This window comes from Pinus tabuliformis, chromosome 5_2 (assembly GCF_031772625.1).
Source record: "Pinus tabuliformis cultivar Carrire ecotype Pingquan chromosome 5_2, CPIR1, whole genome shotgun sequence".
Taxonomy (NCBI): Eukaryota; Viridiplantae; Streptophyta; class Pinopsida; order Pinales; family Pinaceae; genus Pinus; species Pinus tabuliformis.
Window position 1 is genome coordinate 297,302,243 of NC_142306.1, and position 72,089 is coordinate 297,374,331.

Consider the following 72,089-nt stretch of genomic DNA (forward strand, 5'->3'; position numbering starts at 1 on the left):
GTTTTGCATCATTCTCTATGTAGATGTGGTGTGTACACAATTGAGGATCAATTCCTTTCATATCGGGGTAATCCCATGTAAATGCATTTTTATATTTTGTTAAAACATGGATGAGTTTTGTTTCTTGTTCCGGTGTAAGGTTGGCATTAATGTTTAAGGTCTTCCCAGGTTCGATTTCCACTATTTTACTATGTGCAATTGACGTGACAGGGATTGTATGGTCATGCACATCTTTCAGAGGTTCCTCCTCTACTTCGTTATCAAATGCTGCTTTTATCATATGACACTGGGTACGAGATGTGAGTTCAGTTTGACTAATAAAATTACGGATGGCATCATCTTCTGTTTGATTTTTGAACTCTAGCGCTTCTTGTATAGTTAATGGAGATCTAATGTTGTCAGTAAGATATGATACAGGGTGCCTATTAGTTTTGACTATTGTGATGCTTGGCTGCGCTGGGGGATATAGTACTAAGTTCTTAATATCTGCCCCCTTAGTTATGATCATGTTTCCTTGTCGACAACCGATGTAGGCACCAGCGGTAGCGAGCCAAGGCCTTCCTAAGATTAATGGATGTCCATCTAGTCGGGTTTTAGGATTTATTATCAGGAAATCAGTTGGGTATTCCCAGGAATCAACTGAGACCATTACATCATGCAATATGCCTTCTGGCCTGACCACAGATCGATCAGGCAATTCCAACAAAGTTGAAGTAGGTTCTGCAGCTGTAATTCCTAACTTTTGGCAAGTGGAGGTGGTCAATATATTGATTGCAGGTCCAAGATCAACTAAGGCATTGGTTAAGGTTTGGCCATAAATTTGAACAGTTACTATTGGGTTTCCTGGGTCTTCATACTTAATAGGTGTTTCTTTTCCTGATAATAGGTCGGATAAAGTGCCGACTACTTGAACTCTTGGATTATCTATTACATTCCTTCTTGGTCTTTTTATGCACAATTCCTTAATAGTTTTAGCGTATATTGGGATGTCCTGAATGTCCTGAAGGAACAGGATTTTTATGTATAAATTTTGTAATTCTCCCAGAATGTCAAAATTAGGTTGTTGTATAGGTCGAGGTATGACTAAACGTTCTGGGAATGGGGGAGAGGATGTAGTTACTTGATTTTGAGTTTGTTGTCTGTTTTCATCCTCTTCTTGTAATAGTTGTTCTCTAGGTAACTGATCTTCAATGTGAACTGTTTTGTTTCCCTTTGTTTGAATGATACGCCCAGATCTTAACTGCAGATCATTGCACTCCCTCAGATCGGGTCCTTCTTCTGGTGTTTCTAGAATTTGGAGTGCTTGGACCGGTCTGTTATTTGGGTTGGGATTGGGCTGGGCCGGGAGTTGGGGTCTGAGATTAGATTGGGGGTTTTGCTGTAAAGCTGGTAGTGTAGGTTGAGGGAAAGGAATGTTTCCTACTGGCTGCTGTGTTGGTCTCTGCCAGTTATTCTGCCAGCTTGAACTTTGTGAAGTGGGGGGAGTCCATTGCGGTGGATAAGGGTTGTTTTGCCAGTATGGTGGGGGATAAGGAGGATTCGACCAGCCAGATTGGCTTGTCTGATTTAGCCACGGGTTTGCAGAAGGGTATGATTGTGATGACCAATTTGGGAATGGGGGTTGAAACTGACTTTGCCATGTATTATACTGTTGAGTATTGTATTGCGGATACTGAAAAGAAGAAGCTGGGTCTGAAAACATACCATTTTGTCGCGGCTGCCACTGACGACGCTGGTTAAGTAGATACACTGCTTCTGGTTCTTCTTCCACTTCCTTATATACCGCTTTCAGTCCAGGTAATGAGGGACAATTTTCTGTAGAGTGATCCCTTGTGCAAATGGCGCATGTCTGAACTGTATTTAGTGGGCATTCCTTATGGCTATGCTTCTTCCTGCATCTGGGGCAAAAAATTGCTAAATTCTGTTCTGCCTCCATTTGTTTCTGCTTAGCCTGCAAAACGTCCAATTGTGTAGTCAGTGTTCCTAGTATATCAGTTTTAAAATTTTCAAGTAAATTCCCAATTTCCACTCATGTTACTCCTTCTGATGAAATTTTATTTTCCTATGTAAATCGATCATGTTCTGTTGGTTTGATTCATGTACTGCCTCTCGAACTCCTGATACATAAATCTATTATGTCAGCAAAACTTTCCTGATATATATCCCCTTTCCCCATAATGTTTAATGTTTCAATCCATTGTTCTTTCATGCCCCTTATTAATGCTGTTTTCAACACGTTATCAGGCAAGGGCAACGATGCATAAGGGGATCTTTGCAGATTATACTGGAAACGTTCCACGTATTCTTCTAATGTTTCATTTGGTCTAGCTATCATCTGAAATATTTCATCTTTCAGTTCTCTAGACCTACAGTAATCTTGATATTTCTTTAGGAAAGATTCTTTCATTTGTTCCCAGTTATTTATAACTCGACCACCTAAACCCATAAACCATCTTAAAGATGCCCCTTTCAAAGTGGAGGGGAACAATTTTAATTTCTGGGGGTCAGTGGTGTAATCATATCCCCTGCATAGCACATCAAATTCAAATAAGAATGCATCGAGGTCTTCTGATGTCAGTCCATGAAATGTAGGAATGTGTTGAAGGGGGATTGCTTTCATAGGAGCATTTGCTGCGGAATCCACTATGGGGTATTGTAATGTAGAGGTTTGGGTGTTTGGTTGATTTTGAGCCATTGGGTCAAATATATGCTAATAACCTTCCGGAAGATCTAAGAAGGTATTCCTAGGTTGAGGAGGAATATTTTCAACAGGAACAGTTTTAATAGCACTTCCTCTATCTGGAATTTTTGTCTTAGGAAATAGGGTGTCTTCAATAATAATTTTTACCGCGCTCCCTTTGTCTGGGCTATTTAATGGCTGAATTATCCTAGGAGGAGATCTTGGCTCCCCAGTTTCCCCTGTTTCTCCCTCTCCTTCACAAAGATTGCTTAGATTCCCTTCCTGCAGTCGTTCTGGAATAGAATTTTCAATTTCTTGAAAGTCCTGTTCGTCAGTCTGACTATGCACCTCAGCAAAGGCTTCAGATGGTGAGCCTGAGGCCTGAAGGGAACTAGTAGGTTGTTTGGAAGTAACTTTCCTGGGTCCTACTGAAGGCTGAGATTCGGCTTTCTTATAGATTTCGTCTATGTATGTCGATCGACCAAGGGTCACCGGTCCCTTAGCTTTTTCTGGTTTCGCTAACGGTTTGGGATTTTTCTCTAGCTTTTTCTGCTTAGTCATGCACTCAAATTTAACTACTAAATTTTAAGCAGATAACGGCAAATCTGCAGGAAAGCGGGCAAAGGAGTAGGGCTTTTACATGCTCCGTACGTAGGTTCTTACCTTCCGTTTTCAAAACCCAATTCTTCCCTAGCAGGTTCGTACACTACTCTGCAAAAGACAAATGGCTACACTCCTTCCCCGGCAACGGCGCCAAAATGTAGAGCTATAAAAAGGGTCTCTTTCACCTCTAGTTACCTCACATTAATATGTCAATCCGGGATCGTCTGGTTATTTCAAAGGGTGTCTCAGTCTGAGGCTAGCATTTGCCAGAGTAATGCTTGTAGTATAGCTATTTACAACTACGAAAGTAAACTAATGCAAGTCTACAACTTAACTACTTCAAAGGACTAAATCACACCAAGTATTGCATCAGCCAAAGGTTCGGTAGCAATAACCCATCCTTTTCATAACTGATGAGAATAGATCGGAGGTCTAGGAGCCAAATAGCAAATGCTGGGCTCGCTACAGCCTAGGATCGTTCTTAATGATTAGAAATGAAACAACAGATAAAAGAAATGATAATGAAATGGAACATCACGTCAGCCAAGGGCTTGGTAGCAATAACACATCCCTTTCATAGCTGATGGGAGCAGATCAGAGGTCTGGGGACCAAGTAGCAGATGCTGGGGTCCTCTACAGCCTAAGTCCGTCCTCAAGAAACAACAAATTAGCAATCTGGAAATGGAACAGCAAATGGAAATGGAACAGCAAATAAATGGAACAACAAATAAATAGAACAGCAAATAAATGGAACAGCAGGTGAATGGAACAGCAGTTCAAGAATAGAATAGTAATCGAAATAAGTAATAACTGAGTTCTTTAAGCTGCAACTCTATTTAACCATGCCAATCAAAACACCAATCCCTCAATCTCATATGATGGAACAATACTAGAGAACCTTAGAAACACACCATACTTAATCTGCTTCTGTTGAAACACATACGACTGTATCTCATAATAAAGAATAGTCACATTCGATACTCATGTAGAACAGATCTTTCCAGGTGACTTGTTATAATGCAAAACACAATCGTAAAGAATTCTGTAATAAAGTAACAGTGTCCTGTAGGATTAATCAATGCTTGAAGAATTGGTAAACTAACATAGCATCGATATAAAGTTCAAGAACACGAAATGACTTAATCACAACAGAGCATGTAATAAAATATTCTCAAAACACAACGGATTACCAGCGTATGTCTATGAACAAACCACACAGAAACCACGCATAATAATACAAGAGCAAGTGTCCTCCAGGGCTAGGCCCTTAGCCTCCAGGGGTACACCGCTTAAGATAGATCCAGGCTCAAAGATGAAAGAGCGAACAAGTTTGTATTAAAGCATGCAATAAAATTACAGGAACTCAAGTCTTCACCCGAACATAAAGATCATAGTCCTGATCTTCCTTAAAAGAAATTACACTCCTAAAAGATCCTCCTAAAAGATCCTCCCTGAAGCCAACAGTGCTACCCCTTTTATAGGGAAGATGGCAGAGATATCTAGGTACAGAAAATAGATAAAATAGCGATCCCTCAGGATCTCAGATCCTGAGGGATTCGCAGAATCATTAATACTGCGTTACTTCTTTCCTTTTCTGTTTCATGCTGGTATCTCCGCATCCTTTCTTGGATTGATTCGTTGTGATCTAGTTCGTTTTCGGTCTTCCGTCAAAGGGACAACAGTTAGCTCATCCTTGTCTTTACTTTTGGAATGGCCACCTCCCGTATTTCCTCCCTCCTGCACATAGAAATGATGACTATCAGTTCTTTTCATTAATCTCTCGTGTTTCGTTATAAATTCTTATCATTATCTAGATTTCTCATGCAAAAGGCTTTTGAGTTCTGATGAAAAGATACCAAAATGACCATCGAAACATACCTTCCTTGGTACTCCACACAACTCATATGACTGGAGTACGATAACATTTCTCGAGCTATAGAGAAGAACAAATGGACTTCCAGAATACTATGGGAAACATAATGAAATGTACTTCAATAGGGAGAGGCACCATAGCATTTAAGACAGAAGCAGGGACTAGCATTCGAGTTACCAATGTTTTGCATGTGCCCGGATTAGGAACGAATTTGATTTTAGTGTCCCAATTACAGGACAAGGGATATGATGTATACTTCATAGGAAAGAACATATACATCAAGCATCCAAGCTAGAAGAAGAAGAGACAAATTGGGACTCAAAGCAAAAAATTGTATAAGTTGTAGCTTGAGTCTCCAAAGGCATTGATAGGTAGCAACTATAATGGTGAAAATGAAAGAAATGAATTATGGCACAGGCGAATGGGACACTTACACCATGGAGCATTGAGGATGCTCAGAGAGACCGTTACTGGAGTACCATCCCTTAGTAGTGATCATGATGACTTATGCTAAGGATGTGTGCTAGGGAAGTATGCTAAAGCAACTTTTTCCAGAAGTAACAATAGAGCAGAATGTGTATTGGGATTGATACACTCTGATATCTGTGGTCCAATGCCCACAAGAACTCTTAGGGATGGTCAATACTTTGTCACTTTTATTTATGATTGCTCTAGAAAAACATGAATCTATTTCTTAAATACCAAGGATGAGGTCTTTAATCGATTCAGAGAGTTTAAGGCTCTCGTTGAAAATATGACAGGAAAAAGGATAAAGGTATTGAGTTCAGATAATGGTGGAAAATATACAAACAAAGACTTCATAGATTTATGCATAAAGGAGGGCATCAAAAGAGAGTGGACAACTCCATATAATCCATAGCAAAATGGAGTAATAGAGTAGAAAAATAGAACTATTATTGGGGCAGCCAATGTTATGTTGTATGATCAAGATCTACCTAAGTTTTTATGGGTAGAAGCTTGCAACACAACGGTGTATATCCTGAATAGAACTCCTCATAGAGCATTGGGGAAGAAAAAATTTGAAGGAGTCTTCACAGGGAAGAAGCCAGAAGTTAGTCATCTCAGGATATTCGGAAGTGTGGCATATTCTCACATTCCAGATGAGAAGCGCAATAAACTGGATTAGATTGCAGAAAAAGGGTATCTCGTAGGATATAGTGAAACCTCAAAGGCATACAAAATATACATTCCTAACAGCCGGAAGAGTGTAGTGAGACGAGATGCAAAGTTTATGGAGGATATAGCTTTCAGGAAATCTTGAGAGATGCCAGCAGAAAGTCAGTTAGTAGATATTCCACTAGTCCAAGAGTAGCAGGGGTAGCAAGGAGGACAAACACCTAGATTGAGTACAGTGACCAGTACCAGTATTTCCTCAGAAGTAGGAAATCGATATAGTTCTCAGAAGATGGAACAACAGGATCAGGAGGAGGAGTTGATTGAGCCTCCCACCACCAATGGTAGAACCAATAGATAAGTACGTTAGAAACTGAGGGACACATAGGAGTTTGTTGGAGCTCCTAGAACTGAGAAAAGGAAACATAGAGAACCTGACAGATACCAGGCATTGGTAGCTCAGTTTGAAGAACCCTCTAACTTTTAGGAAGTCGTTCAACACCAAGTTTGGTTGGATGCAATGGTAGAAGAGCACAACTCTATCATGACGAATGATGTATGGGAAGTAGTACCTAAACCAGAGGATAGATCAGTTGTTGGATCAAGATGGATCTACAAGATCAAGTATGTTGCAGATGGTGACATAGAGAAGTACAAAGCTAGGTTCATGGCAAAGGGGTACACTCAGAAAGAAGTAATGGACTATGAAGAGACCTTTAGCTCAATGTCTCGTTACACTTCTATCAAATCTGTTATATCCCTATTAGCTCAAATGGGATGGGAGATTGACCAGATGGGTGTGAAGACAACATTCTTGAACAGGGTGATAGAAGAGGAGGTGTATATAGTACAACCCGAAGGCTTCGAAACTCATGAGAAGAGAAATCATGTTTGCATATTAAAGAAAGCCATGTATGGGCTCAATGAGGCGCCCAGAGCATGGTATGGTCGGATTGTTAGTTACTTGCAACAGTTGGGATTTGTCAAAAATGATGTTGATCCCAATCTCTACTATTTAATGGTAGAGAATGAGCCACTCATTCTGGTATTATATGTTGATGACTTGTTTTTAACAGGGTCATCCAAGCTCATACAAGATTGCAAGAAGAATCTTGAAGTTGACTTCAACATGAAGGACATGGGGTTGTTGCATTATTTTCTAGGTTTGGAAGTTTAGTAGAAGAATGGGGTGATCTTCCTTGGGAAAGGAAGATATGCTACAAAGATTCTGAAGGGATTCAGAATATAGGATTGTTGACCCATGGTTACTCCCATGATCACCAGCTAGAAGAAAATAGATGCTTCAAGAGACAAGGAAGTGGACCCCACCTTGTATAGACAACTCATTGGGTTGCTCATGTATCTGATCAACACTACGCCGGCATTTGCTTTGTTGTTGACACTCTTAGTCAGTTCATGGTGGAACCAAAAAGGGTGCACTAGGCAGAAACTAGACACATTCTTAGGTATGTGCGTGGAATAGTTAGATATGGGTTGAAATACTCCTGAGGAGAGGATGCCAGATTGAATGGTTTCATAGATGTAGATTGGGCAGGTAGTTCAGTAGACTGAAAAAGTACCTCAAGTTACTGCTTCAATGTTGGATCAGGGATGATATCTTGGTGCAACGCAAAGAAAAAGTCGGTAGCTCTGAGCTCAACAAAAGTAGAATATATGGCAGCCAACACAACTACGTGTGAAGCTATATGGCTTAGAAAACTGCTTGTGAGCTTGTTCAGAAAAAGGATGGAAGCGACTAGGGTTTACTGTGATAATCATAGTTGTATCAAACTCTTTGAGAATCCAGTATTTCATGATCGGTCAAAACATATTGATATCATATGTCACTTTATCAGAGACCATGTTCAGCATGGGGCAGTACAACTACAATATATCCCCATAAGAGATTAGGTAATAGACATACTCATAAAGGCTCTAGGAAGAGCTAAGTTCATTCAGTTCAGAGAAAAGATGGGTATGGTAGAGAATCCATTTTAGTAGCAAAAACAAGTGATTTCTCAATTATTGTGGCAAAGGGAGTTGCAGTACGGATGCAATGTTAACAAGTGGCAGGGTCAGCAACAACACAGATACATCGTTTTCACAATAGTTGGTGGGCATGATGTTAGACATCAACAAGTGCAGAGGGAGATGTTACAAAACAGGTTGATGCTTCAGCAAGTTGCATTGCTAGAGAACATTCCTTGCTAATAGGGAGTGTTGATTTATGGTAGCGTCGGATGTGCTCTAAGTCTCAAATTTTGCAGGGGGGCTTAGACACATGCATTCTCCAATACATATAAATAGTTTTGGGAAATTCCACTCAGAGATAGTTTTATTAAAATAATTAATTATTTTTAATGGGACCATAAGTCTAAACTTAGGAAATTAAGATAATTAATGGGTATTAATATAAACTATGGGTGAAACTTCTGGAAGAAGGTGGAGATCGAGTCAATATGATCCTATCCATTGATTAGGATCTAATCTGGGCTGTTGATTGATCAACAAGAGGATTATAAGAGGAGGCTTGATGGGAAATTGGAGAAAACACGAGAGGCAGATACTTAGTTGCCCAAGCAAGATTGATTTTCTCACTAGTCAAAGTTTGGAAATAGAAAATCGAATCAAAGGGAGAGTTGTAGGTCGAAAAGAGAGTGAAGTTAATCAACATCAGTTGAGAGTGCAAGAGAAGAAGATACAGAGTAGAGAGAGGAAAACATTGAAGTTGTGACGCAGGGAGAGACAGCGCAGGGGCAATTTGACATTGGGACTGTGTGGGGAAGTTTTTACGCTAGGACAATGTGGGAAAGTTAATGCTAGGACACAGTGAGACGCAGAGGGAAGAGGAGCACTTCTCCTGGATTAAAAACTTGTGAGGGAACATTTGTAAATTTTCTCACAGAGAATCCTACTCTATTCTACTGGTTGTAACTTGTACATGAGATTTTTGCTGAAGAATAATAAAGAAACCCTCATCTGCTGCACTAGTTTTCCCAAATTGGGTTTTCTGGGGATGATTGTCCAAAAATCACTGTGTCATTGTAAATGTATTTGTGTCGGTATTTTTCTTTGCATTTACTTTCCGTAATATTTTAATTGTGAAGAATGCAGTAGATTTATTTTGATATTTACCGTAAGAACATTGTGAATAACTTATTTCTGGGTTAATAAGTAGAAGAAATAATATTAATCACTGTAGTTGGATTTATATTTAGAAATTTTCACATTAATGTGACCACAACATAAAAAAATATTGGAATTGTGGAAAAGGAAAACTAAAAGAGTTGTAGGAGAAGAAAATCAATGGAATTGCAGCAATAAGAAATAATTATAACTAACAAAACTATAAATACTAACCACCTGTTAAGGCTACCTAGCAGTGCCAAGCTAAGGAGAGGACCCTACCTCCTTAGACAAGGTACTATGAAATCTTTAGTAACAAAATCATGAAATTAACATTGAGCAATTGGTGTACAAGAGATCTACTATTACAAAGAATAGAAAAAATACACAATAATTAAACAATAAATTCTTCATTTTCTTGTCCTCTTCGGGTTTCGAAGGAAGAAATGTATTTATAAAAGATGCTTGCTATCTAAGCTAATTTAAAGGTCAGATGAATAGCTCAAGAGAATCAGGAGGCTCATCCTGTTACACTAGTCTATCAAAAAATTATATGAATGAAAAAAACTAAGCTAACTCATATCAGTTGGTCATCGTTCCCAACTGGGTTGTCCTTCTTAATCGGTCACCCACTTTCCTTTGTCATCTTCCATCATGAGAGATTTGTACTAACTATACAACTGAATTATTGACCAACAAGCTAGTGTAATATGCCAAAGTTGTAGCAATGGTAGTTGTAGGAACACAAAATCTAGGGATTATGTCTCCAATGTGGCATTCATAAGCTACAGTAGCTTCATTGGTCATGGGCGAGTTGCAACATTCTCTTATGTAAGTGGCCATGGAATATTTGCAACAACACGGGGGAGTTTTAGGAATGTCATGGTGGAGAGTCATAATACTTGCTTGTCTTGGTCCGAGGAGTTGTAGCACCTATGCGTCAACTAGCAGCACTTGTGTGATTGTAGTTGGTGTTGCAGCAATGCAAAGGTCTTGCAACCATTAAATTTTTCTCCTGTTTAATAACATTAGTATGAAAGATGACAATTTATCAATATGATGAATAAGAATAAGTGTAAAATTGGAGAAAATTATATTATTCATACCTACACCAGAAATAGGGTAATAACTGATGAAAAATGCATAAGGAAGGAATGGAAATGGAAGAATGACATCAAAACATTTTCGAGTAGGTGTTGAAAATGTGCCAATTTGGACATCCGTTAGATGGCATCTTCCAAGAAGTTGTAGTAGCATTCTTGGTGAATGGAAGGTGGAAACAAAGATAGATTAATCAAGTTTATGTTTGGCAAGAATGGATAGAACAAGTTGTTTATTTTCTGCATCAATCCCACAAAATTTCAGTTGCATCCTTATGGATTTCAACTTGGTTAAAAGGTCCTTGATGGTGGAAAAACTACTCAATCTTATGCTAATGAGCTCATTCTCTAGTTGGTGTCCTCTTACCACATCCTCCTTTCAAAACAATCCTTCTAGAGTAGTCTAATTTTATTGGGTGAATTGTTAGATTCAATGTGGAGAGATACAAAGAGAAATAAAAAACCATAGACTCATCACATCTATTAAACCACTTCGGCTTTTTAACATTAGGTGCAGTCAAATTCCATTATGATTTTGAATATGATTTTGTTGCTAATAAAATATAGATATTTGACTTCCTCTCATAGTAATTGAATGGCGTAAGAAGAGGACCTTGGCTTTAATCCATTGATATAGGATTGGTGTTGCTATGGAAAAAATTAAAATAGTTGAAGAAATGGAGTTTTAGATTAATGAACTTGCTAGAAAAACATGATTTTCATAGCATAAATTTAGTTACTTTAAGGCTATGAAATAAATTCCAGACAAAACCTTTTGTATCTTAATAGAACAACACTTATGACACCACAGAGTAGTTGTGGAATATAGGCTTTAGTAGCATAATAAAGGGCCACCTTCAAACTTATGAAAGGAAATATAGAACAAATACTTTAATAGTGTAATAAAGGGCCATCTTCAAAGCTGTGAAAGATGACGGGGAGTAGATACTTCAATAATTTAAAATAAGAGGGTTTCCACACCATGAAATTATCTTTGAATTGTGCATGCAAACTTTGCTAGCACTGTGAAGAAAATCCACAACTAAGAAGGAAATATTTTAGTGATATTCAACTACTTTGTACCAGTAAATTAAGCCACAATGAACTCCCATAGAATCCTTTTTTTGTTTAATGATATTTCTACTTAGAACATCTTAAGCTCTAATATCATGTGGGATTTGGCTAAGTGATTGAACTACATAAATGATTTCTCCATTAGCTATGAATCTATGATGCATTAGATATAGAACCACCCAAGCTCAAGTTTCCAAACAAAATAACATATATAAGAGAAGTAAAATCAAACTATTGTAAAGAGTATCAATATGTTCATTCACTAACCAGTTTCCAAAAATTTTAGTCTAAGCATTATGAATACAAGTGCCTACTAGATAAATTTTAAAAACAAAACCATGCAAGAACACGGTATGAAACTCTCCCTCAAGAAAGGAGGGAAAACATGTTTAGTATAATGAACTACTTATGTGCATGAAAGTGTTAAAGAAAATACTGTAAGCAAGGAAAAAGTAGTGCTAAAGCAAGTGCACATATGCATCAATACACATTGGAATCTGATTGAATTATTTGCAATATGAAAGTCCCCACAAGTGTTCAGATTTCTTCCACTCTTTTGTAATGAACTACCTAACATTTGTTGACCTCTGAGCGATGTAAACGATCTACAATTAATAAGAATGACTAGGTTACATAATTAATATTGGTAATTGCAAGGTGGTGTTTATATTGTGTTGGCTCAACTACCTTCTTGATGTACCATGCCAATTAATTACTACAACCTCACCCTCACCAAACAATCATAGGACATCCATTAGCACAACCTTTTACTTGGAATCCATGTTATTTCTCACATCCATTGGTCGATTAGAGTTATGCTCAAACACAACCTCATCTTGCAATACCTCCATCAATTTGCATGCATGCATATGTTCATAGACTAGCTCTAGTATGCCTATTAGATCTTGTTGAAGTCTCTTCAATACCATGTCCCCTTGTTGGATTTTTTTCCAATAATAGTCCTCTCCATGAAAACATTAGCTAGCTTACTCACCCTTATTCCACAAATTCACCAACTTTGTTATCCAAAACTCATTACTTTTGTTATTATTGATTTATTTTCTCAATGCCTCACTATGCTCTCTAGTTTCTCACATTTGATTTAGTCACCACCAATAAGTAAATGCAAATTTATGTATTTTTTCACTCATCTCATTATCATTTTTGTGTGTCCTCCATGATATTTGTTCCTTTAGGTTTTCATCCTCATCATTAACACCATATAATTATACCTAGTTTTATGTTGCCATATTTGGTGGATTAAAATATGTAACATCTCCTCCCCAAATAACAACATCTTCATTTGAGGATGGATTTTATTTAATATTTTTCCTTGAGGCTTATCAATAAATGTTACATCAACTTTCTTGAAAACGATTAGGACAAATTTACCAAAATTTATATGATCTACCCCTTTAATTTATTTTTGTCCCATAAATCAATCTCTAGAACATGGAGAGTCTAAACCAAGTTACATAGACTAGACATTTATCATGTGACATCTACAATATAATAGAGAATCAATCTTAATATTCTTCAATTGCAGTAATCAATTTTATACATTCATATTAATAAAAATCAAAATACATGCAATATTCATCATTTTAAAGATACTTCATTAACCATGAAACACAAATGAATAAATATCAATACATATCTTCCACATAAATTACAAATTTCAAAATAGAAAAAACTAAGGGCATAAATAGATTACATTTAAAAAACAAGAATGCACCATTTTCCCCATACATTGGTTCGGTCCATTATAACTAGTTAAAAATATTCTCCATAAATTCATTCTTTAGTAATATAATAAATTTAACAACATGTGCATCAATGAAATGAACCCCATAAAACCTTTTGCTCTTGATCTTTTTTTTTTTTTTTAATAAAAAGTGATGATTTTTAATTGATATTTAATTACTTTTCTAATTTACTTTCTAATTTGTTAAATTAACTGATATTATGCAAGGGAATTTTTAAAAATGGTGAATTTTATTTGTCTCTAATATGTACACTGTAAAATGTTTGGTGATATTTTTATAAAAATATTTAAATCTCCAATACTCTTATATAGTTTCTAAAAATTTTGATGATTTTTAAAATCAAATAGTTTAATACTATAAAAATTGGACAAATTTGAAGCAAATTTATATAATAAAACTTGGATGATTTTAACTATCCATTTTTTATTGTTTCCCATTGCTTATTATAGTTTTAAAACATTTAAATTTTTTCTCTTATACTTTAATTTTTTTTTTTAATTCAAAATTGTTTGAATTTTTTAATATAATATTTAATTAATTTAATACATTCTTTTAACTTTTAATAATACTTATAAATATTATAATTGGAAATATTTCAAAAAAGATTAGCATATTTATAATTGGAAATATTTCACAAAAGATTAGCTTTAATAATAGAAAGCAAAGAGTATTTTATCATTCTACCAACTTTAATTTCTACAAAAGCTTCTTTAAAATTATGGAGTTATCTTGAAATAGTGTTATTTTAAAATCTCTAAAGTTAGTTTAATGGTTCAAGTCCCCTTTGTTAATTGAAAATATTTTATTATTATAATAGATATTAGTTTATAGATATAGATATTAATTTATAGTTACTATTTATATTATATATATTTCACATTTATAGTTTTATATCTTCTTTTTTCATCATTTAACCTATATATATATATATATATTAATTTTTTCTTAAATTTTTCTATAATATTATAGTTAAAACACAAATTTATCATATAAAAAATGAATTTATTATTTATATTAATTTTTTAATTAAAATTATATTATATTATATATTATATTATTATTTTTTTTAATTTAATACTTCATTTTAGCCATCTCAACGCAATAAATATAAATTACAATTTACTATTATAACCACGTTTTTAAATTCTGAATTGTTAATCTACTGTTGATTGATAATCTTAAATCCCATGGAAAACATTTTATCATTTTGTTGAAAATCTTGAAACGGTAAAGAATCAAGACGGTGTAGGAGAGATCGAAGATAAGGAAGGTTCCTCCTTTCTAGGTATTTTTTTTTTCTTTTAGCCAGGCCTTACGACGCTCTTCTTCCTCATTTTCCAAGCCTATTGCTAGAAAGGGATAACAGTATTAATGACTACAGATTGATATTTTGATAGTTGTAGAGATAAAAAGTTTGCAGGCTGAAATCAATTGCAACAAACGGTCCATTGACACCCTTGACACCCCACTGCCTTGACACCCCACTGCTTGTTAGAAGATGTACACTAATATTGGCAGAGGCCGTGGCCATTAATATTTAACAAGAATTAGACTGTTTTGCATACTATTGAGTATATTTTCTCTTCTAAAATTATATTGAGCTTAAAGAAAAGAAAATTCAATGACAGTCTTATTATCATTTCCATTGATAGTCTCAGAAAATATCTTATTATCCTTAATAACTCCCATCATTAAAATTCATACAATTTCTCAAAACAGACCACATGATCTACCTGCAATAATCTTATTACAATAGACGAACTTCCATCTTCAACACAAAACGTAGGCATTGTACCTAGAAATTTGACCTTCCCTGACATTGACCCTAATTCTAAACCAGTCACCCAACCTAATTATAATTCTTATATAATTCATACAGCAATTTCTCAAAACAGACCAGCAATCTTATTACAGTAGACGAACTTCCATCTTCAACATAAAACGTAAGCATTGTCCCCCTGAGCAATAATCCCTGACATTGTCCAATGAAATTTGACCTCCCCTGCCATTTATCCTAATTCTAAACCAGTCACCCAACTTAATTATAATTCTTATATCTTTCTAGAATTCATACAATAATTTCTTAAAAGCGTCCATATGGTCTGCCCGCAATCTGACTGCAAGTGTCAAACTTCCATCATTGACAGGATTAGACAAAATATAAATTGTGTTTTCAAAAGCAATGATGGCCGGACCCATATAAATTGGCTTTCCCCAACCAAAATCTGCATCGTGAAGAGGCAGCCGAGACCAAGAATTGATACAAAGATTAGGAGACCTGAATGTATGAGATCCTCGAATTAAAGCATTCAAATCAGGGTGTGATTCCAAATAGTCTAAAGCGGACTGCAGGTATTCATCATCCATCCAGACCAAAGCTTCGTGAATGATACTTGCAGCATAATATAGAGGCTTCGAGGCCAGGTCCCCTGCGACCGCCATAGGCGAAGCAGTAAAAATGGCATTTCCAAAATAATTAAGGGGAAGAGGTGGCTGCAGTCGCTTACCTGTCTACAGCAACATACATTTTGCTTTCTTGATCTTCATTGAGATTTGTAGCCTTACAAACGCATCTCCAAATGTGTCCAGATAGCGTTTCATAAGTAGTATATTTTACCTCATTGCCATCCTCATGTGTGGCCTTGGCCTTAAGGTTATCTAATTGGTCCCTTGTTATTTTAAAGATACCAATTGTGTCTTGGTCATCATTTATTTTACCATTTTTGTCTGGTGAAGGTTGTTCATACTCTATATGTCGAAACTTTGGATTGGGAGTATTACTGGCTCTTAAAATACGTCTGTCAAGATATGGAGGTTCAATAACATTGGTTCCACGGGCTACAGCTGACCAAGCATTGAAAAATTGCAAACATGCATATCCATCGCCCAGAATGTGGTGTATCCTCGTACCTAGTGATACTCCGCCACATTTGAGAAATGTTACCTGCATGTGAACAAATTGACTATAGCATTATGAACTATGTACAAGGAGATATAACAATTAAGTTTTACCATTAAAATCATATTTTCAAATTAAATATTTCTCATAAGCTTTGGAATTAGAAGTGGGATAAAAGCATTATCTTTAATTATAAAATTATTAGTCACACTAGAGTTAAGGTCTACCTAATTTTTTGGACTACAAAGCCAAATAAAAAGATAGAAAAGGGTATAAAGGCTAAATTGAGTTTAGAAGATATAATTTAACAGTGGATCACTTCGTTATTCTTAAGAGCATTGCAAAAAAATGTTACAATAATAAACCTAATTTTTTGTTGTTGTTTCATTGAGTTTAGAAAAAATTTGGATATTATTGTTTCATTGAGTTTTGAAAAAATTTCAATATTATTTCTAAAACAAAACTGTGTAAAACACTAGAAGATATGATAGTTATTCTCAAATTGAGAATTGTTATAACAAAATTGTACAAAAATGTTGTTGCCAAATTTAAAACCACTAAAACCACTAATAATTGATCCAAAGAAATTAAATGCTATATCTGATGCTATATCTGACCATTTGTTTGAGGGGACATTAAATGGTGCATAATGGAATTTGGTGCATACAAATGGTGCATGATGGAATTTCAAGCTCATGGTTATTGATATGCACAATGACAACTCGTTACATGAAATGGCATAATTATATCAACTGGCTTGTGCATTTCTCCTTAGGCCAAATACAGGTTCGGTTATAAGCTCATTCATAAATGATGGGGCTTCTTCTGTCCAAGGACTGTGGACATTTATACTTATGGTGGCTATAGTCTCTTTTCCATGCTCCATTCTTTCCAATCCCTTATCTGAAAGTTGTCCGTTCGGTGTTTGTCCCGAATCCCTTATCTGAAAGTTGTCCGTTCGGTCTTTGTCCCGAATGGGGCTCCCAGGTCTTGACCTTCAATTCAAAATCGATGGCATTCAAGACTCATTCGTTCTGAGCACTCATGGATATAATAACCTCACTCATGGATATCCTAATCCAAAGCAGACCACACTTCCAAGAAATTGAAGATGAATTGTGCTGGATTCACAGCCAATTGGAATCAATGCTTTGCATAACTATTCAATGCTCTGCTCCCATCTTCCTCGTTAGTTCTATTTCCCCTGAGTAGACAGAGATAACCCCAGTGCAACTTTATTTGAATGACAATAAGGCAGCAAAACAGGACACTTTGGAGAGGGTTAGTGATGTTTGGTCTCAAAAATGGTTATTCCTTATTTGAATGAGTGACTACTCAGGCAGCAAAGCATGACATTTTGCACAGGGTTAGTGATGTTTTGTCTCAAGAATAATGTTTTGTCTCAAGAATGGTTATTCCTTATTTGAATGACACTACTCAGGCAACAAAACAGGACATTTTGCACAAATTTAGTGGTGTTTTGTCTCAAAAATGGTTCTTCCTTATTTGAATGACACTACTCAGGCAGCAAAACAGGACACTTTGCACAGGATTAGTGATGTTTTGTCACAAGAATGATTCCAATGCTGTTTAATGTCTATGTAATTTGGGAAGTTTTTTTTAAGAAGCTTGCAGCGTACACAAACCTGATTTCTTTTTTATCCAAAACTCTATTTTTAACCAAACAATAAAAATCCTGTTACAGTCATAGTTTTTTCTAAAATGTAATCCTGTCACATAAATTACGAGGTTACCATTTAAAAAAGAACACATATCTTAAACTTCTTTCTCAGATGCAGGAATCAAAATAAATCTATGCTGTCTGTGATACCATATACTTTTTACTAATAAATCTGGATGTCTCACCTACTCTGTAAAATCACATCCAACATAAACATTACACAGTAAGAAGAGGAACTTATGCAAAAAGAAACACTAATTTACCTGAACAAGGAGGAGAGGATATGAATAAATGTTTTTCGAAGCAAAATCAAGGTGGGGAAGAAGCTGAGTGAGCTGCGGAGAGGGTGCAAAATCTCCAAAATCTTTAACAGTGGAATCTGTTTCAGCCTCAATAAGCTGAGCTCCCTCACCGTTACAATTAATTTGGAGACGCCCATGTGTGTCCTTTTCCAGTCGTCCTGCTATTGGATAAAAGGGCACCAGCACTTTGCTAAGAGAATCCTTGAGAATATCCATTGAGAAAAAATCAGATCTACCATCAGTTCCAGTGGGCCTGTAGATATACACGCTACTAACATGTTCTCTCCTCACTACCAGGTCTAGATTTGACACCCAAACATTATGCTCCGGAGTAGGTGCAGCAGGCAACACTATTTCACTACTCTTCACTGTTATGTTAACCATTCTTTCAGGATCCAACGTTAGCTATGAGGAGGAAAATGAAGGCATGGGTTGATTGGAATGATTTTTCTACTGAACAACTTCCACGTTTATATAATTTAGAATGAAAACCAAGTCCAGTTTTTGAATGGAGGAAATTCTTTTTCTGAACAGGTATTATATCTACATGATTTGTGGCTTTTAGAGAACGTAGTATTAGCGTATAATAATAATAATAATATTTCGAACCAAATTTAGCCAAAAACTTGGGGTCAAAAGGCAAAGGTACGGCTGAACAGTGCATGTGCATGTGAAAGGAACTAGTGATTGCTCAGGTCGGGTACATTTTATCTTTTCTTTTATATGAATGCGTTGCCACACTGCAAATTGAGCAGGCCACCCACAGACAAGCAATGGTGCAGAGAGCACCGTTCTGCATATTCCGCCATGCGTTGTCTTTTCGTCTGAAATGAGCAGGCCACCCGCAGACAAGGAATGGTGCAGAGAGCACTATTCCGCCCTACGTTGTCTTCTTGTCTGAATTGTAGAAGGCGTTTTTCATTTCACAGTATTTGACATGGAGATGATATTAAACATAGAAAGATGAAAAAATTCAATCCATGTATTTGTCTTTCAATTTTGTTAATTATTTGTCGTGGTGTTATGCTTATATTTACATGTAACTTATCAAAAATTTTGATAAATTTATACTGTTATTTAATTATCATTTGTACCAAAGGGGTAAAGATAGGAAATTTTTTTTATTTTTTTATTTTTTTTTGAATAAAATTATTGTACTTACCTCACAAGTTTGGGTATTCTCAAGGAGTTTGGGGCTTTGGGCACAGTTGGACTTGCACCCAATGGAGGTTGGGTAACCTCTTACTCACGGAAGGTTTGTGAATGTTCTAGCATGGAATTACACTAGAACTTCATTAGTGATTTATCTATAAAAAATGTTTAGTGTACAAACCCTCCCAACCATGGCGAAAATATGGAAACTTGTCAACCACCTAACAATGAGAATGTGGGAGCCTAGTAAGCGACTTGTAATTGAGCTAAAGTGTTCTACATTGCTATGGTATTGTGTGGGTGTGAATATTTCACGCACTTAACAAAATACATTCTGATTTTGCCATTTTTTTTTTTAAATTTTCCAAAAAACTAGAGTGGCAATTGAGCTAAAGTGTTATGCATTGCTCTGGTATTGTGGGGGTGTGAATATTTCAGGCACTTAACAAAATAGATTTTGATTTTGCTATTTTTTTTTTTTATTTTCCAAAAAACTAGGGTGTGAATATTTTGGGCACATTACAAAATACATTCCGATTTTGCCAATTCTTTTTTGAAAATTTCCAAAAAACTAGTAACAGATGCAAAAGTTACCATTTAAAGAAACAATATCCCCTTTATATCCAAAAATGGCTTTAACATTTAGCAGCGCCTATCCATGAGAGTAATGCAAAAACATTTTTCATTTATTGGGCATCTTGAACATACGGTAGGGATTCAAGTACAAGAGAGAGAGGGAGAGATATTGAAAAATTCAATTAAACTTGGTCTTCCAATATATTGAAAAAACATATACAGTGACCAATCCTACTTGAGTAAACTTCTATCTTCACTGCCTTTGTCTCTCTATGCACCATGCCATATAATTGTTCAAGTGTAGGAAATGAACCCATAACACCCACCAATTTGATAATGTATTCTGTGAGAGAAATCAAACAAAATGAGAATGTATTTGCAAATTTTTTGCAACTAATGAATGATTTGAAATGTGTATAAAAATATGGAATTACAAATGCACTAGGTTGATATGCTTATTCGTGGAGGATATCTTTGGTGAGTATCTCTTGTATCAATATGAGGGCTAAGCAGAAACATGAATAGGGAAAAATTAGCCTCAGAGGCAAAAAGATTTGAAGAGAATGGGATGAGGCCACAAAGAATCTTAGAAAACGCTGGGAAATACTCTCCCTATATGAATCAAATCCATTTTTTCCTGCCATGTATCTATATGTGTTTCACAACTGAATGTGTGAATGATATGGTAATGGTTATAGAGAAAGACTGCATATTTCTATCTAGAGTCTGTAATAATGCTTCATTGAATTTCCAGGCCTGCTGACTTGGGAAAATAGTTTCCTTCACTTTGACACCATTCTTGTAAATCTTGAATTTGGGCACAATAAATGCTTTCAGACGTTGTGAAAATCTATTTCTTTTATCTCATACAACTCTGTTTTTTTCAGTGTTCAGCTTCATCAATTAAACATAAGTTCATGTTAGAGAAAGTTAAACAATGTTCATTTTTCTCTCAAATGCATCACAAAATAATAATATTAATTCGATTTTAAAATTTTATTATACATCAATTTCCAAAAAACAAATATCCATTTTTGTCCTTTAGCATAAATCCCAAGCCCTTCTAATGTATGCAATTTGACCCATAAGCTAATGTACAACGTGAATGCTTCTAAAATATGTACAAAATTTGTACAAGTCATCATCATACAGTTACACCAGCCCTTACTCCTTGCGAGATGATCCACAATTTGATCTAAAACTTTAATGCTTGTAAAATATCTACAAAAATTCAGCATCAGTCATCATTGGTCACTTATATTAGTCCTTACCACATTCTTTTGCCTGTGGGTACCTTCAAGGAGTTGACAAAGCAATATATTCCACAATATCTATTCGAAAAAGGGAGAAATCTTCTTCCATTGGTCATTTGATATTGTGTTGAAATGGACTACTGCTAGGCCTACATATCCATGCACATATAAAGCAAGTTATTCTATGAGTTTTCATCTTGTGCTATGAAAAAGCATGAAACCTTAAAATGGGACAATAAGAAAATATAGCATAAATGTCTCACAGGAATGCATTACCAACCAAGTGAATTAATAGCATCACTAAATAGATCATCATTGGAAACCACCTCTACTTCCCCTCGAAACTTCATATAGTAAATCTCTTTTCCACTAGATTTTTCGAGTTGTACTTACAACAAATCATTCTAAATAACTAGGGAAATTTTCATGTCTTATATTAATCGTTTCAAGGGCTAACGATAAAATGACATGAAGAATATGTCTTGCCTTTTTCATTATATATTTCAAAGGGCTAAAATATTAATTATGAAGACTCACCATAGCTACAAAATTTTACAAGGGGTTCCATCTAGAGAGCAAGACATACCATGGCATAGCCCCTCTGGTCAAACATCTATCATGTGTTGAGGCACCCTCTTGAGTTTCCTCACACATGATATTTCTCTTCTTGGTCTTAGGATTACATATTCTAAATAGCAAAATGATTCCTATATCAACATTATAGTTTTATATGCTTAGGCTTTAGATCTTAGATTAGATTTGCTTTTATCTTGCTTTATAGATGTGGCCCTTGTACTCCCGCTTCATATTGACTTAGATTACTTAGCATTCGCATTGACCATTTAATGGTCATTCGTTGGACAACAATAAACTTATCTTATATTATCTTCTCTTGTTGATGCCATGGATTGTTATGATGCCAACCAAAATTCATCCCATTTAAATGCATACTTTGAAGAAATAGCTAGGAATTTCAAGTAAATCAACATCCTAACCATTCAATACAAGCATAAGCAAAATATTTTATTGTTTTCGATTCTGTTATCACTCAGATTTTCCTTAGAAGTTATTGAAAAGAAGGAAAGGACTTGAGGTAACCACAAACCAACTTTTAGACTTAGGTGCTAGCCCACCTAGTCCAGAGAGGGCTCTCTCTTTATGATTTAGTTATGTTTGAAAAGATTTTAGGCTAGTATTAATGTTCAAGGAGGTTGTTTCGTTTGAGACTGGTGGAGTTTTGAAACAAATGGGCAAACTAGGCTTTAGGCCATTGGGCTATGGAGTCAATCAGGGATAATTCACTAGATTAAGTCAAATTGTTGAGGTATGAGTTCAACAGGCATGATAACAGAGTAAAAACAAACTTTGGGGCTTGAATGGATGATATTTCTGCTCAAAACTAGAGGGCAATCAAGAATCCTCAAGTTAGGATTAGAAAGAAGAAAGGAAGATAGGTCAACTAGCATAGGGCAGTTAAGAATCCTATACCAGGGACTTATTAGAGAAAACTACAGGGACAGGGGAGCAATTAAGAATTCCTTTATCGAGATAGTTTAAAAGAAAACATATAAATGGTAGACTATTGATAACAGAGAGCAATAAAGCTAATTCTGATATACTTTGACTATTTTACCATTTAGATTTAAGATGCATGAAACATTGAACCATATAAAAAACACATAAAATCACAAGGATAGAATACTTATTTGCAATTATACTACACGGGAATCTGATGAAATGTCCTCAACTTTTATTCCTTTTCCAGCAAAAATCCAGATTTGAGTACAAAAGCTATCTCAGCTTAATAGCATAGATTTATAGAGATGTTATAGAATCCAGCCTCAATACTTCGAATGGAGAAGTATTTATACAAAAATTACATCAAAAATATCTCATAACTACATGAGATTTATTCTAGGGAATATAAAATATCTTCTACAAAAATATAGAGACAGATGTAAAACTGATTGTTGTTGTCCTTTTATTCATGGAAGAGTTGGAGGTTGAAACTCGAATTTGCCTCTTGCTATTGCTTTAGTAATTGTGTGCTGGATCCTTGCTTACTTTTCCCTACTGATACTCTTTACCTTTTTACCAGACTTTACCTCAGCAAATATTTTCTATTTACCTCAGAGTTACCATAGTAAATTATAGGATATCGAGCATATTGGTCCACCATTCATCATTTGGTATCTTCATCCTGATCAATTTCCTGTACACTTCATCAGCTTCAGTGTATTTTACAAAATTAGGCTGGAATATGAACATGTGCTTAACTTCATGCTCAATATAGAAAATATTTTCCAAACCATCATACAACACTTTTCCTGTGGAAGAGTTGGCTTGACTTCTGGCTTTTTTATGCAGTTTACCAATGTATTCATCATGAGTCATCAATTTTTCATTTATGACTAGTGGGCTTGGAAGCCCTTTATCCCTTAGAATGTCATATTTTAACATAAAATCATTTATGTCCTCTTGAATACTTTGACATCTTCTTTCCATGTTAAGCATTAAGTTCTTTTTAGTGAGAGATTTCTTAATTTCAAGGATAGTACAAGTTCGATCTTCGATATCCCATTGTTCCAGCTGTTTCCTATTTTGGCTATTCAAAAAGTTGATTAATTGGGCTGCCTCTTCAGGTTTCTCCCCCAATTCTTCCCTGGTCTTCTGTATAGCCTCTGTAGCTAGTTTAACTAACTCAATTTGTTCAAAAATGATCTGAACGGAAGACCAAATATCATTGATGGAATCAATGATATTGGTCCATAAAATCTCTCTAATGTCTCTTAAAGGCTTTTCCAATGTTAAGTCCTTCTCTAATGTCTTGATTGTTTCAGTCATCCTTCTATTCTTTCTCTCTTCTTCAATGTAATTGATCTGTGATGTCTCACACTTATTTTCCAAGCTAGTAACCATTTCTTTCAGTTTCTTTATTTCAGTTGCTTGGATTTTCATTTCCTCCATGGACTTTATTATGTCTTCCATTTGCTTTATTGAAGTTGCTGCTGCTTTTGATGTACTTGTTGTTGTTGTTACTGGCAGATCTATTGCTGGAGGAATGTTGGGTGCTAACGATGCTGCAATAGTAGATGGCACTACTGTAGAAATTATGGGTATTACAGTCTGAGGCATGGTGGTCGACTCACCTTGTTTGGATTGTAAAACATTTTCTAGTTCCTGCTCTATTTCTTTCAACTGCTCATTCAACTTAAGGATCAAGTCCATAAGTTCTTCCTCATTTTGTTTCTCAATTACTTATGCAGTGTGTGGATGTATGAGGGGAGGGAGTTTGAGTTGTTTCCTGAGTGTAGCAATGTCATCATTCTTTTTCTTTGTCAAACTTTCATCTGCTTTAACATCTTTGGGATCATGTCCCAACTTAATCACCAGATATTCTAGTGATTTTATCCTTGTGTCCTTAGCCTTAGAAGAGGCTTTTTCCAACTGTAACTATGCTATAGTATTACTCAGAGAATTCTGCAACTGATGTGAAATGATGGCTTTACTGGTCAATGTGGAATAGACCATCTCACCCATTTGCTTATGGAGCTCAATCTGATCAATTTGGTGGATGTCTCTGGCAAGATCTTCAAAATCTATTTTTAAATAATCAGCCATGGACTTTGGCTATTGTACTATTGGCTTTAGAAAGCTCTTCTACATCTTTCCCTCTTTGATGTCAAAGGCTAACATCAACCTTGTTTGATTTTTAGGAGCCATTTTCAGATATTTGGCATAGGTTTGAGCTTTGAGCTACTCATTCCTAGCCTTAATCTCTTTGTACTTTTCTTTCAAATCCTAGCTTTGCTCTGAAACTGTCCTTAGTGATGACACTTCTACACTTGGCTGCCTGTTTAGTGCCTGTGGTTGAGAGGTAGATGGTGTCTCCCCTACTAGTGTTGTCTGCACTGTGTCACTTCTTGTCTCTTCATATTCCTGCTCAGACAAAGGTTTCAATCTCTATCTTTTTATATATACTTGGTCCAATGACACTGTAGGGAGGCTAGTCTCATTCTTACTTCTTTTTTGAATTCACTCTTCATCAAGAGGAGTCTGCAATACTGGAGGGTTTCCCATGTTTGTATCAGTTTGGGTCAACTCCTCAGAAATTCTCTGTGATCCTGAATCTTTTCTCTATCTTGAAGTCTCTGGTTGTACTAATGTCTGTGCACTATGCTCCCATGTTGATCTGTGTGATGTTTCTCCAGGCACCTGTACAAAGGAATCCAGGTCAGGTTGCCTTTCCAAATCTTTCATAACATTTTCTACTTCAACTTGTGTACTATCTTGTTCTACAAGTGTTCCCTCCACCCAATCATTTTGATTTGCATATTGTTCTATCTCTGGAATACTATGATGGATGTAGGGGGATAGTTTATGCTTCTGCCTTCTATCACAGATGAAGCTATGAGGATCATAAGGCCAGATGAAACTCTTTTTCAATTTCATTCTCTCAAGGATTTCCTCTACCTCTTTCCCTGCTCTTCTGTTGTTGCAAATAAATGGGCCTAGGTGATCCTTTATCCTTAACTGAGCTTTCTTCTTAGCTTTCATAAAGTGGATTTCATCGGAATTGATCATTTTCCTGTAGTACTCTAGGGCAAATAATCTCATGGGGAGGTATTTAGGCAGTTTAAAGGGAGGCAGCTCACACCCATAAATCCTAATCTCGGTATGGTTCTGGTACAAGTACCAGTCCCCAACCTTGTATTGCTTGGATAATTGAAGAATTCTCTTAATATCATCACTGATTCTAGGAGGGGGACTTCCTATCAACATGGTAGTTACTGGATGCACAAATTGATCAATAAAATGTGTATAAGGATGAGGAGAAGAATGAGAATAATGAAAAATGGAAGTCTAGAAGATGACTGACCTAGGGTTCCCTTCGGTGTCAAGATTTTGTACAGAGAAATGGAATTTATCAGCTTGGTAGTAAAGGAAAAGATGATACAGGCCTGAAGAAAATTTGAATACCCTCGCATTCTCTAATCTCATGATCTGGTCATGCATCTTATCAACAATGAATGCAACATAGTCATATTTGCATGTAGGAGGTTGGTCAGGGGTAAAAATAGTCATGTAGGCAAAGGTCATTTCATCTACATACTCACTAGTGGTAAAACCCATAATGCAAGCAAACATGGTGACAATATCCCTGCCTAGACTAGTAAAGTCACATGTCATGTAGGGAGGGGGGTCTTTTAATCTGTATTGTTCTTCAATGAAAGTCTCACTGACTTGGTTGATTTCAAAACTGGACAACCTTGAAGATTTATCAAGTAAATCAGCAATGGAAAGGGGAGCGAGGTTCTGTCCATGTTGTAATTGCAACATTTCATTTATAGACTTAGCTGTAATGGTGAAAAGGACTTCTTGGTTAGGGGACATTACAACTCTCAGATTGGAGTTGTAATTTGCATGGCATTGGTGGACAATATCTGGGAAAATATTTATAGTGGGGAACTGATATTTACGGAGATTTGACTCCCAAAGACCTATTTTATCAACATTGTTCAGATAATTGTCCCAATACTTGCAGTACAACTTCAAGGCGGTTTCATCAAAAGTAAGGTCCTTAATTTGAAAATATTTATCGTCCAAGGGAAGGTAGTCCAAATCCCTATGGGGAGTAGTTATTGGTGCGAAATTTAGGGCGACATGAGCTTCCATCCTTGGTTCTTGTGTATTCAAGGAAGAAAGTTCGGGTTTTCAAGGATTTCAGATAAAACAGATGCTTGGGGAAGTCTTGGGACTAGGAAACAACTTAATTTTACTGAATTATTTGAGTTTAGAGCAACTTAGTGGAAGTTCAGTATAAAAACATGGTTTCTGAGAAGGAAATGTGGTAAATACCTGTTTATGGTTGATTGTCGTGACAAATGGATATGGTGAAGTTTTTGCAGGGTGCACACAGTAGTCTGCAGTGGCCTGGAGTTCATCAACTGATGGTGGTTGACGGTTGGGATTCAGTTGCTAGTCTGGACATACTCTATGCGTGCATGGAAGCAGGACTCTCTTTTCTTGGAAAAAAAGGGAAAACAATGAGTATTTTTGTTTTTATGCCCAAATTCAATGACCTTTTGGAATTTGGCGAGTGAATGGGAAAATGACAGTTGGTTTTATTGACTGATGGGACACTTTGTCATTTAGTGGAGGTAGTAAGCGGGATTCATCGCACCGCTCTTGGGAGGTTGGTGGTTTTGGCAGAGGGTCATGCGATGCCACAAATGGGATGACATGTAGCATTGGCGAAAAGTAAAAACAACGTTCATCGCGTGGTTAACGTTCGACCAAAAGGCCCATGCGATATGAGTGAGAGTCATCGGATGAGGGAGGGAAGATCGAACGACAGTCGGCGGTGGAAAGTGTTAGGGAGTTAATGGAGGGGGCCTGCTACATAATTGAAATAATTAAAATGACTTAATTATATTGGGGATGATGGTATTGGCAGAGAGATTATTAGTTAATTCAGATGACTAATTAATACATTTTTTAATGCGACGGGGGTTTGGCTCTTAATTAATTGCGATTCAATTAACTAATCCAATTTAATTAACTTTATTTATGGTTTATTTTTCAAACCATTGGAAAGGGATATTTATTTATTTTGGGATTTTTATTAATAATACGAGAAAGGGTAATTTGTTTCGAGAGTTAAATAAATAATAAGAATTAAGAGTTAATATGACCATGGAAAAAGAAAATGCGCTAAGTAAATGTTTCCGAAAATACATTCATCATCCAACATTATAACTTAGGCTAAAATGTGTTTTGGGGGGTTTTTATAAAGAACCATTAAAGAGAGTGATTTTACCTTAGGAAAGGATTTGAAGGGAATGAATGAATTATGAAGGAGGTGAATTTTGATGAGGGGGTTTTAGCACTTAGGCCTTACAAGTTATTGGGCCAAGGGTTCGGTCCCTCCAGAAGTCAGAGAAATGATCTAAACCCCTTTAACTTTTAGGTGGTTAGTTCCTTTAGCACTTATGGAAAATTAGTAAAATTTAGGGAAAAAATGAGTGAGGAAGTTAATTAGTTTGACTTTTGTCCATGATGTAAATGTCTTCATTGTCATCCATATCTTTAAGTGCTTTTGATGATGAAAGTATATGAATTGATATTTGGATAATCATTCATCATGCATAATTATGCAACCAATTATCTACTTACCCTACCTACTTATCCTACCATTTTTTCTTCTTTATTAGGGTGCACTTAAATTGGCAAACCCTTATCAAAACCTTTTCTTTTTTTTACAATGGAAATCTGTCTAAGTCTATCCTTATTACATCCAAGGGCTCAGATTAAACTGTTGAACATCCTTTTATTCACTCTACCTATCTACTTATCTGCCAAGATTAAATAGTTTGGTCAGATTTTGTTCTTTATCTCTAAGCATGAAATTCAAAACATGGAATAACCAAGATTAAACTATTTGGTTACCATGGATTGTGGCATAAGTAACAATTTGCACACAATCATTTATACAAAAAGTGAAATAATAGTGGCATTTGGGCTTGCACACTTTTATGGTCTTTTTTCTTTTTATTTGGGGTTCATTTTCTTTCATTTTTTGACCTTTTCTTTATTCTTTTTGTCCTTTAATTTTTCTTTTAGGACATACCCTCTTTACATTTTTTTATTTTTTAATTTTTTACAAATATGGAAAACATTTGCAACAAGCAAAGGTATGTACATATTTTAGAGCTAAACCAAGTCAATCATGATATATGACACCTATTGGTATAGGAACAAAATAGTGGCTCCACTTGGGGATGGCTTTTCATGGTGGAAAGTCAAGAAATGTAGATCAATGGCCTTTGAAAGACTTTGATTGTGCTTTGCAAATGTCCTTTTCCATGTTGCTTTATTTGTATGTATGACAATAATATTTTTGAAGCTTAGGGCCTTCTCTTCGGGCTTCAACTTCAAACTTTTACCATCCAATCAACACTGAACATTATGAAGGATATAGTATGTACAACTGAACTGGAAAAATTAGTAAATTGGGTCAATGTAGTGCTTCAACATTTGACCATTGAATGGTCCTCCTTTGATCTCTGCACCATCCAATTCTTTAAGAAAATATGAATTATTTCCTCTGAAGGCATATATTATGTATGGATATTTCCACAGGAAGTCAAACTTCCCATGTTTCCCTTTGTCCTCTCTTCTTTAATCCCACTTTAATACTTTGTTTCCCAGATAGAAGTCTTTTGCTTTAGTCCTTTTGTCAAAAATATTCTTAAGTTTTCTTGCAGTACTTGGGCTTTGTTGTATACTTACTCCTTGGTTTGCTGTAAATGGATAGTCTGGTTAATTCTCCTCTGTATATCATTTGGTTCCACTTGGGCTTCCAGAAGTAATTTCATGACTGGAACTCCTAAAGATGAGGGGAAAACTACCTCCATCCCATACACTAGCTCATAGGGACTGGTTCCAATGGATTTCTTAGTTGTAAGCCTATCTGCCCACAAAGCATTGGTTAATTTCTTGTTCCAAGTTTTCTTATTGTCCTCCAATAGGTTTTTGATATTATTAATTAGAATTTTATTGGAGGATTCTGCAAGTCCATTCCCTTGAGGATAGTACGCTGTGGAATGACCAAGTGTTATATGATACTTGTGATAGAAATCAATAATTTTCTTTGACTTGAAGGCTGCAGCATTATCTGTGATAATTTTTTCAGGACAACCAAATCTAGACAGAATATTAGACTCTAGAAAACCTATTATTACAGTATCAGTGGCTTTTCTAGAGGGAATAGCTTCTATCCATTTGGTAAAGTAATCAGTTGCAGTGAGTATCCATTTATGTTGAGCAGAAGAGGGTGGATGGATTTCTCCAATGAAGTCAAGACCCCATTGTTGAAAAGGTTTTTTTTGTGGAAATTAGTTTCAAAGGCAAGGGTAAGAGTTTTCTTTTGCCTTCGAAGATCTGGCATTTATGGCAAGAAGTTACAAATTTTTTAACATCTGAAAACAAGGTCGACCAGTAAAATCTAGCTCTTAGAATTTTGTCAGCTGTTGACTTCCAGTAGAGATGTCGACCACAATCCCCTGCATGAAATTCTTGGAGCACTTTGTCATCTTCTTCTTTTAATAAACAATTTAACAGAATGCCTTCATGATTTTTCCAAAACAAGGTATTATCTGTAATGCAAAATTTTGAAGCTTTCATTTTCAAAAACCTACTCTTAGTTCTGGATAACCCTGGAGGAGCCTGCAGGTTTTGTAGAACATATATAATATCAGCATACCAGGGGGAATCTAGAAAGGACTGGTTGATCTATGGAGTCACCATCTCCTACTCGTTATCCAGTTCTGCAATCAAATTTATGTCTAGGGCTTGGCAGTTTGTTTCTACTATAAGTTTGGCCAACCCCTGACCTTTAATTAACTTGGTAGGTTTTACCTCTATATCATATTCTAAAATAGTAGCTATCCATTTTCCCCTTTTGCCATCAAATCCATCTAGTGTCAAGATGTCTTTGACTACAACGTTGGGAACATAAGCTATTACATGAGAATACAAAACATACACTCTAAAATATTTAATAGCTTTTACCAAAGCAAAAGCTTGTTTCTCCATTATTTTATACTTTAATGAGGCATCTCTAAGAGCTTTACTAAAAACGGCTACTGGTTTTTCACATCCTTGATCATCCTTTTGTAGTAAAACTGCAGTTATGGTGTGTTCTGATGCAAAAGAAAAGATAATGAAGTCTCTGTCAAATTTTGCGTTTGTGAGGATTGGTGTTTGAGTTAAGGCTAATTTTATTTCTTCAAATGATTGTTTAGCCTCTACTTTCCACTTAATAGCCGAATCTCTTTTCAACATGTTATTCAATAATCTAATTAGTTCAGCTAAGTTAGAGATGAATCTTCTTAAAAAATTTATTTTCCCTAAAAATGCCTGAAGTTCTTTAATGTTTCTTGGGTGAGGTATTTGCAAAATAGCTTCAATCCTGGTTGGGTCAATCTGAATTCTATCTTTATAGATAATGTGGCCTAACAGTTTTCCTTCTTCTAAACCAAATAAAGATTTCTTTGGGTTCAGAGAGATGCCAAATTTTCTACATTTAAGAAAAACTTGTCTGAGATGATCCAGGTGTTGTTGATCTGACTTAGAAAATATTGTTATATCATCAAGGTATATAACTAGGAAATCATGGATTTCCTTTGCAAAGGCAATATCCATTGCCCTTTGAAAGGTGGCCCCTAGATTTTTCAATCCAAAGGGCATTTTGACATACATGAAAGTGCCCCATGTTGTTGTGAATGTAGTTTTTGCTTGGTCATCAAGATGGACTAAAATTTGGTTGTAACCTGAGAATCCATCTAAAGCTGAAATCCTTGTAGAACCCACTACCCTTTGCAGTATGTGATCCATTTTAGGTAAGGGATAGTTGTCTTTGAGTGAGACTTTGTTCAAATTTCTAAGGTCAACACACAGTTTGATTTCTCCTGTTTTCTTTCTTGTAGGGACAAGATTAGACACCTAATCTGAAAACCTAATGGGGGAAATGGTTCCTGCTTCATATATTTGTTTGATCTCTTTTTCAATGGAAGGTAATAAAACATGATTAATTCTTCTTAGCTTTTGCCTAAAAGGTTTCTGATCTTCTTTCAAAGGGATAGTGTGTTGTATAATACTGGTATCATAGGATTTTAAGTCTTCGTAACTCCAGGCAAAAACATCCTAGAATTATTTCATTAGCTCAATATATTTTAGTTTTTCATCAAGGGGTAATGATTTGGACAATTTTATCAGTTTAGGATTCTCTTGAGTCCTATGTTGCATTCTTAAATGTCAGCTTTCAAGGGTTCCATCTTAGGCTTTTTAGGAATATCATTAGAGTCAAATAAGTCCTCCAAAGGAGTTAATCCCTCAGGTAATTGGTTATCTTTGAGATTTATGACTTCAGTTTCATCATCAATTACTTCATCAATATCCATTTGTTTTAAGTCCTGAATATCTGTTTTCATAAATTTAGTAGGGTGAAGCATGTTTATTGAGTTTTCTTCCAATTTGTTAATGTCTAACTCATTAGTGTGATCAAAATCTGAAACTATGTCTACATCTATATTAATGCTAGCATATTCTTCATTTAATGTCAGAAAGTGATTAATCTGCTTATCGTTTTAAAAAACTTGCCAGTTCTTAAGATTATCATGTATAGCTAGCCTATGCCTAACCTCAATAGTATACTAGTGATTGGGTTGAAAAGGAAATTTGCAGGTGCTAGCAAACATAGCCAGGCTATGAGCTTGCATGTTATGTTTTCTAGGAATAATTGCAAGCTTGGTTTCTAAAAAAGTGTTAAGTACTTCTACAAATGTACCTCTGTAAAGTCCTAATCTAGGGCCTCTGGTTATGTAAACTCCATTAATCTATTTAACTATTAGTTCAGAATCTCCCATGATTGATGCTCTTATAGCTCTTAATCCTTCGACTAACTTGAGGCCTAGTAGGAGTGCTTCATATTCTACCATATTGTTTGTGCATTTGAAATTTAACCTGTAGGCGTGTCCCTCCGCATGATCATTCTCTAATTTATAGATCCATACCCCTTCACCTGCACCTAGTTTGTTTACTGAACCATCAAACTCTAAATGTCATAAGATTTCATGTTCATAATTTGTATAAGGAGAAATGGGATCTTTCTTAGCTAAGGTATCTAGATTTTCTTTGTCATCTGATATTTCTCGAATTTGGACAATTGACTTTTCTTTTACAATTTCTTTTGGTTTTGCTACTATATCTTTGAATTTTTCAATTTCTTTTCGTTCTGCTGCTCTACCATTTGGAATATCATCTAAATCAGTCTTTGCATTATAGAGAATAAAGGAATCCATATCAGAATGCACTGAGTAAATGGGAAAGTTTTGAGGCTTCTCCTGAACACTCACTACATACTTCATTAAAGTTTCTCTATATAGATTCTTTGGTTGTCCAAAAACAAATATGGTAGCTTATGACATGTCTAATTGTAGAGACCCCTGAAGTTTGGCACTTGAGGATCTGGGCAATAGCATGCCATTCTTGGGTGGAATGTCTGCTACCACTATGTCCATGAGTATAGTTTTGGCAGGGTATTGGACCAATGAAACACATAAATCCTTTATAATCCCTAAACACCTCACTTGACTGGAATCAAAGGAAAATAAATCCCTATAGGGTCTAGTGATGTCTAAGTTAAGTTTCTCCATAACAGACTTGGGCATGAGATTGTGCGAAGCACCAGAGTTGAACATGGCATTATGCAAAATTTTATCATGGATATTGAGATTGACATAGAAGGGTGGTATTCCTCCTTCCAGTGGTTTCCCATTCACTTCAGGGCCAAAAATCAACTCGGGCTAGTCATCAAAGAGATTTACAGAATCTGCATTTTCAATGATATTTAATGATTTGTTTATCTGAGACCTATAAATATCATGTTTTACTAGTTTTGTCAAAGGAACTAAAAGTTTAAGCTTGGCTACCTCTGCTCCAAGATTAAAGGGCAGGATTACTTTGTCTGTTTTAACTTTTGGATTTCTGGCAGCAGTGTTTTCTATGTTTTCTTCTCTTTCAGAAATTGGGACATTCTTTGCTGATTTTTCTAACATGATCTTTGGAGACTCTTCCACCGTTTCCTTCAAGGGAAGAGAAGTAGAAGGTTTTTCATTGTTGGGATGATTATCAGAAACATATTCTATGGTGGGGCTAGAGGGATTTTGATTTGTTCTTGAAAGGATTTGAAGTGTTTTTGTCACTGGAACGGTTTTACCTCAAAAATAGTAGAGTCATATCCCTGTCTGAAATCAAATGACTCTCCTGTTTGGGTTTGGAATTGTTGCAATATATGGGATTCCTGGTCTTCCTGAGTTAGGAAGACATCTTCCTCATCATCTAGACCCATTAAATTTATCTGAGTGTCTTGTTCAAGGTCTTCTAAGTGGGAGGCTTCTGCATAGTTTTCTTGGAAAGGTGGCCTGATATTCTGGTCAGGAATATTCTTTCCAGCATTTTGGTTCTGATTTTTTCTAAAGTTGGGATTTATCCCTGAATTAACCTATTGGCCATCCCAAGGAGCTTTTCTTTCAATTATTTCAACTCTGTCCAACGATCTATCCATTCCTTTAACTATAGCATCCATCTTTTGTTCAAAGGGTGTATTCTCTTCTTTTGTAGGTATTCTTCTCTCGTTCCTAGCTTTGGCTCTTTTGGAAAGTAGGTTAGCCTCAACACTTACAGCTACGCTTTGCATTTCTTCCAATGTGGGGGGGTTCCTTTCTCTTAACTGGAAATCCATATCCAAATCAAATCCATCAAGAAATTTGATCAGGGCTAAACCATATGGGGGTCTAAGGTCGAGTGGAATGGAACTATAAACACTATTGAACCTAGTGCAATAGTCCTGAACAGTTTCATGAGGTCCCCTTTTAAGGTTCTCATATTCAGATAAAATCTGCAGGGGGTCCTTCCTTTTCTCCCACCTATTCAAGAATTGTTGGTAGAGAACTCTTAAGCTATCTATACTTTGGGGGGCTAAAGATCTAAACTAAGTTCTAACTTCCCCAGTGAGAATCTGGACAAAAATTCTCATTTGAACGTCAATTGTATCAATTTCATATATCTCAAAATAGTCGGTCATTTTCTTAGTGTGTTGCTAAGCTGTGTAGGTTCCAATGCCATCAAAATTAGTAATTTTACTCTAATAGTCCTGAGGCATGGCACCTAGAGGAGCAGGCATCACAAGGGGTGAATATCTATTGGCCATGATTCCAGGTTGGGTAGTAGTATGGACGAGAGTTGGGGTAACAGGAGGTGTTTGGGTTGTCAAGGAAGAACTAGAGGTAATGGTGGGATGTTGTGTGATGATTGGTTGGGGAGGAAGTGAAGGGATGAAGGGAGGAGTGGAATGGATTTCAGAAGAGTGAGGGAATAATGATGAATTGGAAGAAAGAGAAGTAGTTTCAGAAAGTTCAGGTGTTCTATCGGTGGTAAAAGACAACTGAGTGGAATTCTGCAAATATCGATCAATTGACAAATTGGCTCGTTGGGTTTCAAGTTCTCTGAGGAATTCTAGATCTTGGACTAGGTCCAATAGTTCACTGTAAGATGTGGTTCTAAATAAAGAGAGTTCAAAGTGTTCGTCAAAAGGAAGATCTTCTAGGAAAATCCACTCAACAGGACATGATTATTATATGAAGAAAGGTCTAGGACTTAATGAAATTTCTTGCCTTCTAATGATTCTTGGAATCAGGTTAGGATTTTCAAACACAGGGGGAAGATTTGGATCAAGGTTAGCCCTGATGTAATGAGTTCTTCTTGAAGCCAAATTTCAAGTTTTTCAATGCTATTCTTTTATAGATGTTCAAAATAACTTCTAAAAAATCCTTTAAGATGCTTTAAATCAAAATTTTGAGTTTCTTAAAGGTTTGTTTCAACTGAGGATTAGTTCTCCCCAGTATGGTCACCACTATGTTATCACTCAGATTTTCCTTAGAAGTTATTGAAAAGAAGGAAAAGATCTGAGGTAACCACAAACCAACTTTTAGACTTAGGTGCTAGCCCACCTAGTCCAGAGAGGGCTCTCTCTTTATGATTTAGCTATGTTTGAAAAGATTTTAGGCTAGTATTAATGTTCAAGGAGGTTGTTTTGTTTGAGAGTGGTGGAGTTCTGAAACAAATGGGAAAACTAGGCTTTAGACCATTGGGCTATGGAGTCAATCAGGGATAATTCACTGGATTAAGTCAAACTGTTGAGGTATGAGTTCAACAGGCAGGATAACAGAGTAAAAACAAACTTTGGGGCTTGAATGGATGATATTTCTGCTCAAAACTAGAGGGAAATCAAGAATCCTCAAGTTAGGATTAGAAAGAACAAAGGAAGATATGTCAACTAGCATAGGGTAGTTAAGAATCCTATAGCAGCGACTTATTAGAGAAAACTACAGGGATAGAGGAGCAATTAAGAATTCCTTTATCGAGATAGTTTAAAAGAAAACATATAAATGGTAGACTATTGATAGAAGAGAACAATAAAGCTAATTTTGATATACTCTGACTATTTTACCATTTAGATTTCAGATGCATGAAACATTGAAACATATAGAAAACACATAAAATCACAAGGATAAAATACTTATTTGCAATTATACTACATGAGAATATGATGAAATGTCCTCAACTTTCATTCCTTTTCCAGCAGAAATCCATATTTGAGTACAAAAGTTTTCTCAGCTTGATAGCATAGATTTACAGAGATGTTATAGAATCCACCCTCAATACTTCGAATGGAGAAGTATTTATACAAAAATTACATCAAAAATATCTCATAACTACATGAGATTTATTCTAGGGAATATAAAATATCTTTTACAAAAATATAGAGACAGATATAAAACTGATTGTTGTTGTCCCTTTATTCATGGAAGAGCTGGAGGTTGAAACTCGAATTTGCCTCTTGTTGTTGCTTTAGTAATTGTGTGTTGGATCCTTGCTTACTTTTCCCTACTGATACTCTTTACCTATTCCTGATACTCTTTACCTGTTTACCATACTTTACCTCAGTAAATATTTTCTATTTACCTCAGAGTTACCATAGTAAATTATAGGATATCGAGCATATTGGTCCACCATTCCTCATTCGGTATCTTCATCCTGATCAATTCCCTGTACACTTTATTTTGCAAAATTACGCTGGACTTTAAACAGGTGCTTAAATTCATGCTCAATATTGAGAAGATTTTCCAAACCATCATACAACGCTTTTCCTGTAGGTAGTGCTTTCACTGTGGAAGAGTTGGCTTGACTTCTGGCTTGTTTGTGCAGTTTATCAATGTAGTCATCATGAGTCATTAGTTTTTCATTTATGACTAGTGGGCTTGGAAGTCCTTTATCCCTTAGAATGTCATATTTTAACATAAAATCATTTATGTCCTCTTGAATACTTTGACATCTTCTTTCCAGGTTAAGCATTAAGTTCTTTTTAGTGAGAACTTTCTTAATTTCAAGGATAGTACCAGTTCGATCTTTGATATCCCATTGTTCCAGCTGTTGCCTATTTTGGCTATTCAAGAAGTTGATTAATTGGGTTGCCTCTTCAGGTTTCTCCCCCAATTCTTCCCTGGTCTTCTGTATAGCCTCTGTAGCTAGTTTAACTAACTCAGTCTATTAAAAAATGATCTGAATGGAAGACCAAATATCATTGATGGAATCAATGATATTGGTCCATAAAATATCTCTAATGTCTCTTAAAGGCTTTTCCAATGTTAAGTCTTTCTCTAATGTCTTGATTGTTTCAGTCATCCTTCTATTCTTTCTCTCTTCTTCAGTGTAATTGATCTGTGATATCTCACACTTGTTTTCCAATATGGTAACCATTTCTTTCAGTTTCTTTATTTCAATTGCTTGGATTTTCATTTCCTCAATGGAATTTATTAAGTCTTCCGTTTTCTTTGTCGAAGTTGCTATTGCTTCTGATGTACTTGTTGTTGTTGTTACTGGCAGAGATGTTGCTAGAGGATTGTTGGGTGATAACGATGCTACAATAATAGATGGCACTACTGTTAAATTATGGGTATTACAATCTGAGGCATGGTGGTCGACTCACCTTGTTTGGACTGCAAAGATTTTTCTAGTTCCTTCTCTGTTTATTTCAACTGCTCATTCAACTTAAGGATCAAGTCGATAGGTTCTTCCTCATTTTGTTTCTCAATTACTTCTGCAGTTTGTGGATGTATGAGGGGAGGGAGTTTGAGTTGTTTCCAGAGTGCAATAATGTCATCATTCTTTTTCTTTATCAAACCTTCAGCTGCTTTAACATCTTTGGGATTATGTCCCAACTCAATCACAACATATTCTAGTGATTTTATCCTTGTGTCCTTAGCCTGAGAAGAGGCTTTTTCCAACTGTAACTGTGTTATAGTATTACTCAGAGAATTCTACAACTGATGTGCAATGATGGCTTTACTGGTTAATGTGGAATAGACCATCTCACTCGTTTGCTTATGGAGCTCAATCTGATCAATTGGCTAGATGTCTCTAGCAAGAAATTCAAAATCTGTTTTTAAATAATCAGCCATGGAATTTGGATGTTGTATTGTTGGCTTCAGAAAGCTCATCTGCATCTTTCCCTCTCTGATGTCAAAGGCTGACATCAACCTTGTCTGATTTGTAGGAGCCATTTTCAGATATTTGGCATAGGTTTGAGCTTTGAGCTAGTCATTCCTAGCCTTAATCTCTTTGTACTTTTCTTTTAAATCCTAGCTTTGCTCTGAAACTCTCCTTAGTGATGACACTTCTACACTCGGCTGCCTGTTTAGTGCCTTTGTTTGAGAGGTAGATGGTGTCTCCACTTCTTTGCTCTGAAACTGTCCTTAGTGATGACACTTCTACACTCGGCTGCCTATTTAGTGCCTTTGTTTGAGAGGTAGATGGTGTCTCCCCTACTAGTGTTGTTTACACTGTGTCACTTCTTGTCTCTTCATATTCCTACTCAGACAAAGGATTCAATCTCTGTCTCTTTACATATACTTGGTCCAATGGCACTGTAGAGGGGCTAGTCTTATTCCTACTTCTTTTTTGAATTTGCTCCTCATTAAGAGGAGTCTGTAATATTGGAGGGTTGCCCATGTTTGTATCAGTTTGGGTCAACTCCTTAGAAATACTCTATGATCCTGAACCTTTTCTCTGTCCTGAAGTCTCTGGTTGTACTGATGTATGTGAACTATGCTCCCGTGTTGGTCTCTGTGATGTTTCTCTAGGAACCTGTATAAAGGAATCCAGATCAAGTTGCCTTTCCAAATCTTTCATAACATTTTCTACTTCAACTTGTGTACTATCTTGTTCTATACATGTTCCCTCCAGTCATTCATTTTGATTTGCATATTGTTCTATCTCTGGAATACTATGATGGATGTAGGGGGATAGTTTATGCTTTTGCCTTCTGTCACAGATGGAGCTATGAGGATCATAAGGCCAAATGAAACTCTTTTTCAATTTCATTCTCTCAAGGATTTCCGCTGCCTCTTTCCCTTCTCTTCTGTTGTTGCAAATAAATGGGCTTAGGTGATCCTTTATCCTTAACTGAGATTTCTTCTTAGCTTTCATAAAGTGGATTTCATCGGAATCGATCATTTTCCTGTAGTACTCCAGGGCAAATAATCTCATGGGGAGGTATTTAGGTATTTTAAAGGGAGACAAATCACACCCATAAATCTTGATCTCGGTATGGTTCTGGTACAAGTACCCGTCTCCAACCTTGTATTGCTTGGATAATTGAAGAATTCTCTTAATATCATCACTGATTCTAGGAGGGGGACTTTCTATCAACATGGTAGTTACTGGATGCAGAAATTAATCAATAAAATGTGTATAAGGATGAGGAGAATAATGAGAATAATGAAAAATGGAAGTCTAGAAGATGACTGACCTAGGGTTCCCTCTGGTGTCAAGATTTTGTACAGAAAAAGGGAATTTATCAACTTGGTAGTAAAGGAAAAGATGATACAAGCCTGAAGAATATTTGAATACCCTCTCATTCTCTAATCTCATGAATGGGTCATGCATCTTATCAGCAACGAATGCAGCATAGTCATATTTGCATGCAGGAGGTTGGTCAGGGGTAAAAATAGTCATGTAGGCAAAGGTCATTTCATCTACATATTCACTAGTGGTAAAACCCATAATGCAAACAAACATGGTGACAATATCCCTGCTCAGACTAGTAAAGGCACATGTCATGTAGGGAGGGGGGTCTTTTGATCTGTATTGTTCTTCAATGAAATTCTGACTGACCTGGTTGATTTCAGAACTATACAACCTTGAATATTTATCAAGTAAATCAGTAATGGAAAGGGGAGTGAGGTTTTGGCCAGGTTGTAATTTCAACATTTCGTTTCTAGACTCAGTTGTAATGGTGAAAAGGACTTCTTGGTTAGGGGACATTACAACTCTCAGATTGGGGTTGTAATTTGCATAGAATTGGTGGACAATATTTGGGAAAATATGGATAGTGGGGAACTGATATTTAGGGAGATTTGACTCCCAAAGACCTATTTTATGAACATTGTTTAGATAATTGTCCCGATACCTGCAGTACAACTTCAAGGGGGTTTCATCAAAAGTAAGGTCCTTAATTTGAAAATCTTTATCGGGCAAGGGAAGGTAGTTCAAATCCCTGTGGGGAGTAGTGATTGGTGCGAAATTTAGGGCGGTAGGAGCTTCCATCCTTAGTTCTTGTGTATTCAAGGAAGAAAGTTGGGGTTTTCGAGGATTTCAAATAAAACAAATGCTCGGGGAAGTCTTGGGACTAGGAAACAATGTAATTGTACTAAATTATTTGAGTTTAGAGCAATTTAGTGGAAGTTTAGTACAAAAATAGGGTTTCTGAGAAGGAAATGTGGTAAATACCTGTTTATGGTTGACTATTAGGACAAATGGCTATGGTGAAGGTTTTGCAGAGTGCGCACAATAGTCTGCAGTGTCCTGGAGTTCAGCAACTGATGGTGGTTGATGGTTGGGAGTCAGTTGCTGGTCTGGATGTTATTTGTGCGTGCATGGAAGCAGAACTTTCTTTTCTCAGAAACAAGGGAAAACAATGAGTATTTTTGTTTTTATGCCCAAATTCAATGAATTTTTGGAATTTGGCGGGTGAATGGGAAAACGATAGTTGGTTTGATTAACCAATGGGACACTTTGTCATTTAGTGGAGGCAGTAAGCAGGATTCATTGAATCGCTCTTGGGAGGTTGGTGGTTTTGGCAGAGGTTCATGCGATGCCACAAATGGGATGACACGTAGCATTGACGAAAAGTCAAAACAAATTTCATCGCATGGTTAATGTTTGACCAAAAGGCCCATGCAATATGAGCAAGAGTCGTCGGATGAGGGAGGGCAGATTGAATGACAGTCAATGGCAGAAAGTGTTAGGGAGTTAATGGAGGGGGCCCGCTGCATAATTAAAATAATTAAAATGACTTAACTATATCGGGGATGATGGTATTGGCAGAGAGGTTATTAATTAATCCATATGACTAATTAATCCATTTTTTAATGCATCGGGGGTTTCGATCTTAATTTATCGTGATTTTATTAACTAATCCATTTTAATTAACTTATTTATGGTTTATTTTTCAAACCATCGGGAAGGGATATTTATTTATTTTGGGATTTTTATTAATAATACGAGAAAGGGTAATTTGTTTTGGGAGTTAAATAAATAATAAGAATTAAGAGTTAATATGACCATGGAAAAAGAAAATGCGCTAAGTAAATGTTTCTGAAAATACATTCATCATCCAACATTATAACTTAGGCTAAAATGTGTTTTGGGGGGTTTTTATAAAGAACCATTAAAAAGAGTGATTTTACCTTAGGAAAGGATTTGAAGGGAATGAATGAATTATGAAGGGGGTGAATTTTGATAAAGGGGTTTTAGCACTTAGGCCTTACAAGTTATTGGACTGAGGGTCCGGTCCCTCTAGAAGTCACAGAAATTCTCTGAGCCCATTTAACTTTCAGGTGGTTGGTGCCTTTAGTATTTACGAGAAATTAGTAAAATTTAAGGAAAAAATGAGTGAGGAAGTTAATTAGTTTGAATTTTGTCCATGATGTAAATGTCTTCATTGTCATCCATATCTTTAAGTGCTTTTGATGATGAAAGTATATGACTTCATATTTGGATAATCATTCATCATGCATAATTCTGCAACCAATCATCTACTTACCCTACTTACTTATCCTACCATTTTTTATTCTTCATTAGGGTGCACTTAAACTGGAAAACCCTGATCAAAACCTTTTCTTTTCTTTTACAATGGAAATTTGTCTATGTATATCCTTATTACATCCAAGGGCTCAGATTAAACTATTGAGCATCCTTTTATTCACTCTACCTATCTACTTATCTGCCAAGATTAAACAGTTTGGTCAGATTTTGTTCTCTATCTCTAAGCATGAAATTCAAAACATGGAATAACCAAGATTAAACTATTTGGTTACCATGGATTGTGGCATAAGTAACAAGTTGCACAAAATCATTTATACAAAAAGTGAAATAGTAGTGGCATTTGGGCTTGCACACTTTTATGGTCTTTTTTCTTTTTCTTTTGGGTTCATTTTCTTTCATTTTTTGACCTTTTCTTTATTCTTTTTGTCCTTTAATTTTTATTTTAGGACATACCCTCTTTACATTTTAAATTTTTTTCATTTTTTACAAATATGGAAAACATTTGCAACAAGCAAAGGTATGTACATATTTTAGAGCTAAACCAAGTCAATCATGATATATGACACCTATTGGTATAGGAACATAACAGATTCCATTGGCCAGTACATAGTTGTTTTTTCTCATTTAGCAAATGAGTTTCCAACAATATTTGAAAAAGATGATTCATGCAATACAATTATCTACTTTTTGGCACTGTATTAAGGTCAAATATATGGTAAAATACACTACAACTTCAATATTGTATCCTCTTTGGAGAAATTATTTTAAATATTAGGAATCTGACAATATACCAGAGTTAGTAAAAATCTTTGTTGAAGTGACGTCAGAAGTCAAGCTGAAGCCATATGTTTACAATCATAATTAATTAGGTAGTCCCATGGCTATACATAAGAACCCTGGTTGTAGTGAGAACAATATGTTATTCAACAACCATTAGGGCGCACAAAATATGCAGCCTCCAAGAAAAAATATGGATTTTGGTGGAATAGGTGAACATTAATCTATAAAAAAAGTCATAATCCTCGATTAGAAATGGGTATACAAATTTATAATTTTATACCACCCCAATATTTTGCTAAGAATATAACCTTATTTGAAGGAGTTGCATGTTTGCAAGATGAATAGTGAACACTGGAATAACTTTCATCAAAGTATCCATTTCATTTGGAAGGTCATTAATGTCTTTAAATACAGTAGGCAACAACGTTATTTTGTTGCCTTAATTGAATATTTACCAATAGCTACATTGTAGGGCATTGTTGGAAACCCATGAAATTCTACCATTGTAAATTGCCACAACCAAAAGAATGAATGCCGATATTATTCAATTAAAGAAAAATATAAGTCTTAAGCTTGAAATGTGCTTTGAGAATTCATAATGAGTTATGTTGATCAACAATATATGATAGAAGGAAAAGTGGTAGAAATTTGGTATCATGGTCTAAGTTTTCAAAAGTTGAAAGCATAGCTCTTTACATGCTTTGGCCTACCCATTCAAGTAATATAAAAAAAATTATCATGACTATAGATTTTAAGATACATCAAACCAATGATGACATAATCATAATTCAATGAAGTGTTATAAAAGAAAAACACTCAGAATTTAGTTTTGAAGAATTCCCAGTAGGACTGAAACTAAGTTATCACATTTCTTATGTCAAGGAGATGGTCATGGTCAACATGCATAAATATACAACCAACATTGCTAAAGGCATATAAATTTCATCACACATACTAGTATAATAATATTCGTGTAGATAAAAAAGGAAGAGCCTCCAAAAGCTATGATTTAACTATTATTATTGTCACCATAGTTGGTATACATATATGCAAGCACTAAAAAGGAAAAAATAATTCATTTCCTTTGGTTTCTTTGAAATCAGAACAATCTAGTACAAACTGCACTATTTTTTTCAGAGCTCTTGAGCTTCCCCATCATCAAACACCAAATGAACTGGGAGTAGTAGAACCAAGAGTCTTAGGCAATGACTGGACACAAGATTGTGGACCAAAAGATGATGGAATGGAAACTTCAACTTCTGTAGACACCTAATAAAAGTGTTTATTCGGTGAAAGATTAAACTATAAATCATAAATGATCTCAAGAGGAAGGTTGAAGGGTAAAACATGATTTTATATGCAAATAACTACATTGAATCAAAAACCAAAATCAAGCCTCTTCCCTGCAAACAAAACCACTGCTCTTGGTTGTAATAGTCTAATTTTATGACATCTAAATAAATATAAATGCTCTTAGAGCACAGACCTGGGAAGAAAAACGTTTCTAATGCTACAGTAGAAGACGTTGAGTAGAACTCATTGCTGCCAAAAATTATGTATAAGATTTTGCATGAGATAGGATGAAAAAGAAATCAAAGAGAAAAGTCACCGGTCATTCTTGATGTTAATAATTGATAGATAAGTGAAACCATTGGTAATTGTAAAACAGAATAATATTGTTTTCTCAACTGTTAATATTGTTGTGCCCTTAAAGCGATCACTGATAGTCATCTATCGAATGATGAATCCACTTACATGATAATGCTATTATGTACCATAGATCAGAAGATTAAATGGTAATACCTATTTGGAATATTAGAATTTCCATACAACGCAATCTGAGCTTCTGCTGCCAAATGCCATGAAAGACTTCTATTCACATTTGTACCTGGAAACACGAGGCCATATGTGTCAGCAACCAACAAAAAATTACATTTGCATATATAACTAGGAAAACATCATTATGCAAAAGCATGAATTCTTTGTCTATTATAACAAGCCATCCAAAGATGTTACAACAAACTCTTCCAGACTGAAGCCAAGAAATTTTTTTTTATCTATTGGGAAAATGGGTGTACCAAGAGCTATTGGTTGGGGTTTTTCCTGTGCATTTTGTTGTCCTATTCTAGACAATTTCTTTGCAGAACCATAAAAGCATCCACTTGGCAGGCCTGTCTTAAAAACATATCAACAAACAATGATCAAATCATATTTTCTTTGACTTACACTTCCATAATAGACATTTCAAGTGCAGATGAACCTTTAGAATTATGTTGGCATAAAAATGTCATCAGGGAAATACCCTGGGTTCAGGCACAAGGGGTCAACAAGGGTCTGTTATAGTCTAGGACAACGTCGACATTTTCACCTTACCCAAAAGGTAAGGAGTCTCACCTAAGGCATGATGTGACCGAAACTAAGAATGGTTAGAGGGATATCAAGGATGACCCAGACATTAACTCATACATATCTTAAAGAATACATTCATCACAACATCATATTGTTACAATTATCATATTCATCCCAAGAAATACCATTAATATCAAAATTTTTGCAGGTATATAAATCAGAACGATACACATAAACACAGTGAAATACAACTCGTTCGTATTTATTCAAAGGAAGATTATTTACAACATACATTCGGCGTAAAGTCTTGAGAAGATACATAAAATACCATGGCCACATGATACCTTAGACCTCAAGCCAACCCTAGCTGTGGTCACTCCACAACTGTTCAGGTCTTCAAATCCTGTTCCTCTGTGCTTCTGGCTTCTACTAGATACCAACCCCTTCTTCATGCTATCTTCTCCTTTTTTGCTTGCACTACCAGTTCCGTTCGGTTGTCTTTGCCCTCGGCTGCTTCCCATCCTCCTGCTTGTCCACTCGATTGTTTCTACTTTCTCTCGACACCTTGCCATAACTACCCATCGAATGCATGGTCTTGCTTCCCTTCCTAGTTTTCCTCTCCGCAACTCGACACTTTCTTCTGCCACCTATTTTCTGCCTTAATACCTTCAAAACTTTCAAAATTCAAAACGAAGGTCTTAATAGGCCTCGACCACAATTCTTTGAGTCATCCCCTAGTCAATCTATCTCAAGTGTTGTGGGTCTTATTTCTAGTTCTGCAGGTATTTTTGCCTATTTCTGCTCTGGTCCTTCCTTCTGAGAGGCTACTGCTTCCGCTGCTTCTACCAGATGCTAGCCTCATTTTCCTAACGAAAGTCCCAATTTAGGAACAACTGTTGTCATTTATTGCCTGAAGTTGTTGTACTCGTTGAATGTTGTTTTCCATGCAATTGCTATGGAGTTAGCCTGCTTGATGAAGTCTTATGCCATTCTAGATGTTGGTTGACTCAACCTACTTATTTGTAGTTTGTTCCACTGTTCTTCACTGTTGTTGCAGACCTCCTTCAGAGCAAGAACATGTAGGCAGACTAGTGGTCTGAGGTCTCAATTTTTCTTTTTAGTTTTTGCAGATTCCTCCTCTATCTGTTCGACTTGTGCCTGAATGGTGGCGATTTATTCATCAATATTTTGTAACCGAACCGAGTCTATGCATGTCTTGCTGTTGGAAATTAGAATTTGGAGTTATTCTCACAGAGGATAGACAGACTAATTCTTTTGGGCCAGGCTGCCTGACTAGTCATGCACTTTTTCCATTAGGGAAAAACCATCTGCAAGCGGTTAAGCAAGGGACTGCTTTGCGGCGATGACAATGTTGATATTTTCTTCGATTGATTGGGTGTATATCTAAGTTAGATCAGGCAACACCGATTTGACTGTCTCCAACTTCTTTTTCATATCTGCAATCGTGGCTATCAAACTCGAACATGCTTCTTGGATGTGGCCACAATAGTTGACCAATGTGCAGGATGTAAAATTTTCGAGAGCTTCAATGAAAAGGTCTGATATTGTTAGCCCAAGGGCCCGAAACTTATCTATAACCTGATCTACTTGTGCCTGTAGATCATTGTTTGCTTGTCTGAGTTGATCCCTTTCTTCTATGACCTCCTGTAATTGTCTTTTTTGTTGCTCATGTTCACGGACGAGGTCATCATGTATTCTCTTTGCTCTCTATGAAGCTTGGATGAATCCAAACAACTGCGTTGATGACCAGTGTTGCAGAGTCTCTACCTGTAGTGTGTTCGGATTTGGGAAATTTCTTTGAATGGTTAGGCCATTGGCAATGTACTTTTCTGAGTGGGATGGGGGAGAGGTTCCTAGCTATGAAGGCAGGGTGAACTCAGGAGTAGGTGGAATGATAATTGGGTTTGGGATTAGTGGGAAATTTATGGGGAAGGTAGTCTGATAATGTTTAGTTCCAAAAGACTGTAGTGTGGACACAATTGGCTCTTACCATGGTAGTGGGCTTGACCCTAGAAGTAGGGATATCAGTGAGGGTGTGTGAGTCCATTGCTTTGGAGAGACTCATTGTATTGCTGCGTGGAGTCTACTTCCATATCTTCTGTTGCCACATGCATACCAGGGGGAATGGATTCATATAGGGTCACGAAGGTGGAGGTTATATGCCATTATGGTACCACAGCTCTGGTGAGACTACGGATGAGGATGGAGGATTTTCTTCAACTATGGGTGATGAGGATACTTACTGGCCGACCTCGGCAGTGAGGTCGACAATCAGGACTATAGGGGTTGTCTTGGGTTTCTTGGTAACTGGCTTTTTAGTTCCTCTTTTCTATTTCAACTTAGAAATTATTGGCTTTGATTGTGCATGAGGGCCAATATGATGAACTGATACAGCTAAAGGGGTGGTGATTATCATATTAAACAGTGTCGATCCTTGAAAATATATGGATTGCGTTGTCTCACCTGAGGGTTCTGTGAAGTTTGCAATCATCTGCTTAAGGGAAGAAATTCGTTGCTCCATTTGAGGAAACATATGCTCCAGATCATCCTCGCCTGTCTCTTCCTGTTGCTTCCCCTATTGACGGTTACGGTTTCATTCCTTTGAATAGGTATCTATACTTGCCCTCCGTGATCTCGCACACAACACCTTGCCATGAACCAAATTCAGTGTGGAATGTTGCTTCTGTTAAGGAAAAATTCTATGGCCTCATTTGGAATATTTTTGGATGAACGCATCTTGGCTTAATGTATGTGTGCCCATGGATAACCCCAAACCAAATATCTTATGAAAATTCATCCAATAGTTCTCTAGGTATTTTCTCTGCCTTCCTAATTGTAATTAACATCATTCCATACTAGTCGTTGAAGGTTGCTTCATTGACATCTTTGCTACTAGGGTCCCCTGAGGTTCACCATGGCTAGTACCTGAGTGCTATAGGTTGATCTTCTCTAATTTGAATTATGTCCCTTCCTTTCGATGGTTTCCATTTCCACATTTCTAGCGTCACGAGTATATAACCAAATATGAAATTGGTGCTTCTAATATATATGTGTTGTGTCAAATTATAGACTTATAATTTGATTAACATAAATCATCAGACCAGGGTAGGTAAGCTTGTGAGATGCTGCGTAAAATATATGCAGGCTTAACATTGTGAGTGTTTATTAATCTAACTAGTTAATCATACAAAACTAATGTCTCTTTTTTGCATCAACATTTAGCAGCAAAGGCTATGGAGTGGATTGAAACATCCCTCTACAGCTCTTAGTATTGCTAATGTTGATTAGGAAAAGATAGAAAAATCAAACTTACAACAAACTAAGAAATTCACTCAACATTAGGAATCAAATTTTGATTAAATGAAATCCACACATTAACATGATGAACCACACTGGTTGGTTCGAAACACATTGACAAATGAAATATCATGTGATTTACGCCGAAAATCCTCTCGTAAACTTGATATGGATCACAAAAGCCTCAATTCAACAGAACTTATTCATTCGATCATTTGATATTGATATATCAGAAAGATTACATTAGATGTAAGAACATATTATTACTACATAACATAAATAAAATGCATACACACTAAACTACGGGAGTTGTGAGCAAAGGGGGCCCTCCCTTACTCACAACCCCTTCAAATTAGAAGAGATTTCTCAGTGAAATAAAAATAACATATAATATTGTATTAATATGAAAATGTAACAGTCGAGTATAATCTGATATACAGTATCAGCTGAAGCCAACCCAACAACCCCCTACCATATAAACTAGAACCGAATTTATACAAATACAAAAGCCCATATGTGGCTCGAAGTAAGGAAAACTGCTAATCTGAGCCATTGTGATCACCTGGTGATCGTGTCCTAAGTGGAAAAAATGCTCAAATTTTGAATTGCTCAGAATTGGTTGAAACTAGAACGACCAGATATGCCTCGTCGAAGCGATCCTATAGCTACGAACGACACTCAAATCCAACACCGTATGAAGGAGTTATTGCATTTGGAAAATGCCTAATAAACTGCAAAATTTGAATTTTAAAAAAAATTAAAAAAGAATATTTTGAGGAATATTCCCCAAAATATTTGAAAGAATATTCCATTTTGGAGGACCAATCTGGAGCTGACACATGGCCTACCCAGAGGCCGCCACGTGGCCCCAAGACTGCAGTTTTTTATGGCAAAATTATTTGGCACTTCATAGGAATTGATCGCGGGTCTTTGTGCTACCAGCCCACAGGCTCGACTGGCCTGCCTACACGATGGTTCTTAACCATCTAAGGACTTATATCATATTTGAAGTTTGTTTAAAAGGAGTTTGGGCACAGAAAGGGGCCAACCCCCTAACCATATGACCTGAGCATGGAACCAAAGGCCTAGACTTGGCAGATAAGTTCAACCCCGATGGTTAAGGGTTCACGTGGTCACATGTGTGCCATTACCGCTGGCAGCTATGGTTAGATGGTGGTTAGTTTGGCAGAGTCTGCCATTTTAGGTGCTTATGCCAAAATTAGCAGGCCTAACTACAGTCCATCCAAATTTAGTGGAGTTTTTTAGGTCAAACTGGACTAAACTTCTGGAGGTCATACCTTTCACTAGGGAGATCCTTTTGGAGCGAATGTTTTTCGATTTTGGGTATTCTGAGCATTCTAGAGCTAATGGTATAGGTTTCAGAGCCAACAGAGGTAATCTTTAGGTGTTTTTTCAGTGAAGAGGCTTAGAGAGCCATCAGGGCCTAGGGCATGTTGGAGTTTTATTGGGCTATGGTTAGCCATTGGAGGTGAAACAAAAGTCATTTTTGACTATTTTCTGTGTTCTGAACTCATTTCCACAGCTTATTTTTCTTGTTTAGGCTTTCTTCTCATTGTATAACGAATTTGAGCATCTAATAAGAGTAAGGACATGCCCATTTGGGGGCCTTGGACCCAACAGATGTAGCCCAGGAGGGGTGAACTACCTTATTAGTTGCTATGTTATATTATGTGAATTTATCTTGCTATGTTTTTCAGATTTGATATGATAAACAGTAAATTGAAATAATCCTCGTTCACACATAAGACTTAGAAATTTACCAAAAACACTTTGTTTCACTTGCAAGACATTAGTAACAATTTTCACATATAATTTAATGGAAATTAATACCTTGCGTAGCATATACAAGTAGTTTTATTTTCAGATCAGTTGGTATCGGAGCCCAAGTTTTGAGTGTTAGTTTTGTGCAAAGATATTTTTGATGATTTTGCAAGTTTTAATGCTTACCAGGCTTAAGCTTCAAAGAGGGAAAGGACAATTGGTTAGAGCACAAGATAATCCTCAACCAAGGAGGGCGAGGGTGCCATTATCTCCACATTTTGATTCACCCTCAATAGTCTTAGAAGAGGCTTCAAGTATGTCTGAAAGGGGAGGAGAAGTTCCTGAAGACATGGATCCACGAGAAGAAGAACGAGTATTTAGAAAAGCTTTTTTGGACATGACTGAGATGGTAAGAATATTATACCAGGAAAGGAATGATAGGTTGGTTGGAGAAGAGTACATCAGTAAGAAGGAGAGGGCTCTTTAGGAGGAAATAAAGGTGATGATAATTCAAAGAAAGGACATGGAGGAAATGGCGACCCACCATCTCCTCTTCCTCTACATTCTCATCCTCTACCTCGGTAAATCAACCTCATAAGCCTAAATCTTCTGGAAAAAGTCAATTTTTAAAGCTAGATGTTAAATTTGAATTACCCATATTTAATGGTGAAGTCAATGAAGAGAAACTTGACAACTGGATAAGACAGTTGGAAGTTTATTTAAGGGTTCAGAACTTACATGATGACGACACCAAGATTTAGTTAGCCTCATTAAGGATGGAAGGAGTAGCATTGGTTTGGTGGGAAGCCAAGACCAAGGATGAAATTAAGAAACATGGTAAGATTACTTTAACATGGGCTGAATTTATTTCCGCAATTAAGAAGCGATTTTATCCTCTTGCTCATTTACAAAAGGCTATAATGAATTGGAAAAGTTTTAGACAACTTAAAGGACAAAGTGTTCAAGAATACACTCAAGAGTTTAGGAGAAGAGCACTCTTATTAGGGGTAGACTTACAAAGTCAAGACACTTTGCTGAAATATATAGGTGGTTTGCATAGCTACGTTTAACACACTATCCTTATTTTCAATCCTACTAGTCTAGATGAAGTTTGTGTACAAGCTACACATTTAGAGACTAGAGGGAAAAACACTTTTGATGGAAATGAGGGTAGTGCTTTTAAAGGCAAAGGAAGAAAAAGGATTGCAAACTCTAGAAAGGGAAAAGGAAAAATATTTTGCAAGAACTGTTCAAAAACAAGCCACGATGAAGACCACTGTTGGAAGCTTCATCTGGAGCTAAAACTAGAGAAATATAAAACCAGAGACAAAACTGTTGTTGGGAAAAGTATCCAATACGGAATGACCCTATCCCACTCTAAGGGTGATAGTACCTCAGCAACAACCGAATGCAAAGCTATTCAAGATTACTTCTTTATGAGATGTAAGAGAGAGGAGAAAGAGATCCACTAACCGTTATCTTCCGCTTAATGATTGATCCAATCTTCCCTCTTTGCTGCTTGCTCCCAGCTCCTTGCCCTTTCACTGGCCCAGCTACACAAAGATCCTGCAAAAGCACAAGAAAAGGAAACTACAAGAAGCATACATCCATAATTGATTCAAGGATTAGAATAAATCAAATATACAAGCATCAATACGCCACAGAGACACATGCATATAGAAGAACCTCAAATTCTTTATTAATGGAAGAAGTAAAGTTCTGAGAGTGTTACAACCATAAGAGGCCCAATCCAGCAACACCTCCGAGCAGAAAGAAATCTCCTCTTCACCTCCTTCAAGCAAATCACCCAATAGTTCTATGCACAAACCAACAACACTTCCTTACATTCACAAGATTCCAGCCTCCCTTAGACCTCTTGAGAGAGCTCTATATATAGGAGTTTTGGAGAAAGGATGAGTCAGCTTGAGCTTGGCATAAAGCTGACTAGTGTCCTCTCCCACTTCAGTTATTCTTCAGTTCTTGAGTCCACTTGGAGTTTCTTGCTTCCACTTGGAGATCTAGATCCTCTTACTCATCACAAGGCGAATTCCCTGATCCAAGTGTCATTTTGGAAGCTTCCTGGGCATTTGACACCTTGCAGAATGACTGTGCCACTTGGCCAATCTTGCTCAGCGCAGGTAGCCTTCATTAGATTTGACATTCAGCGCAGGTACAGATTGGAGCAGTTGACATTCAGCGCAGATGCTCAGTGGAGCAGTTGACATGATCCAGAATTAGCTTGTTTTTGAGTGTTTTCAGGTGGAGAACTGATTTTCAGTGCTGTGGTTTGCTGACCTTGTTCCTCTAGGGGTAGGAACAACATGTTTAGGGACTTTGGATCCCTTAGATTATCGACATTTCATGCTTCATGCTGTAAGGCACAAAAATGTCTATAACAGTTGCCCCCTAAAGTATGAGGTCGTTTATCGGGTGAAATGCTTTATCAGGAGGATCCGAAGTTCATTCAATCGCTGAGAGGCGCCCTGTAATAAAATAAAATACAATACATTATTTTTCATTCTGCTTTCATGATCTAGCTGAGGCAGGCATTCCCATGCTCAGCTTTATAAATTCATTTTGGTACATAGAACAGACGATCGTCTGATGGTAGACTGATAATTCTCTGCTAAAATTATCATCCTTTGAGTAGGATGATCATCTGCTGCAATGATGTACATATCAAATGTCTTTATATTTCTTGAATATATATCGCAGCCCAGATGGATGAAACTAGATCCGGGGTCTTCAAAACTCGTTCGATCTTCACTCTAAGTACAAGTCGATCCATGTGAGAATTGCGCTAAAGTCGAACATGGAAAGACATCGCTTGATTACCGGTCGATAATGTAAACCATTAACAAGCGCGAGAGGAATCACCAATAATGACAATGACCCTCAAGGTACTGCAGTACAATTCACGTGGTGTGAATAAAGGACTTGGCGTCGAACACCATCTTCTGGTCGAAGGTCATTAATGTATACCTTCTGAGTTGCGAATGGCTTCATTGAATGTAGATCAACCTTGGATCTGCCGGTCAAAGTGAGTGACTTGCCATTGAGGCATGCAAGCTTCAAAGTACTGATGAAGTTGAGGGCCTCGGAACACCTAATTTTTAGTGGAGGTGAAAACAATTTGTTATCTGACTCTTTCTGATCTCTCAAGGATGGTTTAGCGAGGACCATGGTGATGAGGCTTGCCTCTTCCTGGTTACCCAAAGATTGTTTTGTTAACACCATCAAACGAAAACACTTCCTCGGCACTGTCTACCGAAGTAGACAATGGTGAATGACCTTTGTCAGAAAAGTAACCTTATCAAAAGAATCCTGTTCTAGAACAACCCCTCTTCCTTCCACGGACAAGGTACAGACTAGTCATATTCCTTCGCGGAAATTCTACTTTATACCCAAGGTTTCCTCTGCCCAAAGCAGACCAGGATGCATGCCCCCTGGGTTCCATTCCCATCTTTTCGAATCACTCGCACTCATCGGGAAGGAGGACTGGGGGGGAAGACATTTCTTGGGTGAATAGACCATTCAGGGTTGGTATTTGACTATTTGCGATGCGTGATCCTAGAAATGAAAGTTGGTCTACGAGTTTGGCCATTCTTCCTTCGTGTGGAAAACACATTACTCTAAAGAGTGAGGAGACTATAGCTCTCATGCAATATATATAGTCTCGTCCAAGGAGTAGGTTATAATCCAAGGGTCCTTGAACGACCATCACGTTCATTTGAACGGTCTTCCCTTTCAATGTAACAGGCACATTGGGGAGGATCCCTAACGGTCGACTGGTTCCTTTATCAAAACCCGAGAGATTTCTCATCTCGGGCAAAAGCTCCGGGGAACCCAGTGCTTTCCAAGCAATAGAGGAAAGGATACTCACAGATGCCCCTTCATCAATGATAATTCCAGCCATTACCATTCTATAAATTTGGACTATGATTCTGAATGGTATACTGGCTGGTAACCGGGGTCTGCCTAGTTGGTTCCAATCAAAGGACACAACCAGGTTGTTCGGTGGTGGGACCGAATATACGGCCGGATATGACCCTGACGATGTTCCTTCCTGCGATAAAAGAATGGGCGCATTTCCCTGATGCTCATCAGAGTCTGTGTTGATGAAAAGAATCTGGATGGTGTCATCCTTATTCTCTTCACTGAGGGTGTCACTTGAAGATGAATCTTCAATGACGGTGTCATTTGAAGATGAAACCTCTGAAGGCGGAACCGGGTCAACTGCCGTATCGACCTTTAGACTTTCGTCTAGTCTGGATTCAGTAGGTTCATTTTCAATGACTAACATTTCAGCTGACCACTTGAGCGGGCCAGTTGTATTTTCAACCAACGAAGGACTTGGCACGAGTTTTTTGTATCCAGGAGGAAGTCTCAACGGTGAAACCGGACGATCTTCCAAAACTCTCTTCACTTCGTCTAAGAAGGGACAACGGTGGATGGCGTGATCACCTTTACACAGTTTGCAGGGGGATCTTGCTCCCCCTCTTTGTCTTGAACCTTCACTTTCGCTGGTTGATGGTAAGCATTCAACATGGCTATCAGAGGTTGATGCTCCCGAATTGTGCAACCGAGGGGACCAATCCCTTAGTATCTGGGGAATACAGGGACAATCTCTATGGAAGTGGTCTCCTCTACATATGACACATAACGATTTAGGCCCGGTCTGTGTTGTGTGTGGATTTTTGTTAGATGTCTTTTGCTTGCCCCCAGTCGCCTTAGGATCCTTCTTCTTCCTCTCCTTCTTCTTCTTTTCCTTCTTCTCCATGGGAGCTTGGCTTTTGCCGCCTCTACCTTGCGAAGATGAAGGATTAGAGGAAGAGTTATAGGAAGTAGAAGGCTGGTGGGTAGCTCTGGACTCATCTAACTGTTGACTCGACTGTTCAGGAACCGTGGTGGTCCGAACTACATTGGTTGAGAATAGCCAAATAGGCAGGCCAATTGTTAGTCCTGGAAGCGACAATGTGGCCATGTGGGGCGCACCAACTTCTCCCCAAGAGGAGAATGGACTAGGATTTCCATCATGTGGAATTCCTTGGTTGGGGCATTCCATGTTCTCAACCTAAGACCAACGCGGGAATAGGAGGTGATTATGTTCCGTTTAAAATAAATTTTATAACGACGCTTTAGACACAACTTGCTTTTTCATTTTTTAAGAGTCGAGAAAAAGCTAAAGATGACTCTAGTCTCCTTCGATGTTTTAACGAGCCCGAAGTGACAAATGCTCAGATGGACTTTTTCAGTTATAGAGTTTGAAAAAGGCCAAAAGAAACTGCTCTGGAGTTCTAGGCAGAGGGTGTGCCAAACCTTTCGCAAAACCACAGAATACGTTTTACGGTACGAGTGGTCGATCTTCGTGAATGCTGTGTTCACTGCATTGCGATCAGTAGGGCGGCCGACATGTCTTCCTATGGATAAAGGCTTTGTTCCTATAGGGGTCTCCCAATATATACGCGACGGTACGTGGGAGCACAAGTCCGTATTGATACTTATCGCTTCACCGTGGAGGAATCACCCAACCACTCAATGCTAAGATATCATGTTTAACGACACCGGAACACGTCTCTAGCTTAGACCTCTATGTGTTTGCGTTATGTTTCAATGCGTTGTTATGTAAATTCAATTTATTTTAAGGTTGATCTTGTTTAGCAGTTTGCCTTTATGGATCACCACGAGATGCATGATAACACTCCTAAATGCAGTCTAAGATGATAAGCAAGCTTTTCAATCTTTCAACTTTGAAAATCTTAACTACTGAGGGAAAAGAAAGATAACATCTTTTCACACAGATCATAGAGCACACACTAATGCACTTTTTCCTAAATCAACATGCAAGATGTCATAATGCACAGGCACAATGCAAGTATTTCTTTTCTCTTTCTTAATGTTTGTGCGACACAAAAAGAAAGCTGTTGTATAACTTTGAATTCAATTTCAAGTGAAAGCAAACAAGCTTGTCCAAAATCAAAAGACACCTTAAGATTTACTTGTTTCGACACTAGAAATATATAAACTCAAACCATATGACGAAAGCAAAAGCTCAATCAGCTATGAATAGGAAATAAACTAACTCTTAAGATCAAAATGACACTTAATCACAGGTCTAGATCTAAGAGGCCACAGCAAGACTAGTTCACTTTCGTTATGGGAAACTGTAAATGATACAAGAAATACACAAAGAACAAACACAGTTTCTTTATACAACCAAGGCAGAATAGTGGCAAGGAAAGATGGTTTCAGATAGGCACATTGACTGGTAACAGGCAGCAAAAACAAGAGTGAAAACAGGGCAAGAAACAGCAGGAAACCCCAGTAGCACAAGGCAAGACTGGTCCAGCGCAAGTGGTACACAGGCAGTTTGACCTTCAGCGCAGGTAGCCCCTTCGGGAACTGCGCTAAAATGCAGACAGCCTTCACACAGCCTGCACTGAAGAACGAAACTTTCGTTTCTCTTGGTTTCCGGGTCACAGATTGCTCAAAAATTCACAGTTTTTGGCCAAATCAGAAGCTATCAGTCAAGGACACACTAAGGGATGACAAGGAGGATGAAAAGCTATCACTAAGAGCTTATTAGAGTCCTTGTGGATCAGCTCTTCAAATCATAATCCTGCCCAGCAACTGAGCTAGAGTAGCTGCCCTCTACTTTGTATTTGAAAAATCCAAATACCGTTCGATTCGGTACTCCCTTTGTTTATGAAATGAATAGCAAAAAACACGAACAACCAACAAGATACGATCCCCAGTGGAGTCGCCAATTTGTTGTTGGGAAAAGTATCCAATACGGAATGACCCTATCCCACTCTAAGGGTGATAGTACCTCAGCAACAACCGAATGCAAAGCTATTCAAGATTACTTCTTTATGAGATGTAAGAGAGAGGAGAAAGAGATCCACTAACCGTTATCTTCCGCTTAATGATTGATCCAATCTTCCCTCTTTGCTGCTTGCTCCCAGCTCCTTGCCCTTTCACTAGCCCAGCTACACAAAGATCCTGCAAAAGCACAAGAAAAGGAAACTACAAGAAGCATACATCCATAATTGATTCAAGGATTAGAATAAATCAAATATACAAGCATCAATACGCCACAGAGACACATGCATATAGAAGAACCTCAAATGCTTTATTAATGGAAGAAGTAAAGTTCTGAGAGTGTTACAACCATAAGAGGCCCAATCCAGCAACACCTCCCAGCAGAAAGAAATCTCCTCTTCACCTCCTTCAAGCAAATCACCCAATAGTTCTATGCACAAACCAACATCACGTCCTTACATTCACAAGATTCCAGCCTCCCTTAGACCTCTTGAGAGAGCTCTATATATAGGAGTTTTGGAGAAAGGATGAGTCAGCTTGAGCTTGGCATAAAGCTGACTAGTGTCCTCTCCCACTTCAGTTATTCTTCAGTTCTTGAGTCCACTTGGAGTTTCTTGCTTCCACTTGGAGATCTAGATCCTCTTACTCATCACAAGGTGAATTCCCTGATCCAAGTGTCATTTTGGAAGCTTCCTGGGCATTTGACACCTTGCAGAATGACTGTGCCACTTGGCCAATCTCGCCCAGCGCAGGTAGCCTTCATTAGATTTGACATTCAGCGTAGGTACAGAGTGGAGCAGTTGACATTCAGCGCAGATGCTCAGTGGAGCAGTTGACATGATCCAGAATTAGCTTGTTTTTGAGTGTTTTCAGGTGGAGAACTGATTTTCAGTGCTGTGGTTTGCTGACCTTGTTCCTCTAGGGGTAGGAACAACATGTTTAGGGACTTTGGATCCCTTAGATTATCGACATTTCATGCTTCATGCTGTAAGGCACAAAAATGTCTATAACAAAAACCAAAGAAAAGGGAAAAATTGTAGCAACTGTTGAACATGACTTAGGGTCTAAATCAGGTGAGACAAAAAGTATCGCCATGGTATTAAAGAACATAAAGGGGAAGAGGTTGTACAAGAAACAAATCCCAGTTCTAGCACATTAACCTGTCACAAAGAAACTCAAAATGAAAAGAGTAGGATAGAGCTATTTCATGTGAGGATAATCTCAAACCACACAAAGATAGACACACTTTTTGATAGTGGGTCTCAAGCTAATCTCATCTCAGAAGACTTGGTCAAACAGCTGAAACTTGAGACAGTTCCACATCCAAAGCCTTATCCACTTGGGTGGATATGCAAGGATGCAAACTTACAAGTCTCAAAGAAGTGCATCATGCGCTTCGCCATAACAACTCATTATGTTGATTGGGTTGAACTGGATGTAGTATCGCTTGACATTACAGGTGTTGTGTTGGGTAGTCCATATTTATTTGACAAAAAGGCAATCTTCCATCGCCATGAGAATAAGTATCACTTGTTCAAGGATGGAAAAGAGTACATTGTGAGAGCACACAAGAAGAAGCTAGAATCCTCTTTAGTCCATGCAGGGCAATTGAAAAGGCTAGTTAATGCAAATCAAAATATGACTTTGTTGATGGTTAAACAACAAGATTTTGTACAATTTCCTTTTCATATTATTGCTGATATAAACGATGATATGTTTAAGTCTGATAACAGTTCGTCTTTGAAAGAAGATGACAAAAGGTTGCACAAGATACCTTTAGTGTCGATCGGTGCAGAGAACGAAGTGTTGGTGCAAAGTGGTGTAAGATTTCATGAGAAGGAAAGGCATGCAAGCAAAGAGGGCACACAGTTTAGCATGGGTCAATGTTGGTTTCAGAATGGTAGATTGGTATGGTGAGAAAACTTGGTCGGGATTTTTCACAAGTACAAGACTCATTCAACAAAAATTCACCATGTGAACAATTGGCAAGGTGAACTTTATTTTAAGTCTTCTTTGAAGTTTGACAGTTGTAGAAACAATATGCTTTCTACAAAATATAGTTTCTGTTTTGAAAATTTCAAGAATTTGCATCATGACTCAATCAATTTTAGCAACGGTCGGTCAGTGAATTCAAGGGAAATTTTAACTTTTGATGAGAAGCTCAATTTGATGAAACCGGGAAGATTTCAGTTATTCAAGGTTACAGTGGAAAATCAGTTTCCTCGTCTTCATTTTCAGTAATTAGAGAGCTTTTGGGGTCCAAAAGCTTCCCATTTGGGAGTTGTGATTAGGTGATCATGTCCTAAGTGGAAAAAATGCTCAAATTTTGAATTGCTCAGAATTGGTTAAAACCAAAACGACCAGATAGGCCTCATTGAAATGATCCTATAGCTATGAATGACACCCAAATCCGATACCGTATGGAGGAGTTATTACATTTTGAAAAAGCCCAATAAATTGCAAAATTTGAATTAAAAAAAAAAGAATATTCCTTGGAATATTCCATGGAATATTCCCCAAAATATTTGTGGGAATATTCCATTTTGGAGGACCAATCTGGATCTGACACGTGGCCTACCCAGAGGCCGCCACGTGGCCCCAACACTGTAGTTTGTTATGGAAAATTATTTGGCACTTCGCAGAAATTGATCGTGGGTCTCTGCGCTACCAGCCCACAGGCCTGACCAGCCTGCCTACATGATGGTTCTTAACCATCTAAGGACTTATATCATATTTGAAGTTTGTTTGAAATGAGTTTGGGCACAGAAAGGGGCCAACCCCCTAACCATATGACCTGGGTGTGGAACCAAAGGCCTAGACTCGGCGGATAACTTCAACCTCGACAGTTAAGGGTTCACGTGGTCACATGCGCGCCATTACCCCTGACAACTATAGTCGATGGTGGTCACTTTTTCGGAGTCCACCATTTTAGGCGCTTATGCAAAAATTAGTGGGCCTAACTGCAGTCCATCCAAATTTAGTGGAGTTCTTTTAGGTCAAATTAGACTAAACTTCTGGAGGTCATAACTTTCACTAGGGAGATCCTTTCGGAGCGATTTTTTTTTTTTGGGTATTCTGAGCATTCCAGAGCTAATGGTATAGGTTTCAGAACCAACATAACTCATCTTCATGTGTTTTTTCAGCGAAGAAGCTTGGAGAGCCATCAGGGCCTAGGGAGTGTTGGTGCTGTATTAGGCTATGGTTAGCCATTGGAGGTGAAACAAAATTCATTTTGATTGTTTTCTATGTTCTGAACTCATTTTTGCAGTTTATTTTGCCTGCTTAGGCTTTCTTCTCACTATATAACCAATTTGAGCATATAATAAGAGCAAGGACATGCCCATTTGGGGGCCTTGGACCTAGCAGATGTAGCCTAGGAGGGGTGAACTGCCTTATTAGTTGTTGTGTTATATTATGTGAATTTATCTTACTGTGTTATTCAAATTTTATATGATAAATAGTAAATTGAAATAATCCTCCTTCACACATAAGACTCAGACACTTACCAAAAACACTTTGTTTCAATTGCAAGACATCAGTGATAGTTTGCACATAGAATTTAATGGAAATGAATACCTTGCACAACATATACAAGTAGTTTCATTTTCAGATCACATTGGCTAATAGTCTCGTTACAAAATATAAAATTTAGCTATACTTAGTCTAATCCATGACTGAAAGCATGGATTAGACGAAATTTGTTACATGGTTGTAGCTTTCCTCCATACGGCCAACGAGAGGAGGTTTGCAAATATGGGTGGTTTTGTTGGCAGATCTAAAACGACCAATAGGAAAGCATCCATATGTGATAGATTCCCCACAAAACCCATGTTCTCGTTTGATTTAGAAATTAGTGGAACATAGTTAACCGTCGATTTTGCTACAAGCAGTATGGGCGATTGCAGGATTTCCACATCTGTAGGAATTCCAGAGCATCTGTAGGAAATAGGATTGCACAAGCTGTTTGTAGGAAATGCGGGCCTACTTCAAATTAAAACAAATCTGCACAAGAACTCTAGATTAGTTGGCATGATAATTCAATAAAGAACAGCTAGCTTTAAGGAATGCTTAAGGTTAAGGTAAAAGATGCTTTTTCATGTTAATTTGTATACCTTCAGCATATGGCACCCTTTTGGAAAAAACCTAGGTATTATAACCGAAATAGGCATAATAGGGGTTAAATATAGTTCAAAATGGGAGAGGTAAAGTCTAGAAAGGGTGTCAAAATTGGGAAAAACCAAGCCCCAACATCTCCCCACACCTAGCTTCTTGCATGCCCCTTATGCAAGCAAAAATGTTGCACCTTCCGCAAAAAGAAAAAGAAAAAGGAAATCATTCCTTGTCCTGAGCTGTAGCTACTGCAACCAACTGATCTGCTACCTTTGCCAACTAGTCCAACTAGTTACCACTAGATTCTGCAGGAATTTGACCCTTGTATAATTCATTTTTATTTTTTTAGATGATCAATCCGAGCCTGCTTCTTTTTCATAATTCAGGCCACTTTCTGAACCCACTCCTCATGTTCTTTTTGTATATGCAGATTGTTCTCTTTCAGGGTCTCATTTTCCTTTCTCAAAGCTCGTTCTGAAATGGTGAGCTCAGTGATGATTTCCTCCAATTCCTGCAAAGACCACTTCTTCTGGGGAGTTACTTCCCCTTCGTGATGTCCTTGGAGGGATTGAGGCGAACCAAGGTCCTCCTTTTCTTAATGTTCTCCTGCCGTATCATTCCCGCTTCCATGCAACGGTGAATCTTGTAAGGACATTTCTTCTTTGCTGATGAACCCAGCTGTCTCTATCTTCTCCTTACCTTTGGGTGGGTCGTGATGTTTCTCCTTCTTTTTGTCAGGTGTCTCAGGAAACACCTCTGCTTCCGTAGTATCCTTTATAGACAACTGAGCAACTTGGCTCCTGGTAAATCTCTTAGCGGAGGTGGAAGTGCCATTCTTCGATTCAGGCTTTTTTCCCATAGTCTCCAATGTCACCACCACTTCTTCATCCTTTTCTTCTTCCTTCATCTATAGCCCAAGGATATGAGGCTTCTTATTCTATTTTTCTACTAGTTTTTCCTCTATAGACTCTGAAGGGTTGTTGGAGAGGTAAATCCCCTCTACGGATAGAGGCGATCCCTACTAGCCCAGAATGGGTCTAGCAACAATCAATCAATGCTACTGTGCAAGTTCCTAATTGCAAATAAAGGAGAGGCAATGAACACCTACTTGGATTCCAACGCTATTGTTTGATGAAGAGATGCCGCTCTCGCTCCTTCGCCCTCGCTGGTCACAATCCTCCACGATCTCCGTGAATAGATACCTGCACACGCGAAGAGAAAGACAAGCACAAGCGTGAAATATAATAAAAGCAATTATACATTAGTCAGAAAGGATGTAATTCACATTAACCATTATAAAGACAAATGAGAATGGAACCATAACAGTAGTCATCTATTATTAAATCAATAACAGAGAAAGGTACAACCAAAGTTCTGACGCTGAGTCCTTCTCTAGAGGGTCCAGCCAGCAAGTCTCTTAAGCATTCACCCTTGGAGGTAGATTCTCCCAAAACAAAGCTCTCTCTCACACAAGCAATACTCACAACCTTCCTTAAGCTTCCTCTAGCAAAACCACACTTGTCACACCAACTACCTACTAGCAACAACAATCCAAGCACTATGAATTCCACACTATCCAAACTAGCTGCTCATGGCAATGGTGGAGGTTTAAATAGGAGAAGGAATCTCCATGAATGGTGGGAGGACAAGCTTATCTCCAAGGAAGGTGGTTCCAAATGACGAACAGACATGCCATAGAAGGGAGGGCGATACTCACAAGGCTAACAACCAGGTCTGGAGTTATCTGGAAGGCTGGCTGTTAGAACAAATTCGCCCAAACTGGATCAGCGCGGGTGTAACACTGAACTGGAGCGCTGACAGTGCATCATAATAACAGAGAAGGTTGTGTCAGCGTGGCTTAATACTTTCATAGGATGCGCTGGCTCATGAAATTCGACCAGCGTGGAAAACCCGTGTGCTTCCGCGCTGGCAGCGCATCAGTTACACTATCAGCCGCCAGTCAGCGCGGTAATTTTAATGACAGTCACGCTGATGAATTAAACTTTGGCAAAGTGGGTCATTTGGCCATTTTAGAGAGCATGAGCATGGTGCATTTGATTTCATGACACAGTAGGGAGACTAACAAGGAGACAGTGACAATTTACTGTGTAACAGATGCCCCCTAAAGCATGAAGCCCGAGAGAGTGGGAGGGGTGAAATGCTTTACAAAACTGCTGAACTGGAACACCACCAGGAAGGACATGCACGCATATACAACTGATATCTCAATTACATGTAGTCTAGGCATGGGCGCAGCCATCCAAAAAGACATACAAAGGTCTGTGGTATGGATGCAGCCACCCAGCTGAAGAGACCATGGTGATAAGAAGGTATGGTCGCAGCCATCCATCAATGAGTCATGTAATAACAATCCACAAAATCGCAGCCTGGTTCACAACAGACAAAAACCAGGGTCTTGTGCTCCATCCCAACCTGAATAAAGTACAAGTTCAAGCATGTGAATACATGAGTTGAAGTCGAACATGCATGAACATCGTCTGATTACCAGTCAATGATGAAAACTGTTAACAGACGCGAGAGGTACCACCAATAATGACAATGGTCCTGAAGGTACTTATAGGTACAATCCGCGGCATGTGAATCAATGAGCTGGTGTCGAACACTCGCAGAATCATCCGATCGGAGGCCAATGATGAAAACCTCACGTCGAACACGAAGAACCTGCCATTGAGGCATGCAGGCTCTAAGGCACCTGAAGGGAGTCTCTAGGTCACTTTCCTGGATAATGAGCTGAAGTCGACAGGAAGTAACCTTGATCGAAGGTGGGCCATAATGTTTCCCACATCATCGACACGAGACAGAGAAGGATAAAATATTTTGTGTGAGACATCAGAGGGAGGTGGTAAGCTTGCAGAGGCCAACTTCTCTTGAACATATCGGCGGCACAATAGCGGATTTGGCAGTATCTGACATCAAATGAGTAGAGGTCATGGTGACAAGGCAAATGAGCAGATGAAAGGTCAAATAGGATAACCCAAACCCATGGAGGCTAGTGTAAAACAAGATGAGAAATCCCCACCCAGACACGAATGCAGACGAGTGCCATGTTCAAGAGCGACATACTGTCGACACGACCATTATTACAGTTTTATTTTCCCCACCATTTCTAGCAGGTACCCCGATTATTTTTGGAGGACAAGCTTGAAGGGGATAGCATATGCTTGGAAAGGCGTCATTTTGACGATGTCCGATGTCATGAGGTTTTAACGAGCCTGACAACGGAAGAACTCGGCGTCTTTTCCTGTTTAGAGAGTCTGAAAAGACAGCAGAAAAGGAAACTCCAGGGGGGTCCTTTTTCGTAAAGTTGTGTCTCTCGAGCCCGAAAAAGTATAAAACAATGCTCAAAAGAACCGCCCGACCAGTATGATCGAGGAGTACTTTTCGTGAATAGTGACTTCGACCCGAAAAAGTAAAGAAGCGGTCGGAAGCACGTTGTTTTAGAGCCAATAACGAGTGCGAAACGACAAACACCCGGCAATCTTTTTAAGTTAAACGGTCGAAAAAAGGAGCTTTAAAGTGACTGCCTCTCGTTCCTTTTAACGAGCTGAAAGGAAGCTCGGCCATCTTTTCTTGGTTCATGTCGGAAAAGAGCTTAAAGACGACATTTTTTGGGACCAAGTGCACATAGAACCGTTACCACCACGCCGGTTACTAGAACCTGCACAAGCACACCAACCGCGTAAACCTGTTCGACATGTTTAAAAACATAGTAAAACATGCATAAAAGCATAATATAGCGACATTATGGCTAAATCCAGGGTAAAAATATGACAAAAACCCACATTGATAAGAAACTATAGTTAATTATGAATTTTTTACCATAAATAGGGGGGTAAAAGTCATTTTTTACCATTGTTACCATTTTGAGTTGTGAAGAACGTTGTGGAGCTGCAAGGTTGACGGAGCGATTTCCAACCCGTGCGGACACCATTCATCTGACAGCTTGTTCCAAGTAGGTTCTCCTCCCCCTGCGCTTTAATTTGAGTCTTTTTGAGAGCAATTCCACGGTGGGAAGTGGCCCTTTGGGCAAATTTTTTGAGCGTTGGTGCGCTCTCGGTCAGCGTGGATTTCCCGCTCGGGTCTGCGCTGATCGATTTAAATTTACACACACCATCTCTCGGGTCAGCGCGAAAAACACGTGTTCTTCCGCGCTGACCCAAGGAAAAAACAACGGGGCGCCATGATCAGCGCCACTGTTTTAAAAACAGCCGCGCTGATGCCGTAAAAATTTGTTTTTAAGAAAATGAACGTCCAAATTCCAACGATTAGCGCTCTAATGTTTTTTCATGGTCTTGCAGGACATAATGTCTTTTGCTTGGCAAGCGAGAGCTCACGATGATGAGGATATAGCCGCTTATGCCATTGCCGAATGTCGAAATGCAATGCGGGCATGCGGGTTCCTGAAATTCTTCCTCACTCTGCGCCTGAGGGTGCAACCTGATCTCCTCGAGCTCTTAATCAGAGCTTGGAACCCAGTTGACGGAAAATTCACAATCCGTGGCCGGGACATTGAGTTTGATTCCATGGATATTTATTTTTTGACTGGATTGTCATGCCGGGGCCAGATGCCGATTCTGGAGGGGCAACGACCCAGCGGTGAGACTCTTGACCTGCTGATGGCTCGAGTGTGCCCACGGGCTGTTAAAACACGGAGCGGGAAAGTTGGTATTCCGACGGTGGACGACATGGTTCTTCGCACCATACTCTTTATGGTGACACGAGCAGCGGGCTCTTTGGCCAATCATGAGGCCTCAAAGACCCATCTACTACTGGCTCTTGAGTGCTTACAGCCCACCATTTTCAACTGGGCAGCAGTAGTGACGACCAGCATGAAGAGGCAATTGAGCAACTGTCGACGCGGAGAGTCGAAGCAGTTTGCTTATGGGTCGCTCTTACTTCCGCTCATGCTGGAGCGGGTGTCGGCCCTACAGCTACAGACCATGGTCGTGGATCCACCCAGAGGTCCCCAGGAGACGAGGGCCAGTCGATGGGGCCGTGTCATGCCGCGCGGAGGTGGCGGCCGCCCAGTGGGTTGGGGGGTGTATTTTCGAGAGTGGCTGGATCGGCAGGTCATTTTCGTAGAGGACTGGCCATATGCCGGTATGGACTTCCGCAACGATCCTGACATGCCACTTCCCGCGGGAGAGCATTATGATGACAGAGGTATGACACTTGATCTCTTTTTAATATTTTTTAATGTTTTTGATTTTGCATGCACATTTCTTGATAAATTTCATGGTGTGCAGATGTGGGACCTGTGAGACCCATTGGCCTAGCCCCAGAGGCACGGAGAGAGGGGCAAGGAGCTGGAGCCCTGGCCCTAGTTCCTCCAGGAGTTGACATGACGGAGACTATAGCTCGCAACCTTGAGGGTTTACTGGAGGGGGTGCCAGATTACCAGGGGGTCGAGGAGGTCCCCATAGCTCACCAGATCCACACAGTGGGGGTGGAACCCAGGATGCACCGCCTTTTGAGGCGGGTGGCACGGGCAGCTGTATGCTATAGAGAGCATAACCCAGCTCAGTAGTCATCTAGGTTTTATTTCCACTGATGTTTTTGAGAGACATATGTCTCGGATGTACCGAGAACACCGACTTTACTTCAGACATATACACTTATTTTTGAGCGCCTCAGTGCGCCACACGATATATATATATATATTATTTTTGGATGGATCTTTTCACATGTGATGATGTTTTTATATGCTATGCAAATGTCTAATACAAATGTGATCTAATTGTATCAGTTGCACAACATGTGATCCACATATTTTCATTTTTTATGCAAGCTTGAAAGCACACATGCAGACACACATGCAAACTATGCTTGGAAAATAATTTATTTACATATGCTTATTCTATGGTCTTATTTTGTTTTCTATGTCTTCTTGTTTGATGTTATCTATTACGCAAATGTTTGTCTAACACATGGTTTGCCAATGCATCAGTTAACGTATTTAATCGTCTCGGAATGTGTTGATATGTGATGTAATCAAAATTCCTTTCTAACAATCTCACACGTAAATAAAACCTTAGAATGCGTTGGTCTCTGATGGAATATCGCCCGTTGAGTTGATGGACGACAAGTTGAGAATCCAGGTTTACCACCAATGCACGAATGCCAAGATCAACTGCTTCGGCTAGTAATTCAATTACAGCACTGTATTCGGCAACATTGTTGGTGGTACGGCCCAAGCACACGCCTTGAAGATCTAGCAACTCGCCATGAGGATCGTAGATCCCCCACGCCGCAGAAGACAAATTGCAAGTACTACGGCAGGCGCTATCGGCGAACCAACATAAGGTGTGCTAGACATCTGCACAAGAAGCGGAAAACAAAATAAGAGGCAAACACGCCTTCACACCAAAGCAAAACTAGAAATCATGCACACATAACACACTTTCTAAGAACACACGTATGTACAAACTAGGTGCACGAAATCATGCATAGTATTTTTTCAAATAGAGCCCGTTGCGGGGCTTGTCAAGAGGATTTCCTTCGTAGTCGATCAGCTCATATGCCCCCTTTTGCAGAACTCTCTTCACGATATAGGGGCCTAGCCACATGGATTTGAGTTTACCTGCCCCCAGCTTATCTTTAGCTTGATCATAGAGCAGTACTAGATCTCCCTCAACAAAGGAACGAGGTTGAATAGTATTGTCGAAGTGAGCCTTAACCCTCTTCTTCTGCGCTTCGATAGCTAGAGAAGCTAAGCGACGGGTCTCGTCTAGCCGTTCTAAATAGAGAAGCCGTTCCTCCACCAGAGTGGTGTTGGGAAGCAACTCGACAGCTAACTTTAACGAAGGAATCTCACACTCAACAGGAAGGGTGGCCTCCAGTCCGTAAACAAGCTCAAAAGGAGTGAAACCGGTGGCGTCCTTCACAGAGGTCCGGTAGGCCCACAAGGCGGGGAATAGCATCAGATGCCAGTTAGACTTGTGCATATTCACGGTACGTTGGAGCATTGTGATCAAAACTTTGTTCACAGCTTCAACTTGGCCGTTGGATTGAGGGTAATACGGCGTCGAGCTATCTTGACGCAAGCCTAGCTGGGTCATTAGTTCCGTCATCATGTGATTGCGGAAATGTTTTCCGTGATCCGTGACGATAGCCTGGGGTACTCCGAACCGAGTAATGACATGATTAAACAAAAACTGCGCCGTCGTGTAACCGTATTCGTTCAATGTAGGCATCGCTTCGGCCCATTTGGTGAAATAATCGACGGCAACGATGATATACACATGCCCCCCGACTGAACGAGGGTTACAGGACATATAATCGATGCCCCATTTGGCAAATGGACCTACGGTAACAACAGGGTGCAGTGGTGCAGGAGGTGCACGCATTTTCTGGTGGTAAACCTGACATTCATGACATGCAAGGACGGCAAGGATGCAATCCTTGAAGATAGAAGGCCAGAAATAACCAGCACGGAGGATTTTCTGGGCGGTGGCATATCCGGACATGTGGCCGCCACAAGCACCGGAGTGGCAGCCATTCAATACCCGCTCAGCCTCCTCGAGAGTCAGACATCGGCGGAGAACAAAATCAACACCAAGGCGGTACAGGGTATCGCCAATAATGCGGTAGGGTTGTGATTGGTGACAAATCCTCCGTCGAGCGTCTTTTGATACATTAGGACGGAAGGAAGACGTCTGCAAATATATGATGATGTCCCCATACCAAGGGTCGAGGGTGCTGATTAGAAACAATGTTTCATCCGGGATATGCTCTTCCGAACGAGATGGTACAGAAGGGGATGGCAAAGAACAGAGAAATTCTGCAAAGACCAAAGATTTCTTAGACTTGGCAGCAGTAAATTCCAAGTCAAACTCTTGTAGGATGACAATCCATTTCGAGTACTTGCCCCCCAGCAGCTGACGCGACAAGATGTAGGTCATTGGGTTGCATTCGGAAATCACGGTCATAGTGCGCAACAGGATATAGTGCCGGAATCGTTGGACGGCGTAGACAGCTGCCAATGCCAACTTCTCGACATAAGTGTAGCGAGTTTCCGTATCCAAGAGATTGCGACTAAGGTAATAGATGACGTGCTCATTGCCATCATCATCATCCTGCACCAGAACCATGCCGATGGTGGTGTCAGCGGCAGCTAGATAGAGAGAATAATCACGGTGATAGTTCGGAGGTCTTAAGAGTGGAGCTGAGAGAAGGAGATCCTTGAGTCGCTCGAAAGATTCCTGGGCGATGGCATCCCAACGAAAGGGTGTGTCTCGCTTTAATAACCGTGTGAAACCCTTAGCCACCTCGGCATAATTCGGAATGAATCGTCTAAGGAAATTCGCTTTGCCCTGCAAGCTCTGCAATTGCTGCAAAGAGGTAGGGGGAGGAAGATTCAAAATGGCCTCAACTTTGAGGGGATCCAGACGGATGCCTTCTCGGGAGATGATGAACCCGAGCAGTCGGCCTGATTCTACACAGAAGACACACTTATGAGGATTAAGCCTTATGCGGTAGTGTCGACAGCAGAGAAAAATCTCGCGAAGATGAGAGGGATGATCCTGACGCTTAGCTGAATGAGCTGGGAGGTCATCCAGATAAGGTTGTACAATGTGACGAATATCATGAAAGGCATAAGACATTGCACGTTGAAATGTAGCGCCGGCATTCTTTAGACCGAAAGGAAGCTTCTTATAGGCGAAGGTGCCCCAAGGACAAATAAAAGCCGTCTTATGCTGGTCTGTGGGTGCAATGTTGATCTGGTTATAGCCAGAGAAGCCGTCCATAAACGAGTAAATTTCACTTCCAGCGCACTCATCAATAAGCTGATCGATGAAGGGCGTAGGGAAGTTATCCTTCGGACAGGCATGATTGATATCACGATAGTCAACACAGACCTGGATAGTGCCCTGCTTTTTATTCACAGGGACTATATTAGACACCCAGTCCGTGAGGGGAATGGGGTAAATGAAACCAGCTTTAAGAAGCTTTTCGACTTCGGCCTTGATGGCTGCAGCCTTTTAGGGGTGCACAGGGCGTAAGCGCTGACGAACAGGCTTAGCACCTAGATATGTAGGTATTTCGTGCACCACTATACTAGGGTCGATGCCGGGCATTTCCTCATAGGACCATGCGAAGACATCACGAAATTCGCGAAATAGAGCAGTGTAGAGTTGAACTTCCTCTGGAGTGCAAGTGACTCCGATATGAATGTGTTCGACGATCCCTGGTTTGACAGAGATGTCGATCGGTTGGGTTTGCGTGATATTTCCCATATTTCCCTCTGAAGACACTTGATAAAGCTGAATGGGTGTTTGGAGGGGCGGGGATGGGACACACGAAGCAAACCGCTCGAGACATGCGGTCATTTCCGGATGGGGAGGGAGAAACAAAGAGCGATGGTGGTGATCTGACCAAGGGAGCTCTTCGAGAGACATGGTCTCTATGATGGCTTCGTCGGAAGGAAATATTTCCTTCAATGGATCCGAAGTAGCCTCATCTCCTAGCCAAGGGAAATGATCATATGAATCGGGAACACTGCTCGAGAGAGCAGGTTCATCAGGGGGAGCCGATGCAGCGACAATCTCGATGTAGTTGAGTTCGGCAGGACTCAACGGCATCATATCACCCCAAGAGTCTTCCTGATTAGTAGGAGGAAGAACCCATGGATCAGAGCATACAGAGATCATGTTGATAGGGGCGAGATTCGGAGGTGGGAGGGGAAAGACTCCCATTAAGGTGGGATCTTTGAAAAGTCCAGCACCCACGTTCACGAGTGACTTAGAGGTATGCTCCACGAATGGCACATTACCTTCAGAAGAAGAGGCGAAGAAGGAGAGCTGGTCTACCGTGACAATCTTCCCCTGGTGAGGGAAACGAATGACACGGAACAGGGAGGAAGCCATGGCTTGCATGGCATATGTCCAGCTTCATCCGAGGAGGAGGTTGTAGGTAAGATTGGCGTCAACAACTTCGACCTCCACTTCTACGGTCTTTCCTTCCAAAGAGATGGGTAAGCATTGGAGGATACCGTAAGGACGAGACTCTCTTCCATCGAAAGCTTCTAACGTCGTAGGGGACTGACTCAAAGCAGGGGAACCAATCGCCTTCCAGCAAGCAACGGACATGATGCAGGTTGAGGCACCTTCATCAATAACCGTACGATGAATCGTTCTGCTATTGATGATGACCTGTATAAGGAAAGTGACTTGGTGAGGCAGCCTCTGTGTAAAACCCTCGAGATCGAAAGAAATCAAATCTGAATCTGCCGGGTCGATGCCACCAATCGCTGATAGCAGGGACTTCCTCTGGGAGGGGCAGCTCTGGAGGACTTCTAGAGCGGACATAGTAGACGGAGCCTGAGCTAAGTCCTCAACAATGCTATAGTGCTGGGCAGCACGAGCATTAGGGTTGTAAGATGACTTCCTGAGTACACCTTTTGGAGGGGGTCGGGGGATCGTCTCAGTGCTGGGCCTTTCGATGTGGAGAGGACCAGAACTAGACGGAGGAGCGCTGGAGGGAACCTCCGGCTCTTTCCCGGCACGAGATGGATAATCTTTCGCTCGAGTTGAAACATGGATGGGAATCGTGCCAGCCATGAACACTTGAGAACCGAACGAGGAAGAGGGTTGAGACGGGTCTGCCACCATTTGAGTCTGCTGGGAAGGGAAAGGCTCTTTAAGCACGGCAGGAGTCCCAGGAGCACCTTTCAATAACCGACTAACTTCGGACCGCCTTGGGCAGTCCTTAGTGTAGTGATCCTCATCACAGATGAGACAAGGATACTTAGGTTTTCGTTTAGCTCCTTCCTCGGGTGGAGGTTTAGGGGAATCCTGTTTGGGCTGTCCAGATTTATCTTTAGCTTTCCCTTTCTTTTTTCCTTTTGAGGATTTATCCACCGCGGTGGACTGCACGGCATTTACCTCAGAGGTACTTCCAGGATTAGATTGGCCCTGAGGAGCATTTCCATTAGAAGCGTTTTGTTTTTGCTTCCCAGG

At 38.6% G+C, this 72,089-nt stretch overlaps 1 pseudogene across 1 annotated transcript; it reads right to left on the bottom strand.

Moving 5' to 3' along the window:
• Positions 1-15,086: 15,086 nt before the first annotated feature.
• Positions 15,087-18,786, bottom strand: LOC149158728 (shikimate O-hydroxycinnamoyltransferase-like; annotated as a pseudogene). The gene is made up of 2 exons (XR_016261080.1): positions 18,200-18,786; positions 15,087-16,300 (listed from the first exon to the last, which is right to left on the bottom strand). The product of XR_016261080.1 is annotated as a shikimate O-hydroxycinnamoyltransferase-like (transcript).
• Positions 18,787-72,089: the final 53,303 nt, after the last annotated feature.